This window comes from Canis lupus, chromosome 14 (genome assembly GCF_011100685.1).
Source record: "Canis lupus familiaris isolate Mischka breed German Shepherd chromosome 14, alternate assembly UU_Cfam_GSD_1.0, whole genome shotgun sequence".
Classification (NCBI taxonomy): Eukaryota; Metazoa; Chordata; class Mammalia; order Carnivora; family Canidae; genus Canis; species Canis lupus.
This window is the reverse complement of record NC_049235.1, coordinates 1341061-1413149: the sequence shown is the minus strand read 5'-3', so window position 1 is coordinate 1413149 and position 72089 is coordinate 1341061. Positions and strand designations below refer to the sequence as shown.

Here is a 72089-nt window from a genome sequence, read left to right as displayed (position 1 = left end):
TGGCCATTGTAGGTAGCTAAGCTGAAGGAAATTGCAGCTCAGCTACAAGAGGAGAGTACAAGCTATCCTCACAGGGGATACTGCTAGGGTGCCCGATTCTAATGACTAATGGCATTCACTATAAGGCAGCAGAGGACATCTTTTACACATGCCACTACTTTTAAAACCAGAAGATCTAGCTGACCTACTCAATACATAGAAAAAAACAAAGAATCAAAATGAGGTAACAGAGAAATATATCCAAACTAAGAAACAAAATATATATATATAGTAAAAAGGTAAATGAAAGGGAGATAAGCCATATGCCTGATAAATAACTCAAAGTAATGGACGTAAAGATATCACTGAACTTGAGAAGAGTGGATGAGCTCAGTAAGAGATTTAACATGGACGTAGAAAAAAGAAAAGAAAAAATGAATATGTCAAAGCTGAATAATGCAACAACTGAAGTAAAAATACACTAGAGGAAATAAATGGCAAAACAGAAAAAGCAGAACAGATCAATAATGAAAAATGAAATAATGGAAAGAAACCAAACTTAATGTCAAAGTAAATAGATAATAATAATAATAATAATAATAATAATAATAATAGGAGGGAGGGGCAAGATGGAGAAAGAGTAGGGTCCCCAAATCACAGGTCTCCACCAAATTACCTAGATAACCTTAAAATCATCCTGAAAATCTACGAATTCAGCCTGAGATTTAAAGAGAGACCAGCTGGAATGCTACAGTGAGAAGAGTTCGTGCTTCTATCAATCAAGGTAGGAAGACAGGAAAAAAGAAATAAAGAAACAAAAGGCCTCCAAGGGGGAGGGGCCCCGCGAGGAGCCGGGCTGAGGCCGGGGCGAGTGTCCCCAGGACAGGAGAGCCCCGTCCCGGAGGAGCAGGAGCTGCACCGACCTTCCCGGCTGAAAGGGGCTCGCGGGGAGTTGGAGCAGGACCCAGGAGGGCGGGGATGCCTTCGGGCTCCCGGGGACACTAACAGACACCTGCGCCCCGGGAGAGTGCGCCGAGCTCCCTAAGGGCTGCAGCGTGCACGGGGGACCCGGAGCAGCTCGGGGGGCTCGGGCGGCGGCTCCGCGGAGGGGGCTGCGGGGCGGGAGCAGCTCGGGGGGCTCGGGGGCGGCTCCGCGGAGGGGGCTGCGGGGCGGGAGCAGCTCGGGGGGCTCGGGGGCGGCTCCGCGGAGGGGGCTGCGGGGCGGGAGCAGCTCGGGGGGGGCTCGGGGGCGGCTCCGCGGAGGGGGCTGCGGGGCGGGAGCAGAATCCAACAGCGCAGGCCCCGAGCCCAGGGCGCCGGGACACAGACCAGGATCCGGCCTCCCCCCGGACAGGCAGAGGCCGGGAAGGCCCAGGACAGCGAGGACGCTCCTGCCCCAGCTGAGCAGATCAGCGGCCCCGCCCCGGAGCCTCCAGGCCCTGCAGACGGAGAGCTCCGGAGTTACTGCGGGAGCTGAATCCAGGGCTCCAGAGCTGGCCCCGCCACTGGGGTTGTTCCTCCTGGGGCCTCACGGGGTAAACAACCCCCACTGAGCCCTGCACCAGGCAGGGGGCAGAGCAGCTCCCCCAAGTGCTCACACCTGAAAATCAGCACAACAGGCCCCTCCCCCAAAGACCAGCTAGATGGACAAGTTCCAGAGAAGACAAGGGACTTACAGTATACAGAATCAGAAGATACTCCCCGTGTTTTTGTTTTTGTTTTTGTTTTTGTTTTGCTTTTTTATTTCTGTTTGCTTCCCCCACCCTTTTTTTCTTTCTCTTTTTCTTTTTTCTTTTTTCTTCCTTTTTTTTTTCTTTTTCTCTTTTCTTTCCTTCTTTCTCTCCTCTCTTTTCTCCTTTTCCGAATACAACCTGTGTTTGGCCACTCTGCACTGACCAAAATGACTATTAGGAAAACCGCACCTCAAAAGAAAGAATCAGAAATAGTCCTCTCTCCCACAGAGTTACAAAATTTGTGTTACAATTGAATGTCAGAAAGCCAATTCAGAAGCACTATCCTACTGGTGGCTCTAGAAAAAAAGCATAAAAGACTCAAGAGACTTCGTGACTGCAGAATTTAGACCTAATCAGGAAGAAATTAAAAATCAATTGAATGAGATGCAATCCAAACTAGAAGTCCTAACGACGAGGGTTAACGAGGTGGAAGAACGAGTGAGTGACATAGAAGACAAGTTGATGGCAAAGAGGGAAACTGAGGAAAAAAGAGATAATTAAAAGACCATGAGGATAGATTAAGGGAAATAAACGACAGCCTGAGGAAGAAAAACTTACATTTAATTGGTGTTCCTGAGGGTTCCGAAAGGGACAGAGGGCCAGAATATGTATTTGAACAAATTCTAGCTGAAAACTTTCCTAATCTGGGAAGGGAAACAGGCATTCAGATCCAGGAAATAGAGAGATGCCCCCCTAAAATCAATAAAAACCATTCAACACCTCGACATTTAATAGTGAAGCTTGCAAATGCCAAAGATAAAGAGAAGATCCTTAAAGCAGCAAGAGACAAGAAATCCATGACTTTTATGGGGAGGAGTATTAGGGTAACAGCAGACCTCTCCACAGAGACCTGGCAGGCCAGAAAGGGCTGGCAGGATATATTCAGGGTCCTAAATGAGAAGAACATGCAACCAAGAATACTTTATCCAGCAAGGCTCTCATTCAAAATGGAAGGAGAGATAAAGAGCTGCCAAGACAGGCAGGAACTGAAAGAATATATGACCTCCAAAGCAGCTCTGCAAGAAATTTTAAGGGGGACTCTTAAAATTCCCCTTTAAGAAGAAGTTCAGTGGAACAATCCACAAAAACAAGGACTGAATAGATATCATGATGACACTAAACTCATATCTGTCAATAGTAACTCTGAACGTGAACGGGCTTAATGACCCCATCAAAAGGCGCAGGGTTTCAGACTGGATAAAAAAGCAGGACCCATCTATTTGCTGTCTACAAGAGACTCATTTTAGACAGAAGGACACCTACAGCCTGAAAATAAAAGGTTGGAGAACCATGTACCATTCAAATGGTCCTCAAAAGAAAGCAGGGGTAGCCATCCTTATATCAGATAAACTAAAATTTACCCCGAAGACTGTAGTGAGAGGTGAAGAGGGACACTAAATCATACTTGAAGGATCTATCCAACAAGAGGACTTAACAATCCTCAATATATATGCCCCGAATGTGGGAGCTGCCAAATATATAAATCAATTATTAACCAAAGTGAAGAAATACTTAGGTAATAATACACTTATACTTGGTGACTTCAGTCTAGCTCTTTCTATACTCGATAGGTCTTCTAAGCACAACATCTCCAAAGAAACGAGAGCTTTAAATGATACACTGGACCAGATGGATTTCACAGATATTTACAGAACTTTACATCCAAACTCACCTGAATACACATTCTTCTCAAGTGCACATGGAACTTTCTCCAGAATAGACCACATACTGGGTCACAAATCGGGTCGGAACCTATACTCAAAGATTGGAATCGTCCCCTGCATATTCTCAGACCATAATGCTTTGAAATTAGAACTAAATCACAACAAGACGTTTGGAAGGACCTCAAACATGTGGAGGTGAAGGACCATCCTGCTAAAAGATGAAAGGGTCAACCAGGAAATTAAGGAAGAATTTAAAAGATTCATGAAACTAATGAGAATGAAGATACAACCGTTCAAAATCTTTGGGATGCAGCAAAAGCAGTCCTAAGGGGGAAATACATCGCAATACAAACATCCATTCAAAAACTGGAAAGAACTCAAATACAAAAGCTAACCTTACACATAAAGGAGCTAGAGAAAAAACAGCAAATAGATCCTACACCCAGGAGAAGAAGAGAGTTAATAAAGATTCGAGCAGAACTCAACGAAATCGAGACCAGAAGAACTGTGGAACAGATCCACAGAACCAGGAGTTGGTTCTTTGAAAGAATTAATAAGATAGATAAACCATTAGCCAGCCTTATTAAAAAGAAGAGAGAGAAGACTCAAATTAATAAAATCATGAATGAGAAAGAAGAGATCACTACCAACACCAAGGAAATACAAATGATTTTAAAAACATATTATGAACAGCGATACACCAATAAATTAGGCAACCTAGAAGAATTGGACACTCTTCTGGAAAACCACAAACTACCAAAACTGGAAGTAGAAGAAATGAAAACCTGACCAGGCCAATAACCAGGGAGGAATTTGAAGCAGTCATCAAAAACCTCCCAAGACACAAGAGTCCAGGGCCAGATTGCTTCCCAGTGGAATTCTATCGAACGTTTAAAGAAGAAATCATACCTATTCTACTAAAGCTGCTTGGAAAGATAGAAAGAGATGGAGTACTTCCAAATTCGTTCTATGAGGCCAGCATCATCTTAATTCCAAAACCAGACAAGGATACCACCAAAAAGCAGAATTACAGACCAATATCCCTGATGAACATGGATGCAAAAATTCTCAACTAGATACTGGCCAATAGGATCCAACAGTACATTAAGAAAATTATTCACCACGACCAAGTAGGATTTATCCCCGGGACACAAGGCTGGTTCAACACCCATAAAACAATCAATGTGATTCATCATATCAGCAAGAGAAAAACCAAGAACCATAGGATCCTCTCCATAGATGCAGAGAAAGAATTTGACAACATACAGCATCCATTTCTGATCAAAACTCTTCAGAGTGTAGGGATAGAGGGAACATTCCTCAACATCTTAAAAGCCATCTATGAAAAGCCCACAGCAAATATCATTCTCAATGGGGAAGCACTGGGAGCCTTTCCCCTAAGATCAGGAACAAGACAGGGATGTCCACTCTCACCACTGCTATTCCACATAGTACTGGAAGTCCTAGCCTCAGCAATCAGACAACAAAAAGACATTAAAGGCATTCAAATTGGCAAAGAAGAAGTCAAACTCTCCCTCTTCGCCGATGACATGATACTCTACGTAGAAAACCCAAAAGTCTCCACCCCAAGATTGCTAGAACTCATACAGCAATTCGGTAGCGTGGCAGGATACACAATCAATGCCCAGAAATCAGTGGCATTTCTATACATTAATATGAGACTGAAGAAAGAGAAATTAAAGAGTCAATCCCATTTACAATTGCACCCAAAAACATAAGATACCTAGGAATAAACCTAACCAAAGAGGTAAAGGATCTATACCCTAAAAACTATAGAACCCTTCTGAAAGAAATTGAGGAGGACACAAAGAGATGGAAAAATAGTCCATGCTCATGGATTGGCAGAATTAATATTGTGAAAATGTCAATGTTACCCAGGGCAATTTACACGTTTAATGCAATCCCTATCAAAATACCATGGACTTTCTTCAGAGAGTTAGAACAAATTATTTAAGGTTTGTGTGGAATCAGAAAAGACCCCGAATAGCCAGGGGAATTTTAAAACAGAAAACCATAGCTGGGGGCATCACAATGCCAGATTTCAGGTTGTACTACAAAGCTGTGGTCATCAAGACAGTGTGGTACTGGCCAAAAACAGACACATAGATCAATGGAACAGAATAGAGAACCCAGAAGTGGACCCTCAACTTTATGGTCAACTAATATTCGATAAAGGAGGAAAGACTATCCATTGGAAGAAAGACAGTCTCTTCAATAAATGGTGCTGGGAAAATTGGACATCCACATGCAGAAGAATGAAACTAGACCACTCTCTTGCACCATACACAAAGATAAACTCAAAATGGATGAAAGATCTAAATATGAGACAAGATTCCATCAAAATCCTAGAGAAGAACACAGGCAACACCCTTTTTGATCTCGGCCACAGTAACTTCTTGCAAGATACATCCACGAAGGCAAAAGAAACAAAAGCTAAAATGAACTATTGGGACTTCATCAAGATAAGAAGCTTTTGCACAGCAAAGGATACAGTAAACAAAACTAAAAGACAACCTACAGAATGAGAGAAGATATTTGCAAATGACATATCAGATAAAGGGCTAGTTTCCAAGATCTATAAATAACTTATTAAACTCAACACCAAAAAAACAAACAATCCAATCATGAAATGGGCAAAAGACATGAACAGAAATCTCACAGAGGAAGACATAGACATGGCCAACATGCATATGAGAAAATGCTCCGCATCACTTGCCATCAGGGAAATACAAATCGAAACCACAATGTGATACCACCTCACACCAGTGAGAATGGGGAACATTAACAAGGCAGGAAACCACAAATGTTGGAGAGGATGTGGAGAAAAGGGAACCCTCTTACACTGTTGGTGGGAATGTGAACTGGGCAGCCACTCTGGAAAACTGTGTGGAGGTTCCTCAAAGAGTTAAAAATAGACCTGCCCTACGACCCATCAATTGCACTGCTTGGGATTTACCCCAAGGATGCAGATGCAATGAAACGCCGGGACACCTGCACCCCGATGTTTATAGCAGCAATGGCCACAATAGCCAAACTGTGGAAGGAGCCTCGGTGTCCATCGAAAGATGAATGGATAAAGAAGATGTGGTTTATGTATATAATGGAATATTACTCAGCTATTAGAAACGACAAATACCCACCATTTGCTTCAACATGGATGGAACTGGAGGGTATTATGCTGAGTGAAGTAAGTCAGTCGGAGAAGGAAAACATTATATGTTTGCATTCATTTGGGGAATATAAATAATAGTCAAAGGGAATATAAGGGAAGGGAGAAGAAATGTGTGGGAAATATCAGAAAGGGAGACAGAACGTAAAGACTGCTAACTCTGGGAAACGAACTAGCGGTGGTAGAAGGGGAGGAGGGCGGGGGGTGGGAGTGATTGGGTGACAGGCACTGGGGGTTATTCTGTATGTTGGTAAATTGAACACCAATAAAAAATAAAAATAAGAAAAAATAAAAACAAAAACAAAAACATAAAAAAATATATAATGTGCTCTTCTGGATGGGATCCCAGAAGAGAAAAAGGACATTAGGCAAAACCTAAGGAAATCTAAACTATGGACTTTAGCTAATAATGCAGCAATATTGGTTCATTAATTGTAACACATGTACTATACCAATGTAAGTTGTCCGTAACAGCAAATCTAGGGCATAGAGGAACTCTGTGTACTAACCTTCTCAATTTTTCCATAAATCACAAAATAAAATATCTTTTTTTTAAGATAAGGAATTAAGTTTTAAAACACTTCTTTTTGGATTCTGCAAGCCATACCTACAACCTACTACTTGGTTGGCACTGGCAGTGATCCACTCTTAATAGAATTATCACCAATACACAGAGGAAAATGACTTCACTCTTTCTAAAGTAAAATTATCAAAGTATATTGTACTCATCATGGTCTTATTAGTTTGCAGACTGACTGGTCCAAGGTTCCATTTGAGCTGCTAATGGAAAGCACAGCAGCAGAAGGGTGACTGTATTCCGCCCTTCCTTCCACAGCACAGACAACTCTCCTCGTGTAGACAGTCTCCTGTGGGTAACTGTACTTAACTCTTTGTCCCTCTAGCACAACCTTGGAACTAAAATATGCTGACTTACTTAAGGCTGTTTTATCCTTCCTTTGTTCAAAGTCAAAGAAACTCACTGAACCTTCTATCCACTAAAGAAACTCCTTCTTATCAGGAACAGAAACTCCTTTATCTAGAGTCTAACATCACGTCTAAATAACAAAACTGTTGTGAAAAAAAATCATTCATTAAAAAAATACCCCAATAACAATTAAGAGTGCTTTGCATGTGATAAAACCTATGGCAATAACAAGATCACTGTACTGCAAATGACCACAGGGTATTCTGGGTATGGAGGGTAATACAGATTATAATGGATTCTCCAGAGGCTGTTTCATGTTGTGAAAAATCTTACAAATTTAAGGCAGAATCTGTAAAGGTCATCTAAATGTAAATATTCAACCAATGCCTGAAATTTCTCTAGAATTTTTTTTTTCTTTTAAAGAATTCACCTTACATTTTGGGCTACATGGTATCCTAGATCAGAGAATTTAAAATCTTTGAAGTCGATAAAGAAATGTCACAATGGAGGATTTTTCAAGTGCTGTACTTTATGGCAATGTGGCAATGTTTGTATTTCTGCTAGCCAACTTTACTAGAATCAGAGAATTCCAGTACAGTAGTTAGGAGAGACTTCTAAAAAGCATGGATCAGCATCAGATTCCTGCTGCAGAAAAAGAGAGAGGAAATAGTGAACAGGAAAACAACTGGATTTAACAATGAGCAGCTCACTAAACAATGAGGTTGTTAAACAGTCAATACCCACTCTTATTTATGAACTGATTTTTTTTAATGGATTCTTCTAGTCTTTAGGTTTTGTTTGGTCTTTTTCTGTTTCTTTGTTTGGTTTTTGGCTCTATCTCTGTTTTTAGTACCCTTAAAAAGACATCCATCTGTAAACTGCTGGCCTACTTATTAAATTAAATGGGATCCGATAGGCTCTGATTAGGATCAGGCAAGGATGTTTCCATGTAAGTTTCAGGAAAATCTTTCCAGTAACACTGCAGGGACAGTCTTGTAACCATCCTGGGTGACACTTCTAACATAAATAAAATCAGTTTACATGGAAATAACCTACTAAATAATCTACTAATAAACAGTGTGCCAAGTTGGACTGGCATTACTGTTCCCTGCAGAGATACTAAACCAAAAACGTATAGTGTCAAAACTGTGGTCATAGACTTCTCGGTCCTGGACAAGATGGAGGATAAGCACTCCTCCTATTTCTCCTACCATATAGCTAATATCCCTGGATGTTACATATAAAACAAACAGAAGACTTTAAAGAGTGGGTATAAGAAGGTAGACTGCTAGGGATCTTGGGACCTGAGGAGCAACAATAATGGTACATTTCCTGGGTTTTATTTTTGGCTTTTATATCCTACACTGGGTGCTGGGCCCAGGAGCCTCATTGAAGCCTGCAATCCAGAAACACCAATAAGCACAAACAAACAACCCCCCCCCCAAAACAAAAACAAAAAAAACCCAAAACCAACTAACTAAACAAACAAGAAACCTTAAAGCCCTATGAAAAATCTGATTTTCTTAGCCAAAGGACTAGGAAAAAGGTAGCCTAGCTAGCAAGACAGAAAACTAGAAAGGTGGAGTGGAGGATCCTACCATGTCAATCCCCCTCTGTGGTCTCAGGAGAGACTCTGCTAGGAGTGTTGACCTCTACCTGGCCATAGCAAGGTGCTCTCCCCACCCACACTAGAGTCGGGACAGAAGAAGCTTAGCAGAGAGCCAAGACTCTCACCACTGCCTAGGGGCAATGAGGCCCCCCACATCCATCCCACACTGTCACTGGGAGAGCAAGAAGGTGGTCCTCCCTTCCTAGTCAGAGTGGTATCAAAGGATGCTGAGGGGAGAGCCTGAATTTCTCCATCTACTTGGGAGTGATGAGGTGACACCACTCTGCAACTCACCTAGGATGAAAGAGAGCAGCCTACATTTAATATCTGACCAAGTCAACTGTGGAAGGAGCCTTGGTGTCCATCGAAAGATGAATGGATAAAGAAGATGTGGTTTATGTATACAATGGGAATATTACTCAGCCATTAGAAATGACAAATACCCACCATTTGCTTCGACATGGATGGAACTGGAGGGTATTATGCTGAGTGAAATAAGTCAATCGGAGAAGGACAAACATTATATGGTCTCATTCATTTGGGGAATATAAAAAATAGTGAAAGGGAATAAAGGGGAAAGGAGAAAAAATGAGTGGGAAATATCAGAAAGGGAGACAGAACATGAGAGACTCCTAACTCTGGGAAATGAACTGGGGAGTGGGGTGGGCGGGGGGGGGGGGTGTGACTGGGTGACGGGCACTGAGGGGGGCACTTGATGGGATGAGCACTGGGTGTTATTCTATATGTTGGCAAATTGAACACCAATAAAAAATAAATTTATATATATATATAAAAAGAAACATAAGAGACATTTTGGAAAAGAACACCTAACAGACCCTGAATATATCCAGCCTCTCAATTCTCTGTGGTGAGGTCTGCTGTTATCCTAATGCTTCTCCCCATAAGTTAGGGACTTCTTGTCTCTTGCTGCTTTAAGGATCTTCTCTTTATCTTTGGAATTTGCAAGTTTCACTATTAAATGTCAAGGTGTTGAATGGTTTTTATTGATTTTAGGGGGGATCCTCTCTATCTCTTGGATCTGAATGGCTGTTTCCCTTCCCAAGTTAGGGTAGTTCTCAGCTATGATTTGCTCAAATACACACTCTTGACCTCTGTCCCTTTCGGTGTCCTCGGGAATCCCATTAAATGTAGATTTTTCCTTCTGAAGCTGTCATTTATTTCCCTTAACCCTTCCTCATGATCTTTTAATTGTTTTTATTTTTTTCCCTCAGTTTCCTTCCTTGCCATCAACTTGTCCTCTATGTCGCTCACTCGTTCTTTTACCTAGTTAACCCTCATCATCAGGACCTCCATTTTCAATTGCATCTCATTTAATTGATTTTTAATTTTGGCCTGATTTGATCTAAATTCTACAGTCATGAAGTCTCTTGAATCATTTATTCTTTTTTCTAGAGCCACAGTAGCTTTATAATTGTGCTTCTGAATTGGCTTTCTGACCTTGAATTGTAATCCAGATTTTGTAACTCTGTGGGAGAGAGGACTGTTTCTTATTCTTTCTTTTGAGGTGAGTTTTTCCTTCTAGTCATTTTCCTCAGTGCAGAGTGGCCAAAAATGTGTTGTACTGGAAAAATGAGAAAAAAGAGAGGGGAAAAAAAGAAGAAAAAAAAGGGGGGGGATGCGGAAACAAACAGAAAACAAAAAACAAGGGGAAGTATCTTCTGATTTTTTTTTTCTTCTGATTTTATATACTGTAAATCTCTCGACTTCCCCTGGAACTTTCCCGTGCTGCTTGGTCAAATACCTTGTTTTTCCCTGTCCTTCCAGCTGGCCTTCTGGGGGAGGGGCCTGCTGTGCTGATTCTCAGGTGTGTGCACCTGTGGGAGCTGCCAAGCCCCCTGACAGGTGCAAGTCTCAGTGGGAGCTGTTTATCCTGTGAGGCCCCTGCTCATTCCCAGGTACAAGGTGACACCAGGAGGAACACCAGCAGTGGCGACAGCCAGCTCTCCAAATCTGGAGTCAGCTCCAGAAGTAACTACCACAGCTCTCAGTCCACAGTGGCCTGCATGCTCCGGGTGCGGGGGACGCTAATCTGCACAGCTCAGGGCCGCCGGGCGGCAGGAGCGTCCTTGCTGTCCTGTGTCTTCCTGGCCTCTGCCTGTCCCAGGGGGAGCTCCGCATCTTGGGCCGTGTCCCCCAGGGCCCTTGGCTCCGGGCCCGCACCACTGGAACCACACTCCCCGGCCATGTAGCCCCCTCCGTCAGGAGCCGCCGCCAGAGCCGCTCCCCGAGCTGCTTTAGGGAGCTCGGCCGTTGTATGTGGCGCGCTCTCCTTTCCTCTGGGGTGCAATTCCTCTGTTAGTGTCCCTGGGAGCCTGAGGGCATCACCGCCCCTCCTAGGATCCTGTCCAAGCTCCCCACCAGCCCCTTTCTGTCCGGGAAGATTGGTAAAGCTCTGCTTCTCCGGGACTGGCTTTCCTATCCTGGGGACACTTGCTGGATGGCCTTAGCCAGGCTCCCCACTGGGGCCCCTCCCCCTTGGATGCTTTTTTATTTCTTTATTATTTTTTTTCTGTCTTCCTACCTTGATAGAAGCGCAATCTCTTCTCACTGTAGCATTCCAGCTGTTCTCTCTTTAAATATCAGACCAAATTCGTAGGTTTTCAGGATGATTTGAAAGTTATCTAGGTAAGTTGGTGGGGATAGGTGACTTGGGGACGCTCCTCTTCTGCCATCTTGCCCAGACAGCTAACGAAAACATGAAAAGATGCTTAACATCACTGATCATCAGGGAAATACAAAAACCACAATGAGATATCACCTTACATCTGTCAGAATGGCTAAAATTAGCAACACAGGCAACAACAGATGGTGAGATGCAAAGAAAGGGGAACTCTCTTAACCCTGTTAGTGGAAATGAAAATTTGTGCAGCTACTTCCCAAAAAAATACGGAATTTCCTCAAAAATTTGAAAATATAACTATCCTATAACCTAGTAATTATACTACTAGATATTTGACCAAAGAATACAAAAATGCTAATTCAAAGAGATACATGCATTCCATGTTTATAACAGCATTACCTACACTAGACAAATATGAAAACCACCCGTATCCACTGACTGATGAATACATATATACATATGAATACATATATAATATCAGAGCATTACTTAGCCATAAAAAGAATTAAATCTTGTTATTTGAAACTATATGGATGGAGCTAGGGAGTAATATGTTAAGTGAAATAAGTCCAGCACAAATGCCATACGATTTCAATCATTTGTGAAATTTAAGAAACAAAACAAATGAACTTAGGTGAAAAAAAAGAGAGAGAGAGAGGCAAACCCTAAGACTCTTAACTATAGATAACAAACAGAATATAGAATCAGAAGATACTCTACCCTTGTTGAAGGGGAGGTGGGTGGCAATGGGCTACATGGATGATGTGTATAAGGAGGACACTTCTGGTTTGAGTACTGGATGTTATATGTAAGTGATGAATCATCTAATTCTACTCATGCTACTAATATTGCACTGCATGTCAACTAACTAGAATCTAATAAAAAGATGAAAGAGAAGAAAAAAGACAACAAGCCAGGGAAGAGGGTGGCAAAAGGGCATCTACATATGCCACGAAGCTTTCTTATAATACTTGAATAATCTTTTCTAGATTCCGCAGTCATTTGGTTACAATAAGCATTTGATTGTTTTTTTACAGAGATGTAATGAAGTTGTTCTAACCATCTACATTAGTTTTTCAATGTTTCTATTGAGGAAGATAAACTTATTGCTACCTACTTTGTTACCTTGTTGATGTCACTCCCAGATAGAGTCATATTTATCCGTCTTTGCCCTTTGACAGAACTGGTAGCTTTAAATATTTGTAATGCTGTATGATTTTTTTTGGACCTTCTTCTTAATTAGTGTTTGTATCACCTAAATGTTTTGTTCCATCATTTTCTTGTTTATCACTGTATTAATCCATTCTTTCTTGAAATTTATTGGTGCAAATAATGTCAAAAACAGGGTCTAGAGCAAGATGGCGGAAGAGTAGGGTCTCCAAATCACCTGTCTCCACCAAATTACCTAGAAAACCTTCAAATTATCCTGAAAATCTATCAATTCGGCCTGAGATTTAAAGAGAGACCAGCTGGAATGCTACAGTGAGAAGAGTTCGTGCTTCTATCAAGGTAGGAAGACGGGGGAAAAAGAAATAAAGAAACAAAGGCCTCCAAGGGGGAGGGGCCCCGCGAGGAGCTGGGCTGAGGCCGGGGCGAGTGTCCCCAGGACAGGAGAGCCCCGTCCCGGAGGAGCAGGAGCTGCACCGACCTTCCCGGCTGAAAGGGGCTCGCAGGGAGTTAGAGCTGGACCCAGGAGGGCGGGGATGCCCTCGGGTTCCCTGGGACAGTAACAGACACCTGCGCCCCGGGAGAGTGCGCCGAGCTCCCTAAGGGCTGCAGCGCGCACGGCGGGACCCGGAGCAGCTGGAGGGGCTCGGGCGGCGGCTCCGCGGAGGGGGCTGCGCGGCCCCGGGAACAGCTCGGAGGGGCTCGGGCAGAGGAAGAGGCTCCGTGCGGAGGGGGCTGTGCGGTTCCAGGAGCAGCTCGGGGGGGCTCGGGCGGCGGCTCCGCGGAGGGGGTTGCGCGGCCCGGGAGCACGAATCCAACAGTGCAGGCCCCGAGCCCAGGGCGCCGGGACACAGCCCAGGATCCCGCCTCCCCCGGGACAGGCAGAGGCCGGGAGGGCCCAGGACAGCAAGGACGCTCCTGCCCCGAGCTGAGCAGATCAGCGGCCCCGCCCCGGAGCCTCCAGGCCCTGCAGACGGAGAGCTCCGTGGTGACTGCGGGGGCTGAATCCAGGGCTCCAGAGCGGCCCCGCCACTGGGACTGTTCCTCCTGCGGCCTCACGGGGTAAACAACCCCCACTGAGCCCTGCACCAGGCAGGGGGCACAGCAGCTCTCCCAACTGCTAACACCTGAAAATCAGCACAACAGGCCCCTCCCCCAGAACACCAGCTAGACTGACAACTTCCAGGAGAAGCCAAGGGACTTAAAGTACACAGAATCAGAAGATACTCCCCCGTGGTTCTTTTTTTGTTTTGTTTTGTTTTGTTTTGTTTTTGTTTTGTTTTGTTTTGCTTTTTGATTTGTTTCCTTCCCCCACCCCCCTTTTTTTCTCCTTTCTTTTTCTTTTTTTTTCGTTTTTTTTTTTCTTCCCTTTTTTTTTCTCTTTCTCTTTTCTTTCCTTCTTTCTCTCCTCTCTTTTTCTCCTTTTCCCAATACAACTTGCTTTTGGCCACTCTGCACTGAGCAAAATGACTAGAAGGAAAACCTCACCTCAAAAGAAAGAATCAGAAACAGTCCTCTCTCCCACAGAGTTACAAAATCTGGATTACAATTCAATGTCAGAAAGCCAATTCAGAAGCACTATTATACAGCTACTGGTGGCTCTAGAAAAAAGTATAAAGGACTCAAGAGACTTCATGACTGCAGAATTTAGAGCTAATCAGGCAGAAATTAAAAATCAATTGAATGAGATGCAATCCAAACTAGAAGTCCTAACGACGAGGGTTAACGAGGTGGAAGAATGAGCGAGTGACAAATAATGTCAAAAACATACTTCAAAAATTGAGAATAATTTTTTATATATACTTTTTCTGTAAATTTTGGATAGAAATTTAATATATTTGATTCTTCCTTAATTTCCTGGTTGACCCTTTCATCTTTTAGCAGAATGGTCCTTAACCTCAACATGTTTGAAATCCTTCCAAACTTCTTCTTGTGATTTAGTTCTAATTTCAAGGCATTATAGTCTGAGAATACGCAGGGGACGATCCCTATCTTTTGGTATCGGTTCAGATCTGATTTGTGACCCAGTATGTGGTCTATTCTGGAGAAAGTTCCATGTGCACTTGAGAAGAATGTGTATTCAGGTGCATTTGGACGTAAAGTTCTGTAGATATCTGTGAAATCCATCTGGTCCAGTGTATCATTTAAAGCTCTCGTTTCTTTGGAACTGTTGTGCTTAGAAGACCTATCGAGTGTAGCACTAGATTGAAGTCACCAAGTATAAGTATATTATTATCTAAATATGTCTTACCCAGTAGCTTTATAATAGTGCTTCTGAATTGGCTTTCTGACATTGAATTGTAATCCAGATTTTGTAACTCTGTGGGAGAGAGGACTGTTTCTGATTCTTTCTTTTGAGGTGAGGTTTTCCTTTTAGTCATTTTGCTCAGTGCAGAGTGGCCAAAAACAAGTTGTATTGGGAAATGGAGAAAAAGAGAAGAGAAAGAAGAAAAGAAAAAGAAAAAAAGAAGAAAAGAAGAAAAAAAAGAGAAGAAAAGAAAAAAGGGGGGATACAAACAAATAAAAATAAGACAAAACAAAACAAAAAAACACGGGGGAGTATCCTCTGTTTCTGTATACTGTAAATCCCTCGACTTCCCCTGGAACTTTCTAGTGCTGGTTGGTCAATATTTGTTTTTCCCCTGTCCGTCTAGCTGGTCTTCTGGGTGAGGGGCCTGCTGTGCTGATTTTCAGGTGTTAGCACTTGGGGGAGCTACTCAGCCCCCTGCCTGGTGCAGGGCTCAGTGAAAGATGTTTAAGCTGCTTATCCAGTGAGGCCATGTGAGGCTCAGTGGGGGTTGTTTACCCGGTGAGGCCCCAGGAGGAACAACCCCAGTGGTGGCGGCAGCTCTGGAGCCCTGGAGTCAGCTCCTGCAGTAACTCCGGAGCTCTCCGTCTGCAGGGCCTGGAGGCTCCGGGGCGGGGCCGCTGATCTGCTCACCTCGGGGCTGGAGCGTCCTTGCTGTCCTGGGCCCTCCCGGCCTCTGCCTGTCCCGGGGCAAGCCGAATCCTGGGCTGTGTCCGGGCGCCCTGTGCTCTGGGGCCTGCGCTGCAGGATTCGCGCTCCCGCCCCACAGCCCCGTCCACGAGGAGCCTGTGCAGGAGCTTCCCCCAAGCTGGGGCCGCGCAGCCCCCTCCTCGCAGAGCCACCCACCCCGCCGCCTCCAAGCTGCTCCCGGGACCCGCTGGGCATGCGTTGCAGCCCTTTAGGGAGCTCGGCCGCAGTGTGGGGCACGCTCTCCCTGGGGCACAGGTGCTGTGTTAGTGTCCCCAGGAGCCTGAGGTCATCCCAGCCCTCCTGGGGTCCTGCTCTAACTCCCTGCGAGCCCCCTTCCGCCCGGGAAGGTTGGTGCAGCTCCTGCTCCTCCTGGTCGGGGCTCTCCTGTCCTGGGGACACTGCCCCGGCCTCAGCCCGGCTCCTCGCGGGGCCCCTCCCCCTTGGAGGCCTTTTGTTTTTTTATTTCTTTTTTCCCCTGTCTTCCTACCTTGATAGAAGTGCGTGCGAACTCTTCTCACTGTAGCATTCCAGCTGTTCTCTCTTTAAATCTCAGGCCGAATTCATAGATTTTCAGGATGATTTGAAGGTTATCTAGGTAATTTGGTGGGGACAGGTGATTGGGGACCCTACTCTTCCGCCATCTTCCCCCGCCTCCTATTTAACAAATTTGAGTATAAAATTTTACGTGGGTTTAAGCCATTGTGGATTTAAGAAGGCTCCATATATAAGATATATAGATATATATTCCAATTTTTAAAAGATTTTATTTATTTATTCATGACAGACAGAGAGAGAGAGAGAGAGAGAGAGAGAGGCAGATATATAGGCAGAGACAGAAGCAGGCTCCAGGCTAGGAACATGATGTGGGATGTGATCCTGAGACTCCAAGATCACTCTGAGCTGAAGGCAGACACTCAACCACTGAGCCACCCGGGCATCCCTATATTTTTATTCTTTGCCTTAAGTTTTATGTTATTTCTTTTTTTTTTTTTAAATGCTAGGTTTTTTTTTTAATTTTTTTTATTTATTTATGATAGAGAGAGAGAGAGAGAGAGAGAGAGAGAGGCGGAGACATAGGCAGAGGGAGAAGCAGGCTCCATGTACCGGGAGCCTGATGTGGGATTCGATCCTGGGTCTCCAGGATCGCGCCCTGGGCCAAAGGCAGGCGCCAAACCGCTGCGCCACCCAGGGATCCCTTATGTTATTTCTTTTTAAGTTTATTTTTACAATAGTAAAATATATGCTATCTTTTTAACTTTATATATTAGAAAACAAAACAAACTCTTAAGTATTTGGACCAAGATCACACAGTAACAATGTGACCATGCTGGAACTCAACACAAAACTGCATTTCAAAATTGAATCCAATTAACAAGAGGGCACACTGACTCGAATTTTTCATTGCTATTTTTTTCTCATCTTTAAGTATTGGTTTAATTCTTAAGTATTGCTGACAAAACATGAGAGACTCCTAACTCTGGAAAATGAACAAGGGGTAGTGGAAGGGGAGGTGGGTGGGGGGATGAGGTGACTGGATTATGGGCACTGATGGGGGCACTTGACAGGATGAGCACTGTGTGTTACTATATGTTGGCAAATTGAACTCTAATAAAAATATATTAAAAAGTTTAATTCAACTGTGACACTTGCTCAAAAACTATGCATATATATTTCTTGCCTTCCAATATCATACGTAAATCCTCTTTTTGGAACATAAGTTGAATGGCTGGTTGATGAGGAAGTTTATATTAACAATTTAGTGATCTGTAAGCCTAAGGGGTTTGGATAAAAATAGTCATAGACAAATAAACAAAATCTCTTTTGGGAAAAAAATGTGTAGTTTTGAGCTGAATACCTGAATTCATTTCTAATGGTTCTGAAAGGCAAAATAAATGATAGTTTATTATCTGATACTTTCCTGCTGGCTATGTCTTCTCTGCATATTCAGCAGGAGCTTTTAATTTCTTATGAGTTCTATATGCACAGCATCTGTGGCATAGAAATAAGAGCATAACTACTTCAGATTTTAACTTAAGTAGAAACTTGAGAAAATCCATCTGTAACTTAAATTGACACTTAAATATTCAATGGGATAAATCATTTGAAGGTAATATTTCAAAAACCAAATCAAATGAAATTTACCACTTTTAATATGAGACTTATTTGTATTAAATTCAAAGATACATTGATATCTATGAAGAAAAAAATATCAGTGAATTGTGTAAGAGAATGTGACAATCTATCTCAAGCAGAATCATCCATATTTAAAATAAGGGGAAGTCAATTGGAGAAGGACAAACATTATATGGTCTCATTCATTTGGGGAATGTAAAAAATAGTGAAAGGGAATAAAGGGGAAAGGAGAAAAATGAGTGGGAAATATCAGAAAGGGAGACAGAGCATGAGAGACTCCTAACTCTGGGAAACGAACTAGGGGTGGTGGAAAGAGAGGTGGGCAGGGGTTGGGGGTGACTGAGTAATGGGCACTGAGGAGGGCACTTGACAGGATGAGCACTGGGTGTTATTCTATATGTTGGCAAATTGAACACCAATACAAAATAAATTTATTATTAAAAAAGAGGATTCTACAGGAATTTGGTTTTGAAATAATTCAATGAACAAGAAAATGAGAAGAATAAAGACTGCTTTAGAATGTATGTATGGAGAATACTGGAGTGACTCACTTGGTTGAATGCCCAACTCTGGATTTTGGCTCAGGTCATGATCTCAGGGTGATGGGATGCAGCCTGTGTTGGGCTCTATTTTCAGCACAGAATCTGTTTGAGATTCTCCCTCTCTCACAGCCTCTCCTCCTGCTCTCAAATAAATAACTAAATACATAAATAAATACACAAAATATTTTTTAAACAATGTATATATCTATGCAAAATAATTAATTAAAATATTTTAAAAATGTGCATACATTTCTATGCATGTAGAAATATGTGTATGTATTTTTGGTTCTATTAATTCTCTCAAATATTTTAAGACTCTACCTGAACATTGGATATACTTTAGGAAATACTGGTTTAGATATATGTATAGATACTTAGGACCATATCTTCATGGATGTTTCTCCGTTTTGTAAAAATTCAAACATTTACATAATTACATCGATGAGTGATTTTGTCATCAAAGAGGTGAATCTTTGAATTCAATAAAAATATCATTTTTGAGGTCTTAAGTGTATTAGCATACCTATATATTTACTAGAGGCATCCCTCAGGGATTCCTTTGACTTTCTCATTTCGAAGACTATAAATAAAAGGCTTCAGCAATGGTGTTCAGCACTAAAAAAAAAAAAAAAATGGTGTTCAGCACTGTGGCAAATTTGTTAATATTTAGTGCACTGCCTTTCTTTGGATGAACATAGAGGAAGACGGAGCTCCCATAATAAAGTGTGACCACTGTGATATGTGAAACAGAAGTAGAGAAGGCTTTCTGCCATCCCTAGACAAAAGGAATTCTAAAGGATAGTGATAACAATATAAGTGTAAGACACTCCGTCAGGAGCAGGGAGCCTTAGAGCAACACAGCAGAGGAGATAAAGTCAGCCAATTCAGCCAGAGAGATACCTGTACAGGCCAGCTATAGCATAGGGCCTCTGTCACAGAAAAAATGATGGATTTTATTTGGCCCACAAAAGACTAATGGAGCAGTTAAGATAGATGGCACCAACATTGACAAAAATGCACCAACATAGGATCCCAGAAGTAACATTATGCATGTCTATTTGTTCATGATGATGGCATACCTCAGTGGGTTGCAGATGGCAATAGATTGATCAAATAACATGACAGCCAGGATGAAGAACTCTGTGGATCCCATAAGAAAGTAGAAGATAGATTGTGTAAGACATCCCACAAAGGATATTGCCTTGGTGAGGGGAAATGTGTTAGCTAGCATCTTAGGTACCACTGTGGAAGTGATGGCAAGTTCAAGGAAAGAAAGATTGGCCACAAAGAAATACATGGTTGAATGCAGACAGTAATCACCACACACCAAAAGGATGATCATGGTGTTGCCAATCAGAGATGTCATGTACATGAGCAGGAATGCAGAAAAAGGAATTTCTATTTCTTTCTCATTCTGAAATCCCAGAAGAATGACTTCAGTGACTCTAGTCTTGTTTCTACAATACATATTGTCCCTGGTTTAACCTGGAATAACAGAAAATTCTTTTATAATTAATCCTTGCATGTCAACCCTGGATATACCTTGTCTATATTGACTATTTTTTTGTTGTTGCCAAGGAAGGGTTAATGCAGACAAATAATTTCGTTTTCAGTTTATAAATATCTATTGAGATAAACCATGCAAGATTTAAGAGCTCGGTTATGACACTCATTTATTACAGCTGAATCTATTTCGCATTAAGATTGTGACAATTATGCTTTGGGAAAATCTCTGAGACCACTTTAAATGTAAGGAACCTAACAGTGGGTCAAATAATATGAAATAGATTCCTGTCAATTTTCCCTTTGAGATAAATCTCTTACTGCATGTTATTAATCCATTAAGGATGTAACGGTATTTTTTGAGGTGCTTGCAAAGTTTTAGTAAAATTTAATTACTTAGAAATTTTCATTTAAAAGAATACCTTTGAGCTTAGTGTATTATTTTATATGTTGCATGAAACTTATTTTTTAAGTGCATCAGGGTTGTCTAGGTGGCTCAGTCAGTTAAGCAACTGCCTTCAGGTTTGGGTCATGATCCTGGGGTCCTGGGATCAAGCTGCTTCTCCCTCTCACTCTGATGCTCCCCTACTGTGATGTCTCTTTTTTTCTATCTCTATCAAATAAATATTTTTAAACATTTTTTTTTTATTTTTTTAATTTATTTATGATAGGCACACAGTGAGAGAGAGAGAGGCAGAGACACAGGCAGAGGGAGAAGCAGGCTCCATGCACCGGGAGCCCGATGTGGGATTCGATCCCGGGTCTCCAGGATCGCGCCCTGGGTCAAAGGCAGGCGCCAAACCGCTGCGCCACCCAGGGATCCCTATCAAATAAATATTTTAATTAAAAATTAAGTGAGGGATCCCTGGGTGGCGCAGCAGTTTAGTGCCTGCCTTTGGCCTGGGGCGTGATCCTGGAGACCCAGGATCGAATCCCACATCGGGCTCCCTGTGCATGGAGCCTGCTTCTCCCTCTGCCTATGTCTCTGCCTCTCTCTATTTCTCTCTCTGTGACTATCATAAATAAATAAAAAAAAAATAAAAAAATAATAATGTTCATAAAAATCCCCAAAGAGTTGATAATTAAATAAATATTTCAAGATAAACCCAAGGTGTAAGAAAAAATTAAGAACACAATAGAAAATACCTTGAATGTATCTCATTGTCAATGATAAAGCAAAAGGCAACATTTCTGTCCTGATTCTAAAGTAGAACTTCCTGGTGAAATTTTAACTTTAAATGCCTTCGTCAGAGTAACAGGCTGAAAATAAATTATGCATATTTCCACACAATATACCTGGAAGAGTATACTTTACCAAAAGTAACAGATAACAATTATGGGGATTAAAAACAGAAATCCAAAAGAAGTAGAAAACATACACAGCATAGCAGAACTCATGCCAAATAAGTGTTGGTTCTATTAATTAACAAAATATATAAGAACTTACTGAGAAAAAAAAGAAATAACAAATTACCAATTTTTTAAAAAAGATTCTATTTATTTATTCATGAGAGTCACAGAAAGAGACATACAGAGACACAGGCAGAGGGAGAAGCAGGCTCCATACAGGGAGCCTAATGTGGGACTGGATCCCAGGAATCCAGGATCATACCCTGGGCCAAAGAGAGTAACTAAACCACTGAGCCACCCAGGGATCCCACAGATCACCAATATTAAGAAAGAAAATAAAAATATCTGTATATATTCTACAGATTTTAAGCAATAAGTTATTAACTAATTGTAGTCCAATTACAAGCTAAATTTTACCATGCTAAAATCATGGCTAAAAAGAAGAGCACACTCTTATTTTGCACATCCATGTGGGAATCCATGGGACCAAAGGCACTTCTCCCTAGGGTCTCTCCAGCACTCAGGCCAAGGTTGAGGCTGAGTCTCAGTGGTAAGGTTGGTGTCTCAGTTGGGAAGACTCCTTCCTGACATGTTTTCATTTACTTAACTCAGGGTGAGTGGACACACATTTACAGTCGTTGGGGTAAAGGTGTCTTCTGGAGAATCTGCACATGTATGCCAAGATCTAGGTTATCTTGGAGCAGCTGTTGTATGGTTCTGGACAAAAGAATGACTGAAATCTTCTGCAAGTAAGGAACTTGGAAATGGAAACTTTAAGTTGTCACAAACAAGGAACATCAATAAAGGAGAGAAAGTCATTATCATAGAGATGAATGAGCCAATTCATCTAACGTTTGCACTAAAGTAATTGGTGTGTGTGTGTGTGTGTTTTAATTGGTATAACTTTGTCATAAATAAACCAAAAATCACAAAGTCTCAGCTTTATATTAACTGAACATAGTAACTTAAAAACCAGGTACTTGATGAATTCAGCATTCTTTTGAAAAGTGTGAACAAGGGTTCACTTTAATATTAAGTAGATATCATTGTGAGATTTTTAAATTCAATTTATTTAACATAAAGTATTATTAGTTTCAAGGGTAGAATTTACTGATTCCTCAGTTGCAGAGTTGAACATAGGGAAGTGAAGAAAAAGTAAGATAAAAACCGAGAGGGAGAAAAACCATAAGAGATTCTTAATTCTAGGAAGCAAACAGGGTTGCTGGACGGGAGGGGATGGGGAAATGGGTAATTTTGTGAGGAGCATTAAGGAGGGCATGTGATGTGATGAACACTGGGTGTTATATGCAACTGATGAATCACTAAAGTACCTGTTTTTTGTCCGGTTTGTTTTATTTTGTTTTTACAAAGCCACTGTATTCTGTCCTGTAATAAACTATGTCATCAGATACTCCCTGTCCTGAAGTGAAAAATTCCTGATATGGGGCATTTAAAGCACTATGTGGCTCCCAATATGGAGGATACAAATGTTTTAGGAATTCTTAAAATATTATTTTCTTGAAAATAAGAGTAAGCCCTTTGAGAATTGCTTCTAAAATGCCAGAGTATCCTGAAGTCTCTACCTGTGGTAAAATGTGTCCAACTGAGAACAGATGCAGATACTGTTTCCTGTAAATAACCTAGTCTTCCCCTCCATTCTCTAGGAGTTGATTAAAGTCCAAAGTCAAAACACACAGGTGGTGGTGTGCCCTGCCAGAGTCTCAGCCCACTTGAGCCTCATCACCCTGCTCCACCTGTCCTGGCCAGGAGCATACCCCCATGGCCCATGCTGAGGCCCTGGGAACCTGGAGGTAAGGCTGGCCTCTGGGTCTGGGAGCACAGGGAACCCCCTGACCTAGGATGGACAGTGTAGGGACACCCCTGGAGCCTGAGCCCACCAGGGCCACAGCTCCCACACCCCCAGCCTGGGCTCACAATGAGCATGAGCATGAAAACAGTTCCTGTTTTCTCTGAGTCTCCGGACTCTCAGCCAGAACCCTTAGGTTCCTTACATTCTCAGAGCACCAGAGGATCTTCTTCTGTCCTCCATGGGGAAAGAGGCACAGGCTGTGACCTCTGCCCTGTTCTGGGGGCTCAGCCTGGGGATGAAGGCAATACTTTATGAGTATTGCTGCAGTTGTAAGTGGGAATGATTCCTTGATTTCTCTTTCTGCTGCTTCATTAGTGGTGTAGAGGAACGCAAGAGCGTTTCATACTTTGATTTTGTTTCCTGCAACTTAGCTGAATTCATTTATCAGTTCTAGCATTTTTTGGTTGAGTCTTTTGATATTTATATAGAGAGCATAATTGTCATTTATAAATAGTGAAACTTTGACTTCTTCCCTGCCAAGTTGGATGTCTTTTATTTCTTTTTCTTGTCTGATTGCTGTGGCTAGAGCTTCTGGTAGTGTGTTAACAACAGTGGTGAGAATGGGCATCCCTCTTTTGTTACTGACTATAGAAAAAAAAGCTCTGTTTTTTTCCTAAGAGGAATATTAACTGTGGTTTTCTCACATATGACCTTCATTAAGTTGTGATGTGTTTCATTTAAGCCTACTTTGTTGAGAGTTTTTATAATAAATGGATATTGTACTTTGTGAAATGTTTTTTCTGAATCTTTTTTTTTTTTTTTTTCTGAATCTATTGAAAGGATCATATAATTCTTTTTCTTTCTTTTTCTTTCTTTTATTAATGTGGTATACCTCACTGATTAAATTGCAAATACCTTTGGGGTTCGGGAATAAATAACACTTGATTGTGGTGAATAATCCTTTCAATGCATTGTTGAATTTGATTTGCTAGTATTTTGTTGAGAACTGTACATCCATGTTCATCAGGGGTATTGGCCTGTAATTCTCTTTTTTAGTGAAGTCTGTCTAGGTTTGTGATCAAGGCAATGCCAGCCTCATAGAATGAGTTTGGAAGTTTTCCTTCCATTTTTATTTTTTGGACAGTTTGAGAATAGGTTTTAAATCTTCTTTAAATATTTGGTAGAATTCCCCTGTGAATTTTTCTGGCCCAGGACTTCTGTTTGTTGAGAAGTTTTTGATTTACTTTTTCATTATTTTTTTGTTACTGGTCCGTTCAAGTTTTCTATTTCTTCCTGTTTCAATTTTGGTAGTTTACGTTTTGAGGAATTTATCTATTTCTTCCAGGTTGCCCATATCACTTTTCATAATATTCTCTTATAATTGTTTGTATGTCTGTTGTATTGATTGTTACTTCTCTCTCATTTGAAATTTAATTGTGTCCTTACTCTTAGATAAGTCTAGCTAAGGATATATGAATTTTATTAATTTTTTTCAAAGGACCAGCTCCTCATTTCATTGATCTGTTCTTTCATTTGTTTTTAGTTTCCATGTCTTTCTTTTAGCTTTTGGCTTTATTTGTTTTTCTTTTTCTATATCTTTTAGATGTAAAATTAGATTGTTTATTTGACATTTTTCTTGCTTCATGCATTAGGCCTGTACTGCTATACACTTTCCTCTTCGGACCCCTTTCACTATATTGCAAAGGTTTCAAATCATTGTGTTTTAATTTTCGTTTGATTCCATGTATTTTAAAAAAATTTCTTCTTTCATTTTCTGTTTGACTCATTAATTCCTTAGTAGCATGTTTTTTAAATCATATGTATTTGTGATTTTTCCAAACTTTTTCTGGTGGTTGGCTTCAAGTTTAATAGTATTCTGGTTAGAAAATATGCCTGGTATGATTTCAATCTTTTTGTACTTGTCGGGGCTGGACTGTGACTCAGTTTGTGAGTCAGTTTGTGATCTGTTCTGGAGAATGTCTCATGTGGACTTAAAAATAATATGTATTCTGCTGCTATAGGATGGAATGTTCTGAATTTATCTGTTAAGTCTATCTGGTCCAGTGTGTCATTCAAAGCCATTGTGTCCTTGTTGATTTTCTGCTTGGATAATCTGTCCATTGCGTTGACTGGGTGTTAAAGTTCCCTCTTATTATTGTAGTATTATGAATGAGTTTCACTATGCATGTTATTAGTTATTTTATATATTTGAGTGCTCCTAAGTTAGGGGCATAAATATTTACAATTGTTAGGTTTTCTTGTTGGATAGTCCCCTTATTATGACATAGTGCCCTTCTTCATCTCTTGTTACAGTTTTTTGTTTGAAATATAGTTTTTCTGATTCAAGTATTGCTACTCTGTTTTGTTTTGTTTGTCAATTTGCATGATGAATGTTTCTCCATCCCCCTCAATTTCAACGTGCAACTATGTTTAGGTCTAAAATGAGTCTCTTATAGGTGGCATATGGATGAGTCTTTTGCTTTGTTTTGTTCATGTCTATCCTGACACCTTATGTCTTCTGATTAGAGTATTTGGTCCATTTACATTCAGAGTGATTATTGATAGATACGAATTTAGTGCCATTTTATTACTTGTCTGTTGTTTTATTGTTTCTGAATATTTTCCCTCTTCCTATCTGTTTTTATTTTTTTGTCACATTTTGTCTTTTCTTTCTATTGAAGGAATCCCCTTTAATATTTCTTGCAGGGCTGGTTTAGTTGTCACAAACTTTATTTTTTTATTTGTTTGGGAAACTCTTTATTTCTCTATTCTGAATGATAGCCTTGCTGGATAGAGTATTATTGGTTGCTGATTTTTCCCATTCTGCATGTTGAATATATCATGCCAGTCCCTTTTGGCTGGCCAAGTTTCTATGTAGAGGTCTGTAGCTAGCCTTCTCGGTCTTCCCTTGTACATTAGGCACTCCTTTTGTCTTGTTGATTTTAAGATATTTCTTGATAGCCATATATTACAAATTTAACTACAATATACCTTGGTGTTGGCCTGTTTTTGTTGATTTTGATGGAAGTTTTCTGTTCTCCCTGGGTCTCTTTTTTTTAAGGTTTTATTTATTTATTTATGAGAGACAGAGAGAGAGAGAGAGAGAGAGGCAGAGACACAGGCAGAGGGAGAAGCAGGTTCCATGCAGGAAGCCTGATGTGGGACTCAATCCTGGGACTTCAGGATCACACCCTGGGCCGAAGCCAGGCACTAAACCGCTGAGCCACCCAGGGATCCCCTCCCCCTGTATCTTGAAACCGCTTCTCCAGATATGAGAATCTTTCAGCTATTATTTCTTCAAATAAATTTTCTGCCCCTTTTTCTCTCTCTTCTTTTGTGACTCCTATGATGAGAATGTTATTATATGCGATGTGTCACTGAGTACTTAAGTCAATTCTCCTGTTCCATAATTCGTCTTTCTCTCTGTTGTTCAAGTTCATTGTTTTCCATTATTTTATCTTCTATATCACTTATTCCTTCCTCTGCTTCTTCCGTCCTTATGCTTATTGTATCCAGTCTGTTTTGAAACTCAGTTGTTTTTTTTTTCATTTCTGTTTTTTTTGTAATTCTTTTATCTCTGAAGTAACAGTGTCCCTATAGTCTCCCATTCTTGTACCCAGTGAGCATACATATGATTGTTGTTTTAAATTCTCCATCAGACATATTACTTATATTTATTTCTATTAAATCTATGCCTATGACCTTATCTTGTTTTTTCTTTTGGGATGAATTTCTCCACATTGGCATTTGACTAAGAGTCAATCTTCTCTGTATTAGAAAAATCTGTTATGTTTCTTGTTCCTGAGTGTAAAAGCTTTATGGAGAAGAGGTCATACAGTGTCCAGGATCTGATGCTTCAGGGTGTGTCTCTGATATGTGCTGTGAGCACTCTGCTATTTTTTGGCTGCTCTATCCTTCAGGGTCATCTTCTACAGAGGCTCTCCTTGCCTGCAGTGAGAAGTGTTTAGACCTTGGCTGGAGTATGCTGAGTTTTAACTAGGTTTGTTCTGGTTTGCTTATTAAATGAGAACTGATTTTACTCCCAGTAGAACTGAAGGCTTGTAAAATTCTCTGGTTGGGGAACATGGTGTGTGCAGGGTTTCTGCTGTTCTTCTAGGGAAGGGACACACTGGGATGGGACCCAGGCACACTTTCCCCCAGAAAAGCATTACCAGCAGAGCACAGGTTAAGGAGACTAGGTGTAATCAGGTTGCAATCCAGCATTGGTATAGTGCTGTTTACTGAAGTTGGTTTATGCAGAAGGCAGGGGAGGGAGATGCAGGAGTCAGCTCCTTTGTCCATGGAGAAGGGTCTCTGAGCTTGCTTGCTCTCAGGGAAGCACTCCAGAAAAGCAAGTAATCTCCTCCTGTGTGTCCCATGCATTCTTCAGATCTCCATTTTCATATTGTCTGTCTCTAGGCTGTTTGCCTGCCAGGAGCAGCACAACTTGGACTCTATCCCAGTCAAGCCAGTTGATCCTTAAAACTCCAAACTTTAGGGATGGTCTGTGGCAGGGCCCTGTGCTGATCATCTGTGGGAGGTTCTTGACACACTAGGACTGATGCATATTTATCTGTGAAGGGCAGTTGCACCAGAGTGCTTGACCTGGGACCTTCAGCAAGCAAGCTAGGCAGCTGGTATTAGGGTTAGCCTCACTCTGCAGGTGGTTCTACATCTATGCAGAGGGGGAGAGGAGGGAAATGGTGTTTCATGACTCCTTTGTCTCAGAGAGGCACCTCTCTGAATGCCACCTCTCAAAAATGTATTCCAAGAAGAGTGAACTATGCCTCCCCTGTGAGATGTAGGTACTTCTCAGGGCCCTCTGCCCCTGGGTTGCTTGCCTGTCTTCTCTCCATGAGCAGGGAAGTGCCCTCAGGGCTCTATGCCAGCTAAGTCCACTGGCCTTTAAAACTCCAGGCTTTAAGCCCTCTGTTTGCCAGAACTCACAAAAATCAGCCCCTCTCATTCTCTTAGCCAATGATTTTGGGGAAATGTCCTCCTTGTGCATTCCTCTGTGGACTCTACTCCTCCTTATCTCTGCCCACAGAAAAAGCTACCTCTCTTCCTCAGCACCTGCAATCCATTTTTTTCCCTAAACTACATCTCTACACTTCCTATGTTCTACAACGTGGCCTATTCTCCCCCTTTAGTTGTTGAATTTGTCCTTTAAGTCTTCAGGTTTATTTATGGAGTATTTGGAATTATTTGGTAGTCATCTAGTTGTGTTGGTGGGCTAAGGTGAGCCTAGGGTTCTCTTATTCCATTGTCATCCTATCTTCCTAAAAAACAAACTCTTAAAGACAGAGAACAAACTGGTAGTTACAAGAGGGAGATGGGTGGGGAGATTAGTGCAATAGATAAAGGGGAATAAGAATACATCTATCTTGATGAGCACTAAGAAATGTATAGAATTGTTGAATCATTATAATGTGCACCTGAAATCAATGTAACATTGTATGTTAATTATACTTCAATAAAAATCAATTAATAAAGTACTCAACATCATTAATCATCCAGGTAATCATATCAAAATCATAATGCTATATTTCATTATACATGTTAAGATGACTAAAATAAAAAACACAAGAAATAAGTATTGGCAAAGAAGAGGAGAAAAAGCAACCCTTGTGCTCACTTATGGGAAATAAATTGGGGAAACGACTGTGGATTTAGTATGGAAGTTACTCAAACATTCAAAATAGAAATATCATATGTCCCATTAATTCCACTACTGGTGGGGGATCCCTGGGTGGCTCAGTGGTTTAGCGCCTGCCTTTGGCCCAGGGCATGATCCTGGAGACCCAGGATCAAATCCCACATCAGGCTTCCCATGTGGAGCCTGCTTCTCCCTCTGCCTGTGTCTCTGCCTCTCTCTCTCTCTCTCTCTCTCTCTCTCTCTCTCTCTCTGTCTCTAATGAATAAATAAATAAAATCTAAAAAAAAGAGTCCTTTAATTCCACTACTGTGTATTTACCCAAAGAACATAAAACACTATTTCACAAATATTTAGACACCCCTGTGTTTATAGCAGCATTATTTATTATAGCTAAGATATACAAGGAACACAAGTATCCATTGATAGATAAATGATAAAGATGTGGTATACATAAAATAGAATATTATTTAGCCATAAAAAAGAATGAGATCAGGGCACCTGGGTGGCTCAGTTGGTTAAATGCCTGCCTTTAGCTAGGGTCATAATCCTGGGATTCTGGGCTCGAGTCCCATGTTGGGCTTCCTGCTCATCATAGTGGGGACAACTTCACTCCTCACTCCCTAAAGGATCTGAAGAGTTGTCTGGGGTTTTGGCTCTTTGACAGAGGTAGCCTGAGCCTGGACTAGTTCCTCATTCCCTGATTAGAGTAGAGGCCACTATCCCTGGATTTCCTTTGGAGGATCCCTCTTTGACTCAGCACTTCTCTGGGTGCAGGATTTGCACTGGGACCCAACCATCAGCCTGATGTCCTCCAGCCTGGACTGTTTCTGGGTGGATGAGACCCTGCTGTCCACTGGAACAAAGCCAACCTCCAAGGCGGTTAGTGAATGCTTTACTCCTCTTTCACTCAGGACTACCAACACAAAGACAGGCTTGCAAAGCAACATGCAGAGCTACTGGAACCAAGCTCCAGTGAGACAGTCTTGCAGAGTTACCTGCAGAGCCACTGGACCCCAGCTCCACAGAGAAACGCTTGCACAGCACCCTGCAGAACCGCTGAACTGGGGCTCCATGGAGACAGGCTTGTACAATGCCCTGCAGAGCCACTGGAACCCAGCTGTAGGCATTACAAATGTAGAATGCTACAGGCTATGGGATTTTTCAGGCAGGTCCTCAAATATGTCTTCTTTCAGTTTGTAAAAAAAAGGGGGGGGGAGGGCTTTTGTTTTCCACCTACACACTGGAAAGACCCTTAGGTTACTGAATACATGTTTCTGTCATGTCTGTCTGATTGTTCACGAGTACTGTTTGCATGCTTTCACTGAATTGGTTTTCTGGTTCTCCCTGGTTTTGGGATTTTCTGTGTCTCCCTTGAAAAGGTCAGGGAAGGCTGTAGACAAAGACAGGAACAGAAGCACTTTCTGCCACCACAATATTCCCTAAGTTGTTATAAAGCCAAGAAGGTTCACTTTCCAGTCTGAGCTCCCTCCAGCACTAATAGCAGACAGTCTTTGCACATTTGCTCTGACCCCTCTGACCTCCCTAGTCACTCCAGGTAGGCAGTGGCTACGTCTCCGCTCCTGCTGGCCCACCCTTAAGGCACCGGGGCTGGGGACGCATGGGTGGCTCAGTGGCTGTGCATCTGCCTTTGCTCAGGTTGTGATCCCAGGGCCTAGGATCGAGTCCCACATCGGGCTCCCTGCATGGCGCCTGCTTCTCCCTCTGCCTGTCTCTCTCTCTCTCTCTCTCTGGATCTCTAATGAATAGATGAATAGAATCTTTATTTTTTTTAAAAAAAAGTGTGGATGGTGCTCGCTGTGTGTGCTGCGCTTGCGCAAGCTCTCCAGCCCCCTCTCAGGTCCAGGAGCAGAGGAGCGGGCAGGCAGTGCGCCCGTGGGGGCGGGGGCGGGGGCGGCGCGGTGTGTGCTTTCTGGGGTGCGCATGCGCACTCTGGCATTCCGCGGAGGCGGGAAACCCTCGCCACGTGGAGGCTGCAACTTCATCTGTGCGCCTTTTGCTGTAGTTTCCTGCGGGCGCTGGCGGCGTTTGGATGAAATTATGTCGCTTTCTGAGGGGGCAGCTGTGGGGATGAGGACACAGTGTTGTGCGACGGCTATAGGTCACAATGGACGGAGTTTAAAGGCAGCCTGTGGGGCGGCGCAGAGGCGGGAGTTCCAGGGGGCACACAGGTGGGAGCGTGTTCGGGGTGTGGGGACGTTGAGGTGGCGGGGGCGGCCGCTCCAGCGCAGCTCTCGGAGGCCCACCCGGAGGCGAGGGGTCAGTCCATCCCCTCCACGGGGCAGGGGGCGGAGGTGGGGCTGCCTGGTTTGGTGTCAATGGTGTGACCCAGCCGAGATCATGACCTAGACCACGTGGGGGTGGGTGGGGGTGGTGAGCTTGGTGTTTGCCTGGGGGAGAGCTGCCAGGAGGAGGGAGCTGGAAGGGGGCGGGGCAGGACCTCCTGAGGAGTGGGCTTTGGGGTGGAAATCCCCAGGGAGGTGAGCGCAGGGAGGGCGCAGGGGGATGTTCCTGGGGGTGGGGTGGGGAAGGACTGGGAGGTGAGCACAGGAGGGGGTGGTAGGAAGGCCTGACAGGAAGGGACTCGCCCAGGACAGGGCAAGGCCACTGCTGTCCAAGTGGGCCTGACCCTGACCTTGACCCAGGAGGGCAGGACAATGTTCTAAGTGTGAATCCCAGCACAGTATGGTGTGGGTGTTACCCTGCTGGGGTGCCAGGGGTGCCAAGGCAGATAGTAAGCTGCCTCCTCCTGCCAGGTGTCTCCAAGAGATGGCCATGGACAGCAGCACACCCTCGCCCTATCATAGCAGCCACACCTGCCACATCCTGCACATGTTCAACAGGTCCTCGGGGAAGCTGCAGCGGCACCTGTGCAGGGGAGAGTACACCCTGCTGAAGGACATGCCCGTCTTTGAGAGTGATTTCATCCAGGTGAGCAGTGTGGGCTGCCCCCCCACCTTGATTCAGGGGTGTGTCCCCTCCCCCTCCCTGATTCATGTGTGTGCCCCTCTCCCCCCTTCCCTGATTCAGAGGTGTACCCCCCTCCCCTTTTCCCTGATTCAGGAATATACTCTCCTTCTCCCTGTTTCAGGGATGTATCCCCCCTCTGCCTTCACCCTGATTCACATGTGTGCCCCCTCCCTGATTCAGGGGTGTGTCCCCCCTCTCCCTTCACCCTGATTCACATTTGTGCCCCCTCCCCCTCCCTGATTGAAGGGTGTGCCCCCCTCCCCTCCTCCCTGATTCAGTAGTGTCCCCTCTCCTCCCTGTTTCAGCGGTGTATCTTCCTTCTCCCTTCTCCTTGATTCGCGTGTGCCCCCCCTTCTCCCTGGTTCACATGTGTGCCCCCTCCTCTCTTTTCCTTGATTCGCATGTGTAATACCCCCTTCTTTCATTCTTTTCTTTCCACATCTTACTGAGGATCCATTATATGCTGAGTGCCCAATTTCTTGCAAGAATGTAGTCTGTAAGTGTAATATTTTTTGAGGAAAAACATGATTATGATTTAATCTACATGGATGCACTTCCCTTCTTGCATTTCCCTTTCTCCCAAGTTACCACTGCCCCAAGTTGGTCATTATTCCCCTGCAGGTTTTGTCCCTTCATAAGTACTTGTTAAATGTTCTGTGACTCTTGGAGATGTAGTACAGTGTTCTTGTGTGGGACATGTGGACTTTTGACATCATGTCCTACTGCTTGTGTTATGTACAGGTTGCTTTTACTCACTCAATATGTTTTGTAGGAATGTGAAGGTCCGAGTATCTTGAAACCATATTTCTATGGTTCTCTTCAGTATCCAAAGCAATTTGGTGTCCATTTCCTGTGAGCCTCACAGCAACCTACTTATGTAGGCAGAATGAAGATCTCATCTTACTGAGGAGCAGACAATTCCAGAGAGGAAAATTACTTTCTCAGATCGTCATGTGGCAGAGGCCCAGGCTTTCTGGGCTTCAGTTCAGACAGTTCCTACTCTAGGGCTTTTGGGATGATGGTGTGGGTTGTACAAAGGGACAGCGGGACAGTATGAACCGAACTTTTGGTGTGAGCACCCAACACCTTGTAAGTGTGACAGAGAGAAGAGCAGGTGAGAGTTGACAAATGAGGATCAACTCGGGAGCTCCATGACTCTACATCTATTACTTGTTGTGCCCAAGATTGCGAATCCGAGAAACCACCAAGGAGCCGACACCAATGCAAACACACGAGGGTTTATTTACAAGCTCGAGCTTGGGTCCAAGTATACCCGACACAGTGGAGCTGGGACTTGGACCCCGAGGCTAAGAGGCGTAACAGCTTTATAGGGGCCAGTGGCCAATGGGATTGTAACATGCGCAGAAAGTTGCACAGTCATGTCAGTCCACACGCAGGTGGCCAATTGAATCACAATTTACCCTATAGTGACCATTTGAACTGGCCTGTCACTCTGGTCAGAATTGGCGCGCAGTTTTGGTGGGCACAAGGCGGGGTTACATTGTTATGAGCCAATTTCCGGGAAAGGTGTGCTCAGCTGCTTGACTAGGGTGGGGCAGTGCCTTAAGCAATAAGCAGGTCATGTAGGGGTCATACAGGAGGTGGTGGGTGCAGCACAAAATGGAGTTAGTCCTGTTCTGCTTGTCCAGGGGTAGGGGTAGGGGATTTTTGTGAAATTTCCTGGGTCCCACATTACTGATTCTCAACCTTGGAATGACCTGGAAAGTGGAGATAACACACATGCCCAGGACCCACTGCCAAAATTCTGGTGTAATGACCTCGCCAGTCTGGACAGCAGGACACCTCAGAGCTCCCAGTTGATTGAAATGTATAGGCAGGATTAAGAACCAGTAAACCCATACACATACAACACACAGATTATTACCCTCACTCAACTATTTGAGAGTTAGGTATAAGTGGCTAGTGTTATGTCCCTTTATTTTATTTATTTTATTTTATTTTATTTTATTTTATTTTATCCCTTTATCTTTATTTTTTTAAAGATTTATTTATTTATTTATTTATTTATTTATTTATTTATTTATGAGAGACACAGACTGAGAGAGAGGGGTAGAGACATAGGCAAAGCAAGAAGCACAGGGAGCCTGATGCAGGACTCAATCCCGGATCCAGGGATCAAGACCTGAGCCGAAGGCAGGCACTCAACTGCTGAGCCACCCAGGTGTCCCTGTCCCTTTATCTTTAAATTCTTCATGTGTCTTCTAAGAACTTGGACATTTGCTTATGTAACCATGACACGATTTCATGGAATTTAATGTTCACAGAATGCTGTCATGCAATATATAGTGTGTGTTTACATTTTCTCAATTGTCCCAATAATGTTCTTAAGAGCTCCATTTCCTAATCCAGGATCTTGTATTACCCTTGATTGTCACACCTCTTTAGTCATTTAGTCCAGAATAATCCCTTTGTATTTCATTATTTTTTGCATTTGTGTTCTTGCTGTAAAGACCATTGTTTTTATTTTTAATAAAATGTCCATTTTGCAAGAAATTCTACATTTGTTTACCCAAACACTTATGGAGAAGTATTGGGTTGTGCCCATCCTCTTGTCACCAAAATTGTGGTGATGAACAACTTTGTACATCCCACTGGGGCATGTGCACGTAAATATAGAATACATTTTCAGAGGCTGAATTGTTGGGTCTTAGGCTGTGCATGGGTTTATTATTTTAATAGTGATCACAGGCACTTCTGAGTACAAAAGCACAGGATCCCAGGCATATTAAGGAAAGGGAATTTGGCTCCTATGAGAAGTCAGCTTGGAGAGGGAGATTGAGTCAGTTCTGTTGGCACAGTACACAGCTTGAACTACTTCCCTTTGAATTTTTGCCACAACCAAGAACTGTGGTGACCACTGTATTTAGGAGTAGAGTGGATGACGGGAGATAGAAGAGGATGTAAGAAGTGCTGCTTCCCTCTTCCTTCCAACAACAGATCAACAGAAAAGGAGAAGTGATTGATATGCACAACAATGTGCAAATGGTGACAGTGGGCATCGCATATACCACCCCCAGCCTCACAATGCCGGATGTCATGCTTCTGGCACAACCAGCTGTGAGCTGTGCAGCCAATGCCAGAAATAGCCAAGATACTCAGATAAAGGACCTCAAGTCGACAAAGAGCTTGGAGCTGACCAGGTGAGTCCAAGAACTTTAGTCCCATCATACAGGATATATGCAGAAGGGACAAGACTGGCAAGCACGTGATTCACCACAACACAGAACCCAAAGTGTGAGAGCTCTGCAGTGCATGACCAGCAACTGTGGTGTGGATTCAGAGAAATTAAACACATGTATTGGGGCCCACCATGCTTTGTAGGGAAAGTGGCTCTTGATTATAGAAGAAGGGTTGTGAGAATAAGACTAGGAAGAAAGTCAGGGACACGTAGCAGGCCTTTCATGGCAGAGTGAGGGGTGGACTTCATAGGTGGTCAGGAACCTTGTGGTGTGGTATGAGGTACAGTGAGCTAAGTGCTGTTCTCTGAATTAAAGCTGCACCTGAGGAGGTGGATGTGAGAGCCGTGGTCAAGTGGAGAGGATTTTGCAGATCTTTAGGAGAGGAATAGATGCTGACTAGGCCAAAGTCAGCATCTATTCCCTCTTCCTTCCCTCCCTCTTCCTTCCCACTTATCTCAACCTAATCCTGCACTCTTTGCTCCCCAACAGGCTGCTTCCTTTGAAGTTTGTAAAGTTATCCATCTATAATCATGAAAAAAAACAGTTCCACTTGAAGCTTGCCACTGGCCGCTCTTTTTACCTACAACTGTACCTTCCTTCAGATGCAAAAGAAGACCTGTTTGCATGCTGGGAAGACTTAGTGTACCTGTTGAGACCACCACTGGAGGCTTACAGTGGTACCCAGGCCCAACCTGCTGGTGACATGATCTCCTTACCTGTGTTGGAGGCAGAGGATAGGAAAAGCCCAGCAGTAAGCCTTTGCATAGACTTGGGCATGGGGTCAGGGTGATTTAGAAGAGCAGCTAAGGCTCTTCCAGGCTGCTTTCTGAGGCTCACTAGGAGAAGGCATTACATTCAGATGAACTTTGGCCAAATATGGCACCCTGTAGAGACCCTGCCACACGGGAAAGGTCCCAAGTGCTTCTGAATATCCATGGTTCCTCAGATGTCAGCTCCTCTAACCTCATTGCCAGTGTTGTAATACCCTCAATATTATCCTCAGTGCCCAGCCTGCTCTGGAACAATCACTGCTCCAGCCTAGACAGTCTGATCTGTTGTGGGACACTTTCAAGTATGGGAAACCCCTTCCTTACCTGGAGCCAGGCACTACTTTCTCAGTGCATCTGTGGCATTGCTGCATGCTTTGTGCACAAGTGCACAATTTGTTACTAAATATGAGACTGTAAAATGTAATAGTTCTTGACCAGCAGTCTCTTTTAGGAACCTATTTTGCAGAATTGCTAAGACAAGCATATAAAATATAAGTGTGAGAATGCTCACTGAATGGCAATAATGCTTTTCCGGAACTGTCCACACAGAGAACTGGAGTGACCATTTTGAGGGTGCCATAGAGGGGACTCCTGCATCCACTGAACTTGATGACCTCAGAGTTTATCCTAATTATAAGCTCTTGGGTGGTTCAGCTTTAAGAAAGCAAGTGACAATCCCTTCTCCTCTCACTTCTCTCCTTCCCTGTTTCTCTTCTCGGGACAGGCCATGGAGCTCCGTGGACAAGGGGACCAAGATCAGGACAGCATCAAGAGCCTTCCCACAGTCACCAATGTGTCTGGGGTCACATCTCATGCTTATAGTGGTGGGGAAGGAATCAGGCAACTTGCTTCCCACACATACTCTGTCTGTAGGAACACCTTGTCTCTCCTAATCCCATCTGCAGGGTCCAGCCACAGGGCAGCAGTAGCTCCTCAGGGCAGTGTGAGTGTGGTTGCAGGAGGGGAGATAATCAGCAGACCTGTTAGGGAGACCACTGAAGGTCCAGAAGTGGGACCCTCCAACTCATCTTTCCAGAGTGAAGGCAATGTGAGCAAACAGGATGGGGACCACAGAGTCTCCCAAGTCCGGGATGAAGTCCTAAGGAAGAGCAAGGAAAAGGAGAGCACTCCTGCTAAAAGGCCTTCACATCCTGGTGGGATGGAGGAAGACGAATCATCACTGAAATCACATAGAACCACTCAGGGAGGTAAAACAGAGGACGAGAGCAACCTAAAGGGGCAAGGACATGGTTCCTCATTCCAGGAGTTAGTTAGCTTCAGCTTCATCCAAAAGGGGTCCAGGTGGGTGCCCAGATTTCCCTTTCTTCCTGCTTTCTATTGGCTTTAATTCACTCTTCCACTTTCAGATGCCCAGTCCTGAGGTATGCATGGTCAGTCAGGATGAGTGAGACACTGGATCTCTCCCCAAGGAGCTTGCAGTACAGTAGACGGGGTTGCACACTCCTTTTCTCATCCTCTTCATTTACTGCAGAGAATCCCAAATGCTAAATACTGGAAGGCACAGCTAGACAAGCAGTAAGATCAGGAGAGAAGTTGTGAGTTTCCTATAGTCTGGATGTTTGCTTCTCAGAACCATGAGCTCTCAGAGGACAGGGACCTGTAGACTGCCCTCAGGGAGGATGGGACAAGAATGGCACCAGTAGATGGCTCCTCAGGGAGGCCCGGAAGGGAGGACAGGGATGAGCATGAAGCTGGTAGATAGCCCCTTAGGCCAGACAAGAAGGTCATGGAGCCTGTAGATGACCCCTCAGAGAGGAAAGACGCACATGAAGCCAGTAAGAAGTCCCCTTAGGGAGGACAGAGGTGGGTATGGAGCTGGTAGATGGCCCCTCAGGGAGGACAGGGAAGGTCATGGAGCCAGTATGAAAGCCTTTTAGGGAGGAGAGTGATGAGCATGGAGCCAGTATGAAGGCCCCTCAGGGAGGACAGGGACTGGCGTGGAGTCTGTAAATGGCCCCTCAGGGGGGATGGAAGGGCTTGGAGCCTGTAGATGGTACTTCAGGGCAGACGGTCTGGTGTCAAGGTGGTATGAAGGCCCCTCCGGACAGGGATGTGTGTGGAGCCAATATAAATGCCCCTCAGGGAGGACAGGGACAAATGTGGAGTAGGTATGAATGCCCCTCAGAGTGGACAGTGACCGGTGTGGAGCAGATATGAAGGCCCCTCAGGGACGACAGGAATGGGCATGGAGCCAGTAGATGGCCCCTCAGGAAGGACAGGGATAGGCATGGAACCATTTTGAAGGCCCCTCAGGGAGGAGAGGGATGGACAAAGAGCAGGTATGATGACCACTTAGGGAGGACAAGGATGGCATGGAGCCAGTATGAAGACTCCTCAGGGAGGACAGGGACTAGCCTGCAGCCATTATGAAGGCCCCCCGGGAGGACAGGGACAGGCATGGAGCCAGGCATGGAAGCCCCTCAGGTAGGAAAAGGACGGGTGTGGAGCAGGTATGAAGACCCCTCAGGTAGGACAGGGACGGGCCAGGAGTCAGTAAATGGCCCCTCAGGGAGGACAGGAATTGGTGTGGAGCCAGTAGATGGCCCCTCAGGACAGGAATGTGCATGAAGCCAGTATGAAGGCCCCTCATGGAGGACAAGGATGGGCATGGAGCAGGTATGAAAGCCCCACAGGAGGATAGGGACGGTCATGGAGTCAGTATGAATCCCCACCGAGAGGACAGAGAGCAGCATGTAGCCAGTAGATGGCCCCTCAGGGAGGACAGGAAGGGGTGTGGAGCTGGTATAAAGGCTCCTCAGCACAGAGATGCTTGTGGAGACAGTATGAAGGCCCCTCAGGGAGGACAGGGATAGACCTGGAGCCAGTAGATGGTCCCTCAGGGAGGACATGGATGTGTGTGGAGTCAGTAGACAGCCCTTCAGGGATGACAGGGCCATATGTGGAGCTAACTAGAGGGCCCCTCAGGGAAGGAAACAGTCTTGTTTCTTACCCACCCTGTGCTGGCACTGTGTGCACACATCTCATTCTCACAACCATAAACAGTCAGAGGAAAGAAATGGGGGTTCAGAGTACATAAGTAACATGGACAAAGACACACATACTGATAAGTGGTATAGTAGGATTTCAATTTGTCTTCCTTGCACTGAACCTGTGCTCTTCCTCAGCACTTGAGAATTATTCTTATGGCTATTTTGAAAGGCAAAGATGAGTATTCTTAAACTCAGACGTGTGGAAAAGTTGCGAAAGGATAGTACAGTTTCTGTATATTCCTTCTGCAGCTACACCCATGTTCACACTGCATAAGTATAGTAAGTGGTCAGAACCAGAGGATTAATGATGCTGCAGAACAGTAACTCAGATAAACATTTGAATTACACTGGCATTTTGGGTCCAAGATCCCACACTGAATTTACTAATTATTTCTTTGTAAAGTCCTATTTTTTTTAATTAATTTATTTATTTATGTATTTTTTAAAGATTTGTTTATTTATTTATGATAGACATAGAGAAAGAAAGAGAGAGAGAAAAACAGGAGGAGGGAGAAGCAGGCTCCATGCTGGGAGCCTGACGCGGAACTTGATCCTGGGACTCCAGGATTGCGCCCTGGACCAAAGGCAGGCGCCAAACCTCTGAGCCACCCAGGGATCCCCTATTTATTTATTTTTTATTGGAATTCAATTTGCCAACATATAGCATAATACCCAATGCTCATCCTGTCAAGTGCCCCCACTCAGTGCCTGCCACCCAGTCACCCCCACCTCCCTTTCCACCACCCCTTGTTCGTTTCCCAGAGTTAGGAGTCTCTCATGTTCTGTCTCCCTCTCTGATATTTCGCACTCATTTTCTCTCTTTTCCCTTTATTCCCTTTCACTATTTTTTATATTCCCTAAATGAATGAGACCATATAATGTTTGTCCTTCTCCGATTGACTTACTTCACTCAGCATAATACCCTCCAGTTCCATCCACGTCAAAGCAAATGGTGGGTATTTGTCATTTCTAATGGCTGAGGAATATTCCATTGTATACATAAACCACATCTTCTTGATCCATTCATCTTTCGATGGACACCGAGGGTCCCTCCACAGTTTGGCTACTGTGGACATTGCTGCTATAAACATCAGGGTGCAGGTGTCCCGGCGTTTTGTAAAGTCCTATTTTCCTCTAATTGTTTGCCCCTCACTTTTAGCATTCATCAGAGGATTTTGTCTGCACCAGTTATTCTTGTGTTTTCTAATGCAGATTTTGTTTCCCTAGTTCCCTCTGCATATATATCAATTGGTATCCACTGTTAGGAAGAAGTATCCTTTATCCTTCATTTATGGTTTTTTCTTTAAGATTTTATTTATTCCTGAGACACACAGAGAGAAGCAGAGACACAGACAGAGAGAGAAGCAGGCTCCCCACTGGGAGCCTAATGCTGGACTGGATCACAGACCAGGATCAAGCCTTGAGCCAAAGGCAGATGCTCAACTGCTGAGCCACTCAGGCGTCCCTCATTTATGTTTTTATTCAATTATTTATGACATGGATATTTATTCTGAGTATAATCAGCTTTGCTTTTTTGTTGTTTGGTTGGATCGTTGGTTTGATTATTCTACCTAACGTCAGTGCAAACTCCTTTAGGTTGTTTCCTGTCTTCCAGCCACAATCCCTGTCTTGTCTTTTAGTACTTTCTAGCATTTCCAGGTTTTCCAAGCTCATATTTAGCCTAGACTTGTAATCAACTGCTTCTCCAGGGAGTCCTAGTGCTTTTTATTGGAAAATAGTGTTTGTTTAACAAAATCTTGTCACTATGCCATACTTGTTTTGACTATGGTTGCTCTCTTTTGTTTTGCAGGTTATCTCAGAAATTGAGGAAGAGCTTGTCTAGAACTTGGTCAGGTAATGTTCCATAATCCAGAGATTGGTTTCCTTGTCCTGAACACTCTTGTGCAGCTTTTCCTAGTCTCTGAGGCAACACACTTTAGCCATTCATGGAACTCAAGGACATCAACTAGAATTTATCTCAGATGTCATCACAGTTCACCCACCCATTTCAAACACAGGGAAACATAATTATCTTAAAGTGGGTCAATTTACTCATTTCTTGAAACAAATGAGTATCACATGGTCTGTAATAATAACTGGTATATATAAACAATTAGGCAGAGTGGTGAGTACATGCTAGGTTACAGGATATAGCTTACACAGTTTCAAAGGGTGGAGGCAGCTGGGTGAGGGTAGGAAGCTCATAGCTCAGGAGATGCAGGAGTAAGACATGCTTATGCAGTCACTGGACTTGCTCTACAGAGATGTGGGGGGCAAGGGAGTTATTTTACCACACTTGTGCTGAGAATGACCACTGCATAAGTGAGTGCAAGAAAACTAGAATCAGAGAAGTCAGTTAGGACTATGGCCATGCAGGGGAGAAATGATAAAAGGACTGAACATCAGGCATATAGAAGGGCCATGAGCATAGACCCCTTAGAACATGATAAACGATTAGGCAAGGGATAGAGGGATGATAGACAATATGACACAGGCTTTCTACTCAACAGGTGGATAGTAGTGCTGTTCATAGAGCTGGGAAGATACAAAAAGGTGAGAAAATATAATAATGAACTCAGTTTGGACAGATAAGACTTGGCCTTTGTATTTTAAGGTATTCTGGTTTGCTAGGACAAGATCTGATAATTCATTATTTTTTTCAAGATTATTTATTTGAGAGAGGGAGAGAGCAAGCGGGAGAGGGGAAGAGAGAGAATCCCAAGTCTACTCTCTGCTAACCACTGAGACCAGTGGAGTTCTCATCTCATGACCCTGAGATTACGATATAAACTGAAACCAGGCAGCCTGGGTGGCTCAGTGGTTTAGCACCGCCTTTGGCCCAGAGTGTGATCCTGGAGTCCCAGGATGGAGTCCCACGTCGAGCTCCCTGCATGGAGCCTGCTTCTTCCTCTGCCTATGTCTCTATCTTTCTCATGAATAAATAAAATCTTAAAAAATAAAAAAGTGACAGCTGAAACCAAGAGTTGGATGCTCAACCGACTAAGCCACCCAGGTACCCCTGATTTGTTATTTTTGTTACGTAAACATTGACTTTGAGCCAACTGTGTGTCAGATTCTTTGTTCTAGTCAGGGCAAGGTGAAGTGTGCAGTCTCATAAACAAAGCCCATAGGGAGCTCACAGACGAGCTGTATTAAGGGTATAAAAGTACAGCATGGAGCAGAATTTGAGCAATGCTTTCCCAGTACCACCTCCTAGAGGAAAAAAGGAAACATGTCCAAGAGATAGTCACTAGTCAAGTTTGGCTAAAGTACAATGTGCCTGTGAAAGAGACGATAAGATGGTTAAAATGCCGGGGGGAGGGGGGGGGCTCCAGATTGCCACATACTTCAAATACCATGCTTAGAAGTTTGTACTTAACTGAAGTTTTTTGTTGTGTTTTATTATTATAGTTTTTTATTTTGTTTTTTAAGGCAAGGAATGATATGATCAGTAGTAGGCTTTTGAATCAGAATCCATGACTCAGTTAAGTAAGAGTCAAAATTAAGAATCTCTTCCTTTCATTGTCAGTGGGATACCTTCAGTGTGTTTCATCTTGACTCATTTTCAGGATCTTCAAATTGAACCCTCCAGATGTTTTTTGTTGTTGTTGTTGTTGTTCAGATCTTCAGAGCTCTCCACAATGCAGACAAGATTATGAGTTTCTGAAATAAAAGTTTCAGTGAGAAACTTTTCAGTGAGCTCTTTACTAAGAAGAGCTTACCTACTTACTGTAGGTAAGGTAGAGGAAGTGTGGAGGAGAGTAGCATGGAGGCTGTCATGCAGGCAGCGGGTGCTGTGCAGAGGGTCTTGGCATCACTGGTACCATAACATCTGTGACCAAGGAGGCAGTAACCATGGAAGTCCATCATAAGAGGTACCAGGTCATGGAGAACAAGCTACTTCCAGATAGATTCCTTTTGGCATTGAATAAATAATACTTGCCTTTTGCAATAAAACACTATTGTCTTTTCTTCATTTACATGTTCCATAGTCTAATAATGACCTCAAAAGATTTTGCAACATCACCTAAGCTATAGCCCGAGATCCTAGTTTCCTGCCTAGCACAGCTCTACTCGTGCCTTTGCTCAACAGAACCAAGAGGAGTACTGCTCCTTGCCTTAAGCATTGTTGGCCTATGGTTCCTTGGGCTAACTGAAAGTCCCATACTATTGCGTAAGATAGTCTTCCCTCTAAAGGTTGCTTCATATAGATGTCACATCTGTTAGATTAAGGAAGAATGGGACTTGTGTTCTCTCAGGAGGATATCCATAGGTCAGGGAGGAGTACAGCCACATTTTTCAGTAATCAGAATATGAAAAACTAACATCTGGAGTTAGCAATTCCACATCTGAGTCAATACCCTGAGGAAATTCATGAATGTATTCCAGAAGATAACTATGGGAATTCTGAGGCAAAGTGCAAAAATTATCTCCCATGTTCATCAAATGAAGAATTGATAAATTACGGTATACATGTACTGTCGGATACTACACCACATTGGCAGCTACGCACATGGATGTGGATGAATCTCCCTCCTGGGAGAGCAAGTTAAAGAAGCAAGTTAAAAAATAGAATTTGATTAATAAAATGGTTTGAAAATGAGACCAAACAAGATGACTGCCTGTTAGGTACTTTCTTTTGAGAAAAGCTATCTCTCTGGTGGAAAAGAGATGTCACCTGGAAAATATACAAAAGAGAACCAACAATGTTAGAAATTGTCCTATTTCCTAAATAAGGTTTTGGGTATACAAGTATTTAATTTTTATACTTTAACATGTTTGAAAGCAGAATTATCCCTAAGTGATATGGTTGTCTTTGTCTTAGAAATAACCAATTTATTTTATTAACTTTACTTTTCATGTAGTTACAAGAGTAATGTGTGTCAATAATTAGCCTGAAGGGCAACTTTTATTTTTTAAGAGATTAGGTTTTTTAAATAAAGATTTTATTTATTTACTGGTGAGAAAGAGCACAGAAGGAGAAGCAAAAAGCAGACCCATGCTGAAAAGGGAGCCTGGTATAGGGCTCAATCCCAGGACCCTGGGGTGATGACCTAAGCTGAAGGCAGATGCTTAACCAACTGGGCTACCCAGGTGCCCTGGAGGGTAACTTTAATGAGTATGAAATATGAATATGCAGTGACAAGAAATCATTGTGTTATTTGGCAGCATTTTTTGTTTGTTATAATGCATAATATAATATCTTTTGAACTGTATCAATTCAGGTAAAATATTTGTTGCTGTAATCCATACATGTATCACACACACACACACACACACACACGCATACTTGTGTATATGACCTATTTTATGGTAAAAAAAATCTATTGTCTGTCTTCATGCATTCATCTGTGTACAGACACAGACACCTTTAATTTAGGACCACTTGACTGGGGAAAATGAGGGATTGTGGCAGAGACAACTAGTTGGCTACTCATTGGCCATTCTTGCTTTCCTTACTAATGGTGTTAATTTAATTGAGATCAAGGGCCTTCATAGCATTGGCTTCTTACTGCCTGAAGATAATTAGAGAAGGAAGCATGGTTTATTGGCATTATTGGTAAGTGTTCCACTTTGTTGAGATGAATCTCTTCATTTTTCATCATGTTCTGAAAATCTATTTTGATGAAATATATTAACTATGTGTATTTGAGATGTTAAGATTTTCCATTTTATCTGTCAGACAATCTGGCATTGTAATCTGGTCAGCTGAATAGCATGGGACTCTACTGATTTTTGTTTGTTTGTTTTTAATATATCCTATGGAGAATGATGATCTTTGAATTGGTATCTAACCTGATTAGGTTCAGTCATAGGTCCTACCTGCCACCTAAGGGTTTTCCTTTGTACATGAATTCTATTTTAGAATTCCCAGTGTGATATCCGTCTTACGTGTGGATCAGTGTGGATGCTTTTGAGTCTCTCTTGCAGTTTACTCCATACTTTTGTTCTCAAAGCTTAGAATAGGCTCTTTTAGATTCAGGCACCTGCAATTTGGATATGAACCTACTTTATATATTCATGAGGTTGCTTACTTAGCTACCTCCACACCATTTTTTGTATGTGTTCCTAGGGGGTCTTTTCCTAGTCTTTTTTTTTCCCTTTATTTTATTTTATTTTATTTTATTTTTATTTTATTATTTTATTTTATTTATTTTATTTTTAATAAGTTTATTTTTATTGGTGTTCAATTTACCAACATACAGAATAACACCCAGTGCTCATCCCGTCAAGTGCTCCCCTCAGTGCCCATCACCCATTCACCCCCACCCCCCGCCCTCCTCTCCTTCCACCACCCCTAGTTCGCTTTCCAGAGTGGTTTTGATTTGTATTTCCCTGATGGCAAGTGATGCAGAGCATTTTCTCATGTGCGTGTTGGCCATGTCTATGTCTTCTTCTGAGATTTCTGTTCATGTTTTTTGCCCATTTCATGATTGGATTGTTTGTTTCTTTAGTGTTGAGTTTGATAAGTTCTTTATAGATCTTGGAAACTAGCCCTTTATCTGATACGTCATTTGCAAATATCTTCTCCCATTCTGTAGGTTATCTTTTAGTTTTGTTGACTGTATCCTTTGCTGTGCAAAAGCTTCTTATCTTGATGAAGTCACAATAGTTCATTTTTGCTTTTGTTTCTTTTGCCTTTGTGGATGTATCTTGCAAGAAGTTACTGTGGCTGAGTTCAAAAAGGGTGTTGCCTGTGTTCTCCTCTAGGATTTTGATGGATTCTTGTCTCACATTTAGATCTTTCATCCATTCTGAGTTTATCTATGTGTATGGTGAAAGAGAGTGGTCTAGTTTCATTCTTCTGCATGTGGATGTCCAATTTTCCCAGCACCATTTATTGAAGAGACTGTCTTTCTTCCAATGGATAGTCTTTCCTCCTTTATCGAATATTAGTTGACCATAAAGTTCAGGGTCCACTTATGGATTCTCTATTCTGTTCCATTGATCTATGTGTCTGTTTTTGTGCCAGTACCACACTGTCTTGATGACCACAGCTTTGTAGTACAACCTGAAATCTGGCATTGTGATGCCCCCAGCTATGGTTTTTTATTTATTTATTTATTTATTTATTTATTTATTTATTTATTTATATAAATTTATTTTCTATTGATGTTCAATTTACCAACATACAGAATAACACCCAGTGCTTGGTTTTCTTTTTTAAAATTCCCCTGGCTATTCGGGGTTTTTTCTGATTCCACACAAATCTTAAAATAATTTGTTCCAAATCTCTGAAGAAAGTCCATGGTATTTTGATAGGGACTGCATTAAACGTGTAAATTGCCCTGGGTAACATTGACATTTTCACAATATTAATTCTGCCAATCCATGAGCATGTAATATTTTTCCATCTCTTTGTGTCTTCCTCCATTTCTTTCAGAAGTGTTCTATATTTTTAGGGTATAGATCCTTTACCTCTTTGGTTAGGTTTATTCCTAGGTATCTTATGCTTTTGGGTGCAATTGTAAATGGGATTGACTCCTTAATTTCTCTTTCTTCATCTCATTGTTAGTGTATAGAATTGCCACTGATTTCTGGGCATTGATTTTGTATCCTGCCGCGCTACCAAATTACTGTATGAGACGGACAAGTTCCAGGGGAAGTCAAGGGACTTAAAATATACAGAATCAGAAGTTACTCCCCAGTGTTTGTTTGTTTGTTTGTTTTTGCTTTTTGATTTCTGTTTGCTTCCCCCACCCTTTTTTTTCCTTTCTCTTTTTCTTCTCTTTTTTTTCTTCCTTTTTTCTTTTTCTCTTTTCTTTCCTTCTTTCTCTCCTCTCTTTTTCTCCTTTTCCCAATACAACTTGTTTTTGGCCACTCTGAGCTAAGCAAAATGACTAGAAGGAAAACCTCACCTCAAAAGAAAGAATCAGAAACATTCCTCTCTCCCACAGAGTTACAAAATCTGGATTACAATTCAATGTCAGAAAGCCAATTCAGAAGCACTATTATAAAGCTACTGGTGGCTCTAGAAAAAAGCATAAAGGACTCAAGAGACTTCATGATTGCAGAATTTAGATCTAATCAGGAAGAAATTAAAAATCAATTGAATGAGATGCAATCTAAACTACAAGTCCTAACGACGAGGGTTAATGAGGTGGAAGAACGGGTGAGTGACATAGAAGACAAGTTGATGGCAAAGAGGGAAACTGAGGAAAAAAGAGACAAACAATTAAAAGACCATGAAGATAGATTAAGGGAAATAAACGACAGCCCGAGGAAGAAAAACCTACGTTTAACTGGGGTTCCCGAGGGTACCAAAAGAGACAGAGGGCCAGAATATGTATTTGAACAAATCATAGCTGAAAACTTTCCTAATCTGGGAAGGGAAACAGGCATTCAGATCCAGGAAATAGAGAGATTCCCACCTAAAATCAATAAAAACTGTTCAACACCCCGGCATTTAATAGTTAAGCTTGCAAATTCCAAAGATAAAGTTTCTTCACTTCTTTTAAATTTGTATCTGTCCTCTTCTACCTCCATTATTTAATTCCTCTCTTTCAGATCACTTCTCTCTTTCTCATCTGATCTGCCTCAGACTGATAGCAGGAAACATGTTCTTTCTGTTGTCATTTCCTTTTTCCTTTTTCTTTCTGTGTCCTTGTCACAGAGGGTCTCTCTCAGAAATGTGGATGTTAATGAAGAGCAGTGAGACCTCCAGCTGCAGCTCACACAGCTGGGCAGACTTTCACTTCCCACTTTTACTTTTACCTGTTGATGCTGCTACCATTGTCTCTGCCCCCACCAGTACCACTACTGCTGCTACTGCCACTGGTACCATGGCCAGTGGTGTGCTCTTTGGCATATTTCAGACATGTGTTTTTTCTCCTCACCCTGTTGGAAGCAGAGTGATATTTTTCAGATATTTGCTATTGGAATATAGGTGAACTCCTAGAGATAAATCTCACAATGTTCTGGTGGCTCTAAGGGTACCCTTACAGTTAACTGAGCTGTCTACACTAAACCTCCAGCAATTAATCAATCTGCAACCATTTTAACCCTTCCTACCCAGCACTGGTTTCCATGCTGGTTTCTGCTTCTGACTCTCTGCTTTGGTAAGTTGTGACTCCACATATTTGCCTGTCTCTCCTGCCTTGGATGGCAATAGTTTGCCCTATGTCCAATTTTTATGGATGCAAGAATCTTGCTGATTTTTTAGTCTTTTCAGCTGTTTACTTCCTCTTAGTAAAGAACATTCAGTACTCATCTCATCACATGCCCTCCTTAATGCCCATCACCCACTTACCCCATCCCCCCGCTCACCTCCCCTCCAGCAACCCTTAGTATGTTTCCCAGAGTTAAGAGTCTCTCATGGTTTGTCTCCCTCTCTGATGACTTCCCATTCCCTTCTTTCCCCTATGATCCTATGCTTTGTTTCTTATTTTAATTAAAAAAAATCAAAGACATCATACAAAGAATCCCTTTTATACTTTGTCTAGTGTCCCCTAATGTTACTTGGAAAAACTACAGTATCACAACCAGAATATTGACATTAATAAAATCCATCAAAGTTTTTCAAATTTCAACAGGGTCTTTTTGATATATTAAATTCTATACAACTTTTCTTGCATTTAATTTTGAATACTCACCACCATAGACAAGAAACAACAGTACCATCAAAACGAAGATGTATTGTGATGTCATTTTTAATGGGATTTTATTTATTCATGAGAGACACAGAGAGAGAGGCAGAGACATAAGCAGAGGGAGAAGCAGGTTCCCTGTAAGAAGCTGGATATGGGACTCAATCTCAGGACCCCGGGATCACCACCTGAGCTAAAGGCAGATGCTCAACCACTGAGCCACCCAGGTGCCCAAGGCCTATTCATCTATTCCTTGGCAAATTTCATGTTGTCTTCATTAATAAAACTTTATAGTAAGTCTTGAATTTGGGTAGTTAGTTGTCCAGCTTAGTTCCTTTGAACATTTTTTAATCACGTGATTTTGCTTTTAAGTTGTTGAGTTGTGTGGTTTTCTTTATATATATTCTAGATATTATCTCCTTATCAAATATATGTTTTTCAAATATTGTCTACCATTTCATAGTTTGACTTTTTACTCTGGCTATTTTCTTAACTGTGAAGAAAAATTCTAGTCTGATGTATTCTCACTTGTCTAAGCTTGTTTTCCTTTTTCTTTCTGATGTCATAGCCAAGAAATTCTTGATAAATCCAAGGTCAGGTTGCTTTTCCCCTGTTTCCTTCTAGTTTTATATTGATACGTCTTAAATTTAGGACGTTAGTCCATTTTGAATTATTTTTTAAAGATTTTATTTATTTATTCATGACAGACACATAGAGAGAGTCAGAGACACAGGCAGAGGGAGAAACAGGCTCCATGCAAGGAGCCCAATGCAGGACTTGATCCTGGGACCCTGGGATCATGCCTTGAGCCAAAGGCAGATGCTCAACCTGCTCAGCCACCCAGGTGTCCTTTGAATTAATTTTTTGTATATCATAATGAAAGTTTCTGATGAATTTCTTTTGCATTTTGCATTCTATCCGGTTTTAACGATGCTATTTATTTATTTCTTATTTTTTTATAAATTTATTTTTATTGATGTTCAATTTGCCAACATACAGAATAACACCCAGTGCTCATCCCGTCAAGTGCCCACCTCAGTGCCTGCCACCCAGTCACCCCCAACCCCCTCCCACCTCCCCTTCCACCACCCCTAGTTCGTTTCCCAGAGTTAGGAGTCTCTCATGTTCTGTCTCCCTCAGAAAGGGAGACAGAACGATGCTATTTATTGAAGAGGCTATCATTTTCTTTTGACAATGTTGAAGATCATATGACTGTATACATGAGGGTTTATTTCTGGGATCTTTTTTTTTTCTATCCCATAGATCTATGTACCTTCTTTTATGCAAATTGCCATACTGTTTTGATTCTTTGCCTTTTTTTTTATAATACAACCATAATGAGACACCACCACACACAAGTTGGAATGGATAAAATTAACAAAACAAACATTCTACTTCTAGTTTGCTGTCAATCTATTTCATGAAAGGTGGAAAATATTATGAAATATCTTTATTCACCTTTGGATATTTCAAGTTTACGTTCCTTGTTCTATTAGTTTTTGAAATTATCTTGAGTCAATCCTAATTTTAAAATATCCAAGGGATTTCTAGTTTCATCAAAAAGGATGAAATCTTACCATTTGCAATGATGTGTATGGAACTGGAGGGTATTATGCTAAGTGATATAAGTCAAACAGAGAAAGACAATTGTCATGTGATTTCACTCATATGTGGAATTTAAGAAACAAAACAAGATCATAGGGGAAGGGAAAAATAAGACAAAATCAAAGAGGGGGATGAATCATAAGAGATTATTAACAATAGTTTCTAATTTGAGAAACTTTTATTTTAATTAAAATTGTCATAAATTATTCTCTGGAGACTATTGTTTCAGTAGAGATCTGCCCCTAGAGAAGCAGCAATAAAGAACTCAGGCCTCCCTCCTGTTTCTAAATTCCAATAATCTGCACATGTGATCATTGGCACTCCATAGTTTTGAATCATTCGCTCCTACACAGAGTCCTTATAAAGTCTCGATAATCATGGTTGTATACTCCCCTGCATTGTTTCTGAAAGTCTCAGAAGAACATAATCCATAGAAATGATTCCAAGCATGGATGGCACCCAAATCATGAAGTTATAAAGGAAGAATGCTCCGAAATCATGCACTTGCACATTCGTAAAAATTCTGAGGTGCACTTCAGCAGATAAGTAGAGAACTTGTAATATTATTCTCTTTCAATTGATGGTCTTTCCTTACTCCTCTCCTCCTCCTCCTCCTCTTTCTCCTTCTTCTTCTTCTCCACCCCCTCCCCCACATCACTGATTTTCTTCTTTCTCCTCCATTTTTCACTTCCTGGCAACTTTGGAAAACTTGGATTTGGCTGAATGGATTGTTACTTTCCCAACTTGAGAATTTAGTTTCATTTTACATTTCAAGGGCCCTCAGGCATCCATTAATTACTCATAGTTATTAATTGTCCGTGGTCAAACCAATCGTTTAGGAGGTCACAGGAAAGACATCTTACTCCACAATTACTTTTATTTTTCTCTCCACCAAATCCATCAATGTTTCCTTTCCTTTCTGTGATTACAGGAAGGTAAATTGAAGCTCTTCATACCATGTCACTGAATTAGGAAATTTAGTTCCAATTAACTAAAATACCGAATTCGTGTTTTTATATTCAGAGTAGTCATTATAAGGAATCACAGTGAAAACTCCCAACTTTGATCCATTTTTCCCTCTTCTATCATAAAACGAATAATATTCATAAGTTAGAAATTTATATGTGTCCTCATTGGCTTGCTCATTGTGAAGTAAATATATAAGAATAAAAATTAGTGAAAGAATAAATATTTGGGGTCCAAAAAATGAGTAAAGACTAAACTAAAAGACACAAGGTGTCATCTTATTTCTAATATTGACCCTTCCATGATAAAAAAATTTTAGCTAACATCTACCACACTCACTCATCACATCTCAAGAAGTAGCAATTGAAAAGCCAACTTAAATTGGCCTTTCCAATACCTATTAATATCAAATTTGTGTTTCTTATAATCTGATATTTCAAATCACTCCCTTTAATTAACAAAACAAAACAAAAACAAACTAACAAAAAACCTTTCCAAGAATGGTCCTGTTTTCTATGTACTTTTTATTTCTTGGTTTGTCGAATGAACTGTACAAAATTAGGCTTTGCTGCTTCTTTAGTCAAATTCAGAAGCTCAATTTTCTATCCTTCTTTCCTAATGTTTGCTGTGTTTGAATCCCAAGATAAATATAATCAACAATAAAAAGTCATATCTTTGATTCTTTGCTTACTCTTAAAAGACCTGCAAACACCTTTTTCACTATAAAATGTGATTCTACATGGAAATTACACAAGGCTGATTTCACTTTCTTTGGTGATCAATTTGGCAGTAACAGAGAACAGAGAACCTGTAACTCAAAAGCCATGAACCTACTACTGATCATGTCTAGATTTTTGTCCTGTTGTTATTATTGCTGTTTTTAATATCTTTCTTCTCAATGATAATAAAATAGCTTTTTTAATTTTTAAAGATTTTATTTATTTATTCATGAGAGACAGAGAGAGAGAGAGAGTCAGAGACACGGGCAGAGGGAGAAGCAGGCTCCATGCAGGGAGCCCAACTGGGACTTGATCCCAGGTCTCTAGGACCATGCCCTGGGCTGAATGAGGTGCTAAATGACTGAGCCACCTGCGCTGCCCATAAAATAGCTTTCAAAAGGTATTTTGTACATACATGTTAATATAGAATTAGACTTGATTGCAACTCTGTCTGCCAGCACTCTGAATGAATGACTCTACATCTGAATACATTAAGGTCACTGTGATGTGTCCCTCCCAAAGGGCACTACTCATCTGTTCATGACTCATGAATAGCTAACTTCAGTCTTGGGAGCCCTACACAGAGGGGGAGCCTCACTGGTCTTTCTAAAGAAGAGTTGTCACAATCTTACAGTAGAACTGTCCTCCACAGTTCATCTCAGGACTTGTTTATACACTGGAAAAAAAAAACATAATTAGTTCAATTTGTTTTCATTATCATCCTTCCACAAAGAGAGAGATAATTAATTGCTAAAGATAGTGTACTTCCACACTATCTTTAAGGTGCAAAGACCAACCATGAACTTATGGTTTTTATTATGTCAGGTGGAATTGGCAACATTATGGATTGCAGAAACAAGACCAGAGTCACTGAATTCATTCTTCTGGGATTTCAGAATGAGAAAGAAATAGAAATTCCTCTTTTTTTCTGCATTCCTGCTCATGTACATGACATTTCTGATTGGCAACACCATGATCATCCTTTTGGTGTGTGGTGACTACCATCTGCATTCACTCATGTATTTCTTTGTGGCCAATCTTTCTTTCCTTGAAGTTGCCATCACCTCCACAGTGGTACCTAAGATGCTAGCTAACACATTTCCCCTCACCAAGGCAATATCCTTTATGGGGTATCTCACACAATCTTTTTTCTATTTCCTTCTGGAATCCACAGAGTTCTTCATCCTGGCTGTCATGTCATTTGATTGATCTATTGCCATCTACAACCCACTGAGGTATGCCGTAATCATGAACAAACAGACATGCATAATGTTACTTCTGGGATCCTATGTAGGTGCATTTTTGTCAATTTTAGCATCATCCATCTTAACTGCTCCTCTGCTCTTTTGTGGGCCAAATATAATCAATCACTTTTTTTGTGACAGTGGCCCTGTGCTAAAGCTGGTCTGTGCAGATATCTCTCTGGCTGAATTGGCTGATTTTATATCCTCTGCTGTGTTGCTCTTGGGCTCCCTGCTCCTGACAGGAGTGTCTTACATGTACATTATCATTACAATCCTTAGAATTCCCTCTGTCCAGGGACGACTGAAGGCTTTCTCCACCTGTGTTTCACACATCACTGTAGTGACACTGTATTCTGGAAGTTCCATCTTATGTCTGCCCAAAAAAAGGACAATGTGATGGATGTTAACAAATTTGCCACAGTGCTGAACACCATTGTAACGCCAATGCTGAACCCTTTTATCTATAGTCCTCGAAATGAGAAAGTCAAGGAATCCCTGAGACATGTCTTCAGTAAATGTGTAGGCATAGTAACAAACTCAAGATCTTTAAAATCTGAAAGATAATATCTTTACAACAAATATATCTTCAAGTCTGGTGATAAAATGATTTTGTCATGTCACTAAATGGTAATGTTCTTGAATAAGGAAGAAATTTAGAATATATGTAACTTCCTAATCCTTATCCGGGTTTACTTAAAAGTAATGCATATACATGTAAAAATATGTAAAAATATGCACATTCACTCATAATACATACTCACACTGATCAGGTAGACAGATATAGATGTGTAAGTAATTATTATTGTTTCCATTTTTTTTCTGTGCCTCCAGTGTTTTAAAAATCAAATTCTTGTACCATCTAGTGATTTGAGTTCAGAGGCCAGTATTTCTGTTTTAGATATGTTCTTAGCTTTATTGCATAATTTTCTCCATTTTTTAATATTAATTTACATTTTGCATTTGGTGCATAAGGATTATTTTTAGTATAAAATAATATTAAACACAATCTGACTTCCACTTTGAAATACTGGGTATAAATTATCTCCCCTTTTTTTTAAGATTTTATTTATTTATTCATGAGAGACAGAGAGAGAGAGAGGCAGAGACATAAGCAGAGGGAGAAGCAGGCTCTATGCAGGGAGCTTGATGAGGGACTGGATCCCGGGTCTCCAGGATCACACCCTGGGCTGCAGGTGGCGCTAAACCGCTGCGCCACCAAGGCTGCCCAATTATCCCTTTTTTAATTTAAATTTTGATTTTACTTATAGACAGATATACCCATGGCTCCATGTCTGTTACAATCCTTAGCAGTCATACTCCCACTTCTTTTATTTTTTTAATAGTAAATTTATTTTTTATTGGTGTTCAATTTACCAACATACAGAATAACCCCCAGTGCTCATCCTGTCACGTGCCCCCCTCAGTGCCCATCACCCATTCACCCCCACTACCCCTGCCCTCCTCCCCTTCCACCACCCCTAGTTCATTTCCCAGAGTTAAGAATCTTTATGTTCTGTCTCCCTTTCTGATATTTCCCACACATTTCTTCTCCCTTCCCTTATATTCCCTTTCACTATTAGTTATATTCCCCAAATGAATGAGAACATATATTTTCTCCCATTCTGTAGGTTGTCTTTTAGTTTTGTTGACTGTATCCTTTGCTGTGCAAGAGCTTCTTATCTTGATGAAGTCCCAATAGTTCATTTTTGCTTTTGTTTCTTTTTCCTTCGTGGGTGTATCTTGCAAAAAGTTACTGTGGCTGAGTTCAAAAAGGATGTTGGAAAAATATTCCATGCTCATGGATTGGCAGAATTAATATTGTGAAAATGTCAATGTTACCCAGGGCAATTTACACGTTTAATGCAATCCCTATCAAAATACCATGGACTTTCTTCAGAGAGGTAGAACAAATTATTTTAAGATTTGTGGAATCAGAAAAGACCCTGAATATCCAGGGGAATTTTAAAAAAGAAAACCATATCTGGGGGCATCACAATGCCAGATTTCAGGTTGTACTACAAAGCTGTGGTCATCAAGACAGTGTGGTACTGGCACAAAAACAGACACATAGATCAATGGAACAGAATAGAGAACCCAGAAGTGGACCCTCAACTTTATGGTCAACTAATATTCGATAAAGGAGGAAAGACTATCCATTGGAAGAAAGACAGTCTCTTCAATAAATGGTGCTGGGAAAATTGGACATCCACATGCAGAAGAATGAAACTAGACCACTCTCTTGCACCATCCACAAAGATAAACTCAAAATGGATGAAAGATCTAAATGTGAGACAAGATTCCATCCAAATCCTAGAGGAGAACACAGGCATGCTCCCACTTCTATGCCATGGATTATGAGGGTGTATCAGAACTTACAAGCATTGTGCAGATAACTAAGAAGTAAGTAATAGAAGTATATCATAGAGGCCTACTTACAATATATATATTATATATATTTTTCAGAATAGTAGGCAATTTCTTCAACTACTGAATGTTGAACACATTTTTTTTTATAATAAGAGGGTTTTTTAAGCCAATACTAATAATGACCTTGGAATTTCGACATAGATTGAAGTACTTTTTCTACTATTTGAAAAAAATAGTCAAAATATCTTAATTAGACTCAAGTGAGGTAATCACTCCAAAGTAAGTACCTAGACTAACATAAACTATGATCCATCATTGTTACTATGAATTATGTATTTCACAGAAACTGAGCTCCTTTATAAGGAACAAGTAATTTCAAAAATATTCTGTGCCATAAAAAGATTTTGTAATATACAAACCATAAAGATATTCTTCTCACATACAATAGTATTTCCTGACCATTAAATACTCTGTGAATGTTCCAAGCATGGATTTAGCCAGTGCTCAAAACAACCAGATATAAAAAGCTAGTTTGATTCATCAGCTTCCTTCCAGTCTGTGTTTTCTGATTCCTTTAAAATTTAGACCCTCTTAGGGGGGAAAATGTGACTGTTCTAGAAAAATAATAATTGTGCTCATCTATTTATTCTGTTAGAACCTCCTCATGTCTAACAAGGCTTCTGGGGCATGCCTTGAACCCATTCAATGGGTACCTGTGCTGTTTATTCATTTGTGTTCCACTTCTGGTTAAATAAGTTTCAATTAAGTATTAAGTTAGTTACAACTGAAAATCTATACTTTTAAAATCTGTCATATTTATTTGAATCTGTAAATACCTTTTCTAATTATATACATTAAATACCTTTTCTAATTATATACATTTGCATCACTTATGGTTGTTTGTTGATCTAACTAACACGTGTTAGATCAACAAATGTTCAGAAATGAATGGAAAGTCTACACATTCAATGTATATGATTCTATTTCCCCCAGTCTACTAAAACATGCCAATGTAAAATCATATAACTGCTTCAAGTATTAAGAAGAGTTCAGCCATTTGTCAATAGGATAACATTTTTATGACTATAAGAGATTAGAAATATTTTATTCAAATGATGAATGTAAAGATGATGAAGCAAAGGAAGTTATGTGAGATATGAAGTGTCACAAAAGCAGTAAAAGCAAGAGTTTAATGGAATTCAGATTTTTAGTCCTTGTTTCATTTAATATGTATTTCTAGCTCTGCTATATGCAAACATACCCCATAGACACCAATGGAAAACAGTAAAGAAGGCAATCTAGGTAAATGTTCAAATGGCAAAGAGGATAGTGATGAATAAGCAAATAATAATAATAGAATTTCATAAGTGATATTTTGTGTTTTGTTTTTTGACCAATATAACCACCACATTTTCTCTGCATGTATATTCATTTAAACATTTTCTATGAATATTTACACATATATTTTAATACACATAAGGATTCATACCTGCTGCTTTTATTAATAGTAAAATATACATAAAACTCTTTTTGAGTGCACAATTCAGTGGCATTAAGTACATTTACACTGCTGTGCAACTATGACCACTGTCTATCTTCAGAGCTTATGCATCATCTCAAGCTGAAACTTTATACTCACTAAAATAATAACTCAAAACTTACTGAGTTTTTGAGTCCCTAGCTTGAGCTTGCTAATGGCATGGGCTCACTAAACTTTTGAATATTAAAAACCATTGCTGACATAACTCAAATGCTAGAGAAATATTATTAGCCTACTTAATTCCACCTGCCTCCTGTACCAATCATAACAGTGAAACTATTAGTATCTTTTACACTTCAGAATGTCACTGGTTGCCACTACCCTACCATCTTACAGGAATAGGATCTCGTTTTAGACCTGGCTGGTGAGTAATTGAATTTCAAAATGCTATTTTGAGTATATAATTACCAATAACCCTTTTTGGAAAGGTGAGCTTAATCCGAGAGAGGACTCAGAGCCACTAGAAAGCATGCATTCCATGGTTATCCCATCCATGAGGCAAGGTAGTTAACACATCAACACCTGTTAGTCATTGATGAAAAGCTAGATACAGAATATTTTAGGTCTTTAAATAACCTCTAACCTTCTACACAACTGGTTCAAGAGTCCAATAAGCACTCAGGCATGACATACAAACGTGAGTGAAAGTGAGTTTGTATACACTGAGTGCTAAGAACTAGAGGATATAATTGGCTCTTCAGTGGTGTCTGCTATTTCATAGAACTATGATTTAGTTTACATATTAAAACACCCACCTGTTTTTCATTTATACTCCTTCAATCATCCAAAGAAATAGTAACTATCATTTAGATCTAATTCCTCAGAGAGTGGGAAAAGGCAGAATGCTTCATTTCATCAAGTTAGGTTAATACACCTTTATTTATTATTTTTTTAATAATAAATTTATTTTTATTGGTGTTCAATTTACCAACATACAGAATAACACCCAGTGCTCATCCCTTCAAGTGCGCCCCTCAGTGCCCATCACCCAGTCACCCCCACCACCCACACACCTCCCCTTCCACCACCCCTAGTTCGTTTCCCAGAGTTAGGAGTCTTCCATGTTCTGTCTCCCTTTCTGATATTTCCCACACATTTCTTCTCCCTTCCTTTCTATTCCCTTTCTTTATTATTTATATTCCCCAAATGAATGAAACCATATAATGTTTGTCTTTCTCCTACTGACTTATTTCACTCAGCATAATACCCTCCAGTTCCATCCACGTCAAAGCAAATGGTGGGTATTTGACATTTCTAATGGCTTAGTAATATTCCATTGTATACATAAACCACATCTTCTTTATCCATTCATCTTTCGATGGACACCGAGGCTCCTTCCACAGTTTGGCTATTGTGGACATTGCTGCTAGAAACATCGGGGTGCAGGTGTCCCAGCATTTCATTGCATCTGAATCATTGGGGTAAATCCCCAACAGTGCAATTGCTGGGTTGTAGGGCAGATCGGTTTTTAACTATATTCAAAACCAAATAAGGATAGTTCAATATTACAGAATTGCACTCATCAACATGGAGGCAAATGTTATAGGGGAATTCAGAAAATTAAAAATTGAATCATGTAAAAAGACCATCAATGGCTACATAGAATAAATGTAATCTGGCTAAATGTTTAAGTAATACAGTAATGTAATTCATTACTTTAACATGAAAGGGGAAAATAAAACCATCATCTCAAAAGAAGAAAAATCAGTCAATATATTTCAATCACGCTTTACTACAAAATTTCTTTAAATTAATAAAAAAGGACATTTACTAGTCTGTTACATTCAATAATTAAATGAGGAACACAAATATAAATCCACTATTTCCATCATATCTCATTTTCTGACTGGGTCCAGATGGCTTGCCTGGGTTGCCTAGGGCAATGATAGAAATACAAAAGCACTCAAAATCACAGGCACAAGTGCTTTTTAACACTGATTGCATCATGTCACTGATTTCCAATTGGCCAAGTAAGCCAACTTGGCTTCCCTTCCCAGGGAAGGAAGTTCCACCCTACCAATTGACAAAGGCTGCCATTAGAATACATGAAAAAAGGTAAGAGGAGGGGCACCTGGTGGCTCATTCTGTTAAGAATCTGCCTTCTGCTCTGGTCATGATCTCACAGAGTCCTGTGATCCAGCTCTGTATCAGGCTCCTTGCTCAGCAGAGTTGACCTCTCCCTTTCTATCTGCCTCTCCCCTGGCTCATGCCCAAGCTTGCTTGCTCTCTCTCTCTCTCTCTCATAAAGAAATAAAATCTTAAAAAAAAATGGTAAGATGAATGTTAATGTAATCTACCCCTGGTAGGTAAATCAGTATTAATCCCTTCTGAATTGAAAGGAATCAACTTCCTGAGCATAGGGAAGATAACAAAAAAAGTGATTACTGTGACAGAATAATCGCAGGGAGACATAAAATAGATAGCAATCAAAATTGCCTGTTGCAAAGGACACCGGCAGCCTGAAAATAAAAGCTTGGAGAACCATTTCCCATTCAAATGGTCCTCAAAAGAAAGCAGGGGTAGCCATCCTTATATCAGACAAACTAAAATTTGCCCCAAAGACTATAGTGAGAGATGAAGAGGGACACTACATCATATTTAAGGATCTATCCAACAAGAGGACTTAACAATCCTCAATATATATGCCCCAAATGTGGGAGCTGCCAAATACATCAATCAATTAATAACCAAAGTTAAGACATACTTAGATAATAATACACTTATACTTGATGACTTCAATATAGAGCTTTCTACACTCGATAGGTCTTATAAGCACAACATCTCCAAAGAAACAAGAGCTTTAAATGATACACTGGACCAGATGGATTTCACGAATATCTACAGAACTTTACATCCAAACTCAACTGGATACACATTCTTCTCAAGTGCACATGGAACTTTCTCCAGAATAGACCACATACTGAGTCACAAATTAGGTCTGAAGTGATACCAAAAGATTGGGATCATCCCCTGCATATTCTCAGACCATAATGCATTGAAATTAGAACTAAATCACAACAAGAAGTTTGGAAGGACCTCAAACACGTGGAGGTTAAGGACCATCCTGCTAAAAGATAAAAGGGTCAACCAGGAAATTAAGGAAGATTTAAAAAGATTCATGGAAACTAATGAGAATGAAGATACAACCATTCAAAATCTTTGGGATGCAGCAAAAGCAGTCCTAAGGGGGAAATACATCGCAATACAAGCATCCATTCAAAAACTGGAAAGAACTCAAGTACAAAAGCTAACCTTACACCTAAAGGACCTACAGAAAAAACAGCAAATAGATCCTACATCCACCAGAAGAAGAGAGTTAATAAAGATTCGAGCGGAACTCAATGAAATCGAGACCAGAAGAACTGTGGAACAGATCAACAAAACCAGGAGTTGGTTCTTTGAAAGAATTAATAAGATAGATAAACCATTAGCCAGCCTTATTAAAAAGAAGAGAGAGAAGACTCAAATTAATAAAATCATGAATGAGAAAGGAGAGATCACTACCAACACCAAGGAAATACAAACGGTTTTAAAAACATATTATGAACAGCTATACGCCAATAAATTAGGCAATCTAGAAGAAATGGACGCATGTCTGGAAAGCCACAAACTACAAAAACCGGAACAGGAAGAAATAGAAAACCTGAACAGGCCAATAACCAGGGAGGAAATTGAAGCAGTCATCAAAAACCTCCCAAGATATAAAAGTCCAGGGCCAGATGGCTTCCCAGGGGAATTCTATCAAACGTTTAAAGAAGAGACCATAACTATACTTCTAAAGCTGTTTGGAAAAATAGAAAGTGATGGAGTCCTTCCAAATTCGTTCTATGAAGCCAGCATCACCTTAATTCCAAAACCAGACAAAGACCCCACCAAAAAGGAGAATTATAGACCAAGATCCCTGATGAATATGGATGCAAAAATTCTCAACAAGATCCTAGCCAATAGGATACAACAGGACATTAAGAAAATTATTCACCATGACCAAGTAAGATTTATTCATGGGACACAAGGCTGGTTCAACACTCATAAAACAATCAATGTGATTCATCATATCAGCAAGAGAAAAACCAAAAACCATATGATCCTCTCATTAGATGCAGAGAAAGCATTTGACAAAATACAGCATCCATTCCTGATCAGAGTGTAGGGATAGAGGGAACATTCCTCAACATCTTAAAAGCCATCTACGAAAAGGCCACCGCAAATATCATTCTCAATGGGGAAGCACTGGGAGCCTTTCCCTTAAGATCAGGAACAAGACAGGGATGTCCACTCTCACCACTGCTATTCAACATACTACTGGAAGTCCTACCCTCAGCAATCAGACAACAAAAAGACATTAAAGGCATTCAAATTGGTAAAGAAGAAGTCAAACTCTCCCTCTTCGCCGATGACATGATACTCTACATTGAAAACCCAAAAGCCTCCACCCCAAGATTGCTAGAACTCATACAGCAATTTGGCAGTGTGGCAGGATACACAATCAATTCCCAGAAGTCAGTGGCATTTCTAGACACTAACAAGAAGACTGAAGAAAGAGAAATTAAGGAGTCAATCCCATTTACAATTGCACCCAAAAGCATAAGATACCTAGGAATAAACCTAACCAAAGAGGTAAAGGATCTATACCCTCAAAACTATAGAACCCTTCTGAAAGAAATTGAGGGAGACACAAAGAGATGGAAAAATATTCCATGCTCATGGGTTGGAAGAATTAATATTGTGAAAATGTCAATGTTACCCAGGGCAATTTACACGTTTAATGCAATCCCTATCAAAATACCATGGACTTTCTTCAGAGAGTTAGAACAAATTATTTTAAGGTTTGTGTGGAATCAGAAAAGACCCCGAATAGCCAGGGGAATTTTTAAAAATAAAAGCAGAACTGGGGGCATCACAATGCCAGATTTTAGGTTGTACTACAAAGCTGTGGTCATCAAGACTGTGTTACTGGCACAAGAAACAGACACATAGATCAATGGAACAGAATGGAGAATCCAGAAGTGTCCTCAACTTTGTGGTCAATTACTACTCAACAAAGCAGGAAGGACTATCCACTGGAAAAAAGACAGTCTCTTCAAGAAATGGTGCTGGGAAAATTGGACATCCACATGCAGAAGAATGAAACTAGACCACTCTCTTGCACCATACACAAAGATAAACTCAAAATGGATGAAAGATCTAAATGTGAGACAAGATTCCATCAAAATTCTAGAGGAGAACACAGGCAACACCCTTTTTGAACTCGGCCACAGTAACTTCTTGCAAGATACATCCAGAAAAGCAAAAGAAACAAAAGCAAAAGTGAACTATTGGGACTTCATCAAGATAAGAAGCTTTTGCACAGCAAAGGATACAGTCAACAAAACTAAAAGACAACCTACAGAATGGGAGAAGTTATTTGCAAATGACATATCAGATAAAGGGCTGGTTTCCAGATCTATAAAGAACCTAGAGAATATTTCCTTATTCAAATGTAAATACTATACAGAATCAAATCACATATTCTTTGATTTCAGAAAATAAAACCATATTTATTATGTGTAAATAAAAGATATACATGTCAGTGTCAAAGATAACATTTAGCAGTGTGACAGAGTAGCATCCAAATCCATAGTCATCAATCACTAAAAGGCATAAAATCTCTTTGAAGAAAAATAAAATTATACCTGTATAAGTTTTTGGAAATAGCAGTATAATTTCAAAGCATGGATTTTTAGTGGATATAGGTTAATGTGTTAAATTTTATTAAATCAATAATCTCACTCAGTGAAAAAAAATATTTAGTTAATATTTCAATAAGATATTACTATTGGAACATATTATAATCCATGGCTGATCAGAAACAAATCCAAAACCGTTGTGTTATGGGATTTTCAATTACTGAATTTGCTGCAATATTCTCACATAGTCAAGCAGAAGTTGGCAATTATGCTACTGCAGCTTTATGTTCCTTGAATCATTGATGTGGCATTGCTCTTTAATGAGGTAAAATTATTTTCTCAGTTATGTCATAGCTTTCTGCATCATTATTCGGCTTGATTTTTTTTTTACCATGAAGGTAGGTAGAGGGAGGCACAATAATTATTTATATGAAAGAAAAATTGTGTAGGCTGAGGGTATGACATACTCTTGATGTTCCATGAATACTCCTACTGAAGCTGTGATTTTAAATCCATATATACACATTACTTAAAAAAATTATCCTAAAACTGCAATATCTGGAACAAAATATATGAAAAATAACTGTCTTGATAGGTAGAGTAGAATCACATACAATAAAAAGAGAAAGATAAAGGTAGGTTGTTCACATTTGGAGCTAATTAATTCACTTATTAAGAGTGCTGTATTTATTTTTAAAAAATGTCATATTCCTTCATGAGACACAAAATCTAGTTCTTTGAATCAATCATTTAATCTTATATGTAGTATGTAGTACATAGTGTGTATGTGTGTGTATATATAGTTACTTGGAATAGGGCAAAGAGAATGATGACAAAAAAAATCCATCAGGTACAAATTTGGCATAGCTGCTGGCATATCTAAATGCAGTATTTATGACACAGAAGTATCAGGGCATTTTTTTCACACTTTACAATAAAGTTTGGCAAACTATGAAAAGAAAAGAAAAAGAACTTATTCAACTCAACAGCAAAGAAACAAACAATCCAATCATGAAATGAGCAAAAGATATGAAGAGAAATTTCACAGAAGAAGACATAGACATGGCCAACAGGCACATGAGAAAATGCTCTGCATCACCTGCCATCAGGGAAATACAAATCCAAACCACAATGAGATACCACCTCACACCAGTGAGAATGGGGAAAATTAACAAGGCAGGAAACCACAAATGTTGGAGAGGATGTGGGGAAAGGGGAACCCTCTTGCACTGTTTTGGGAATGTGAACTGGTGCAGCCCCTCTGGAAAACTGTGTGGAGGTTCCTCAAAGAGTTTAAAATAGACCTGCCCTACGACCCAGCAGTTGCTCTGCTGGAGATTTACCCCAAAGATACAGATGCAATGAAAGGCTGGGACACCTGCACCCCGATGTTTCTAGCAGCAATGTCCACAATAGCCAAACTTTGGAAGGAGCCTTGGTGTGCATCGAAAGATGAATGGATAAAGAAGATGTGGTTTATGTATACAATGGATATTACTCAGCCATTAGAAATGACAAATACCCACTGGTTTCTTCGATGTGGATGGAACTGGAGGGTATTATGCTGAGTGAAGTAAGTCAATCGGAGAAGGACAAACATTATATGGTCTCATTCACTTGGGGAATATAAATAATAGTGAAAGGGAATAGAAGGGAAGGGAGAAGAAATAGGTAAGAAATATCAGAAAGGGAGACAGAACATAAAGACTCCTAACTCTGGGAAACGAACTAAGGGTGGTGGAAGGGGAGGAGGGCGGGGGGTGGGGGTGAATGGGTGACGGGCACTGCGGGGGGCACTTGACGGGATGAGCACTGGGTGTTATTCTGTATGTTGGCAAATTGAACACCAATAAAAAATAAATTTAATTAAAAAAATAAAATAAAATAAAACAAAAGAACAAACAAACAAACAAAAAAATAAAATTGCCTGTTGCAATTTTTATTTACTCCCCCCCCTTCGGATACTCAATGCTAATCTTTCTTCCAGAGTGCACCAAATCAATAATGGTAATTTATAGATTAAAATTACCCAGTATTCTTCTGGATCCTCCAATTTGTTTTTTTTAATCATAAATGATCACATCTAATCACTATTAGGCCATTATGTTTTAGCATTCAACAATCTCTGAAAATTGGTTTATGATCTTTTTATTCCAAATTCCATTATTCTTAATTCTTCTAGTTATGACATATGGAGTATATTAAATTTTCAAAAAGGATTAATGAAGCATTAAAAAAGTAAAACACAAGTTACCAACATCAAATATTCTTAAAAATGTGATATTACTAAATATCCTAGAGATATAAGATAATATGGAACAAAATGAAGATATTTTTGTCAATAAAATCATCAATTAATTTGAAATGAATAATTTCCTTGCAAAATATAATTCATTAACAACTGGTTCATTAAAATATTTATTTCATATATTTAAAAAATGTTCAAGAGAAAAATTCACATTTTTATGGTTTCCCACATAGACTCTTATGAATATTTAGAAGGAATAATATTAAAATTACACAACCTATTTTCAAAAAGTAGAAGAAAGGACCCCTTCCAATTCATTTTACAATCCCCACAATTCAAATGATAATAAATAATAATAATAATAATAATAATAATAGACAAGGACATTACAGTTAAAATTTCTAAGACTAATATTATCCATGAAGACTTCATAAAGACAAAATTAAATTCTGTTTTTGTAAAAACAAAAATGTTATTTAAAATATTAGCAATTGTTATTAACCTCTTTATTAATAAGGTGAAATATCATGAATTATTCGTTTTTATTTCAAGAATGCAATGTTGCTTACATCTTCAAAAATCGAAAATCAACCAATTAATTGTGTAGCCATTATGGAAAACGGTAGAGATTCCTTAGAATGTTAAAAATAGGACTAACATGATCCACCAATCCCACTTCTGGGTATTTATTTGAAGAAAACAAATACACTAATTCAGAAAGATAAACTCACTTTTATGTTCATTGCAACATTATTTACAATACCCAGGATATGGGAATAACTTAAGGATTTATTGATAGATGAAAGGATAAAAACGATGTAACATATGTATGTGTATATAGGGTATGTATAAACAATGACATATATGATGTATGATATTGGCAGTTGCCAGAGGGGAGGAGAGTTGGAGTGGGCAAAATGTGTGAAGAGAATCAAGAGGTACAAACTTATAGTTATAAAATAAATAAGTCATGTACAACATGTTGTGTACAACATGGTGACTATAGTAAAAAATATTGTATTGCAAATTTTAAAGATTCTAACAAAGCAAATCTTAAATGTTTCCATCACAAGAAAAAAATTATAACTTTGGTAATGGATAGTGAGTAGACTTAACTGTGGTTATCATTCACAATGTAAATGACTGTTGAATTATCATGCTGTACACTTGAAACCAATATAGTATTATACGCCCAGTATTTTCAACAAAGGAAAACAACATGCATCAATCAATTAAATAAATGCAGAAAAATATTTCAAAAAATAATACCTGTTCATAATAAATCCATTATAAAGAAGGAATAGAAATAATTCTCCTCAAACTTGTGAACATGTTAAAGGCATCTGTATCTTTGGGGTAAATCCCCAACAGTGCAATTGCTGGGTCGTAGGGCAGGTCTATTTTTAACTCTTTGAGGAACCTCCACACAGTTTTCCAGAGTGGCTGCACCAGTTCACATTCCAACCAACAGTGTAAGAGGGTTCCCTTTTCTCTGCATCCTCTCCAACATTTGTGGTTTCTTGGACACAGGCAAATTGAATCATGTATGTTCTTCACTCAGATGTGTGTATCTTCTGAAAAAAGGGGTAAGTGTAAACTGTATACAAAGGTTTAAATGTAGGCTATTTGTAAAAATGAAACAAAACAAAACATAAATTTTTATATTAAAACTTAACAAACTGACCTCAACAAATGAAGCTTAGCTAATTATTATTATTATTTTTATGTATTTCATAAAGTGCTTAGCTAATTAAATCACTTTTATTATAAGGCTTTATAATGTTTTGAATATTAATTTTAGTGTTTCATTCTGTCTCAGTTAGATAACCATAGTTTCCAAGCTTATAGAATAAATAGAATAATTATTTAGAAAAAAATACAGTATATTTTAAACTCTGAGGAATACAGCACACAGTATTTCCTGAATGAAGCAGACAATGTAAGTTGATTCCATAAACATCATAATTTACTTAATGAGATTTTTAAAAATTCATTGGTATTGAATTTGTAAAGTATTAAAACTTAGAATTATGAAAAGAATTTTTTGGGTATTCCTCTTAATAATTCCTAAACTCTGAAATATCTATTGTGCATTTTTTGCAAGAAATGCTATATAATAGAAGATACAATTTTAGGTACGTATTTAGATAACACTTACCTCGTGTCTCTATTTATATCCTAGGTCTGGTCATCTATTAAAAGATATTTTAAAATTTAATTGCTTCTCTCCATTGTTAAGAAAATAAGAGAAAGTGAAGGAATTTGCAGTGCTTAAAATAAAATGATCAACTCTACAGACTCCATTTGCATCTCAATTACTAATGATACTGGAGAAATTCAGGAATCTATCAAAGAAGAAATAATTCACCTCAGAAGTAATATTACACAAAGATATTATTTGAGGCAATATTTTTTAAGTTAACATAATCTTTCAAAATAATACTTCGTTCAGTGATGCTGTAATTTTATTTTCAAATATGATCTGAAATTCTCCATGGTAAGTGAAGCTTTGTCACTTTGAACGATTTTGTAATTTATTTATTTTTTCTATCAGCAATAATTCCTCAAAAAAAATTATTGAGTGGGATGCCTGGGTGGATCAGGGGTTGAGTGTCTGCCTTTGGCTCAGGGCATGATCCTGGGGTGTGGGATCAAGGCCTGCATCAAGGGAGCCTGCTTCTCCCTCTGCCTGTGTCTGCCTCTCTCTCTCTCTCTCTCTCTCTCTCTCTCTCTCTCTCTGTCTTTCATGAAAAAATAAATAAAATCTTTAAAAAAATTATTGGGGAAAAATTTTATTCTTGGAAATGTCAATGTGACATGAATGTTGTTTAATTATAGCATAAATTGTATGAGCACTACTAATATCAATGTTTTTTTTTAATTCTAGCAGATGCAGAAAGGTAGCAGATACGATAATGCACAAATTAAAGACGTTATAGTAAAAAATAAATAAATAAAGCCATGTGTTCATTCTATTAGTACAGATATATAAGAACATTTGGAATCCACAAAAGATCAGTGAATAACTTTGAATGGGGTTGTGAGAAAAGTACCCAAACATGCATAAATTGTTTACCTCAGATTTTAAGGATTGCATTGTCTTGTTTGATAGAAATAAAAAAAAATGAAACAGCAGACAAAGCATATATTAAAGAGCAGTTTCTAGAAGACCCTCCAGTCTTTGAAAAAGAACATGTGATCATTTTCCTGAGAGAATTTTTACATGGATAAAAAAAGGCAGAACCAGATATTGAGAACACTTTTCTTAATCCCCTGAAGTATGTAATAATTGGCCAGGGTTTTTTCTTAAAGTAATAGATTAGAACAATGTACGATGGTAAAATGGCTAATTAATAAAATAATAATAAACAAATAAACATAATTATTTAGATATTACACCCTGAATAGTCAAAAGGAAGGCTGTCAGCAAGACTAGAATGCTATGGAGACCCCAGTAGTAGGATACAGATGTGGTTACTCTTGGCCAGCATGACTGAAGTTGGGTTCATTCCTTGGCTTTAGTGATCCAATTAATATGACCCTTCATTGAGTCAGATCTCCCTATTCCTGCATAAAACTGCTATTACTGAGATTTTCTTGTGGACATACAGGAAGTAGAATCATCAACCACAAACAGGGTGCAAGAGAGTCATTTCTATCTAAGGATTCCCTGCTTGTAACTACTAAATAATAACTTTGGCAGTTATATTTCAGTAAATGATGTGTGGAGAATCTGGTTTTTGAAGATAATTTGTAAGACATTAAGATTTTTAAAAGTTTATTGGGGTGTTTTCTAAAGAGTATTCAATAAATATGGAGCGAATATATTAAGGTTTGTAACCATTTTTGAGTAGATTTAACAAGAATTGATTATTGCTTGAGGGGGCACCTGGGTGATTTAGTTGGTTAAGCATCCTACTCTTGATTCCAGCTCAGGTCATGATCTAGGCATCATGAGATCAAGCCCCACATTGGGCTTTGCAGTGGGCATGGAGTCTACAATTCTCTTTCCCTCTCCTTTTGCCTGTCTCATGTTGCATATGTTCTCTCTCTCTCTCTCTCTCTCTCTCTCTCTCAAAGAAAAGAAAAAAAAGAAGGAAAGAAGGAAGGAAGGAAGGAAGGAAGGAAGGAAGGAAGGAAGGAAGGAAGGAAGGAAGGAAGGAAGGAAGGAAAGGAAGAGATTATTTCTTGAAATCAGAAAAACCAGACAGGCTACCCAAAACACACTGTTCATTTAAATATATTAAACCAGGGGCATCTGGTTGGCTAAGTTCTTTAGGCATCTGCCTTCATTTCAGGTCATGATCTCAGGGTCCTGGGATCCAGCCCTGCATCTCTCTGCTACTCCCCTGCTTGCTCTCTCTGTCAAATAAATAAAATCTTATAAATACTAAATCAGATTATTGAAAGAGATATTGGACCATAAATTTAAACTTCCAGAGATGAAAATAGGAGAAGAGTTCAGTGGAGATAGTTAGCTAGAACTTGAAGCCTTGACAAGGAGATGGAGTCATTCATAGAAACCATAAACAAATCCTAAAACTGGACCTCAATGACAACCATGTTGGAAGAAAATGTATAATTTGCTGTTTTGAAAAGTGTTTTAAGCCATGCATGTGATGTATATAAAAGGCATATAATTAGCACACTGTTTTCTAATATATGATAAACTTGTGTTAATGCCAATTTTTGATGATAAAAATAACTAAATCTGGAAGGATATGGCCAGGAGGCAATTTAGATTTCTGTTTCTGCAGATTATGCTTTTTTGAGGGGATGGCCTTTAACAGTGAAAGTACAATCATGACAGAATTCATCCTTCTTGGTTTTCACATGAAAATCTTGATCTTATTGACATTCCTGATTATGTATGTGCTGACAGTTTTAAGTAATTCTACAATCATCCTACTGGTGTGGAATTGTAATCACCTTCACTCATCCACGTATTTGTTCCTTGCACACCTCTCCTTTCTAAAAATCATGGTCACTTCTGTGACACCTAAAATGTTGGCCGCTACAATTTCACAAATGAATACCATATCATCTGTATCACCCAATATTTCTTTTATTTTCTCTTTAGGACTGTAGAGTTCTTCATTCTGGCAATTATGTCATATGATGGCTATGTTGCCATCTGTATTCCTCTGAGATACCCCATCATCATGAGAACTCAGGTCTGCCTAAAGATGATAATGGCCTCTTGGGTGAGAGGGTTAATCTATATATTATCGCCTTCTGCTGTAACCCTAAAATTTCCATTCTGTGGTCCCAATGTCACAGACCACTTTTTCTGTGACACTTCTCCCATGTTGAAACTGGTGTTTGGTGATCTCTGCATGGTGGAGATGATTCATTTTATCTGTTCTGCAGTTCCCCTTCTGACCTCTCTTTTCTTTATTCTGACTCCTCATATCTTCATTGTGTTTACCATCGTCAGAATGCCCTCTACCCAGGGACAGTGGAAAGCTTTCTCCACTTGTGCTTCTCACATTATTGTTGTCACTATTATGGTGTTTCCATTTCCCTCTATGCTAGACCTTCTAAGATAAACGTCTTGGGCAGCCCCCATGGCCCAGCGGTTTAGCGCTGCTGCAGCCTGAGGTGTGATCCTGGAGACCCAGGATCAAGTCCCTCGTCGGGCTCCCTGCATGGTGCCTGCTTCTCCCTCTGCCTGTGTCTCTGCCTCTCTCTCTCTCTCTCTCTCTGTGTCTATGAATAAATAAAATCTTTAAAAAAATAAGATAAATGTCTTATCTTTCAACAAATTGGGCACTATTTTGAGTACAATAGTGACCCCCTTGTTAAATCCATTTATCTATACTTTAAGAAATAAGATAGTAATACAGTCCCTAAGGCAGACAGTTGTCAAGGTGAAGAGTTTCCTAAGAGTATAGATAAATCTTTACTTGATATATAATACTACCCATAAAATTGTACATGCTTTCGGAACTGTTTGTTTGCATTGATTTTTTGCATATGACACAAGTAGAAAATATTTACAAAGGACATATCTGATAATAAAGTGCTAACTAAAATATACAATGATCTCATAAAACTTGATAAAAATGAACAATTCTATTAAAAATGGGCAAAAACGAACAGATATCTCACCAAAAAAAATATATACAGATGCTAAATAAGCATATGAAAAGATGCTCCATATCATATATCATTGGGGGAATGAAAATTAAAACAACAATGATATACCATGACACACATATCAGAATTGCCAAAATCCAAAACACTGACAATATTAAATGATGGTGATGTTGTGGATCAATAGGAAGTCTTACTCCTGGTTGAAACGCAAAATGGCAAAGCCACTTTGGTGCTTTTGTATAAAGTTAAACACCATCTTACTATACAATCCAGCTATTATTATTCTCAATATTTACTCAAATTAGTTGAAACTTATGTCAACATAGAAACCTTCAGAGAGATGATTATAGCAGCTTTATTCATTATTACCAAAGCTTGGTAGGAACTAGGATGTCCTTCAGTAGGTAAATGGATAAACAGACTGGAGTGCACCAGACAATAGAGTATTATTCAGTGTTAAAAAGGACTATCAAATGGTGAAAATATATGGAGGAATCTTACTCAATACTAACTAATGGGTTTTACTCAATACAATACATATTACACAGTTCTCCAAACCATAGAATGTACAACACCAAGAGTAAACGGTAATGTTTATCACCTAATGTTTAGGTGATATTGATGTGTCATTGTAAGTGCATACATTTTTAAAAATCTACTAATCTGGGGCAGCCCCCGTGGTGCAGCGGTTTAGCGCCGCCTGCAGCCCAGGGCGTGATCCTGGAGACCCTGGATCGAGTCCCACGTCAGGCTCTCTGTGTGATGCCTGCTTCTCCCTCTGCCTGTGTCTCTGCCTCTCTCTCTGTCTCTATGAATAAATAAATAAAATATTTAAAAAATAATAAAAAAATAAAAATCTACTAATCTGGTGGAAGATTTTAGAGTGGAGAAAACTGCATATATAGGGTAAGAGGTATATGAGAACACTGTATTTTCTGCTTAATATTGCTGTGAATGTAAAACTGCTGTAAAATATTTAAAAATCCATTTTAAATGGGAAATGGGAAAAAAGAAAGCTGTTGAAATTTTCTGGCAAATCTGAAATGGAACACTGAAGTAACAACAACACATAAGTTAAAATGATATTTTTAAAAATCTGTGAACATGAAAAAATGAAATTAAAAAACAAAATAAATCATTTCCTTTGAACAACACACAAAAAGAAAGATGTGGAGGAAA

At 40.2% G+C, this 72089-nt stretch overlaps 1 protein-coding gene and 3 pseudogenes across 5 annotated transcripts; 3 read left to right on the top strand and 1 right to left on the bottom strand.

Annotated features, from left to right (window-relative positions):
* On the bottom strand, positions 19116 to 20049 carry OR6AN2P (olfactory receptor family 6 subfamily AN member 2, pseudogene; annotated as a pseudogene).
* LOC607634 (protein FAM71C-like) lies at positions 31681 to 42803 on the top strand. Of its 5 annotated transcripts, XM_038556457.1 has the most exons (8): positions 31681 to 31849; positions 34847 to 35049; positions 35578 to 35839; positions 36583 to 36801; positions 36895 to 37160; positions 40680 to 40723; positions 41380 to 41422; positions 42439 to 42557. In XM_038556457.1, exons 1-7 carry the CDS (start codon positions 31688 to 31690, stop codon positions 41385 to 41387), a joined length of 1164 nt encoding a protein of 387 aa, XP_038412385.1. In that variant the 5' UTR covers positions 31681 to 31687; the 3' UTR covers positions 41388 to 41422; positions 42439 to 42557. The 5 variants fall into 5 exon arrangements, with proteins under 5 accessions (XP_038412385.1, XP_038412384.1, XP_038412387.1 ...); XM_038556456.1 differs by having other exon boundaries at positions 36583 to 37160; positions 42399 to 42803; XM_038556459.1 differs by lacking the exon at positions 36583 to 36801.
* Positions 52589 to 53545, top strand: OR6AN1P (olfactory receptor family 6 subfamily AN member 1, pseudogene; annotated as a pseudogene).
* Positions 69488 to 70495, top strand: OR6AB1P (olfactory receptor family 6 subfamily AB member 1, pseudogene; annotated as a pseudogene).

Coding starts and splice junctions, on each gene's coding strand:
- LOC607634 (XM_038556456.1), top strand. CDS start 31,688: ATGGCCATGGACAGCAGCACACCCTCGCCCTATCATAGCAGCCACACC. Junction 35,050..35,577: donor AAGAGCTTGGAGCTGACCAG/GTGAGTCCAAGA, acceptor GCTCCCCAACAG/GCTGCTTCCTTTGAAGTTTG. Junction 35,840..36,582: donor AGGATAGGAAAAGCCCAGCA/GTAAGCCTTTGC, acceptor TTCTCGGGACAG/GCCATGGAGCTCCGTGGACA.